Genomic DNA, 72,089 nt, shown 5'->3' with positions numbered 1-72,089 from the left:
GTATAACCACTTGCCTCCAAAAAGTATTGTGGTCAGACATGTGGCCAAACTAAATCCGAACTAACATAATCTCTAGCAGCTGCTTGATTAGATTTTTTTTTTTTTGCTAAGTAAGTTGAATTCCATTAAAAAAGATCCAAGCACATGTGTGTAGGGTAGGGCAACATACTGCACCTCCCTAATTCAAACAAAAATCACATAACACTCATACAAATACAAGTATTATGAGTTAACAAAATCGGTAAAATATTTCAAATGGAGCTTCCCACTTGTGTAACCACTGGGGCTTCCCTTCAATAATGATAGCCTCCTAAAGGGGTAGGGTTGCACCTTTCTTAGACAATGCATCTGCCGATGTATTAGCTTCTCTCCATACTATAGAAATCTTGAGAGTTTGCAACTCCTTCCGGCAATAACTCCATCTTGGAGCCAGATCCCATGGTAAGTTACTGATACCGAAGGCTTTAGTAGCAATTTCAGAATCAATTTCTACCCACAAACGTCTCCAACCTTTAAAGATTGCATGCTCAACTCCTTCCATAATTTCCATACACTCTGCCCTAAAACTTGTTCCCACACCAATATTCTAACAAATTGATAGCTTAAATTCTCCCAAACTATTTATGTATGAGATACCTATACCCGGACATACGAAGGTTGCCGGTAGCACCATCAACTGTTGACTTCATGATATCGGGTTCTGGTGGAATCCAAGAACATTGTTTCACCTGAGGGGCTTTCCTTCTTCTTGGACTTACATTCCAAAACTGAAGTGTCTTTTGTTCCTATGTTGTGTGAGCACTCCCACCCTTTGATTTTCTTGTAGATATTATAACTTGAGTTCTCACCAAGTGTTTACATTCACCAATTTTTGGATTCTTGTTCTCGAAATGAACTTTGTTTCGCTGCTTCCAGATACTAACAAGCCCAGTCACCAAACAAGAGTTCCAAATATGTTGGACTTTTGAACCCCAGTTTTTTTCCAAGTTTCATTGCTTCACTAAAATTCTGCAGCCTTTGTGAAACACCAAATGCTTGAGCAATCCATGACCACAACTACTGCGAGAATGAACACTGCCAGAACAGAGGTTCATTATTTTCCACGTGAGCTTTACATAGCCTACAACATGAAACCAGTGGAATTCCATTACTCTGAATTCTTTCATCTGTAGCAACTCCCTTTTCGAGGATCTTCCATGCCAATGCAGCCATTCGAGGATGTATATACTTGTTCCAAATGTGCTTATGCCACCCAATTCTAGGTTTTCTCCTCCTGATTTCTTCATAAGCAGATTTTGTTGAAAAGTTTCCATTGATGTCCGGGCACCAAACTAGATGGTCTTCACCATTTGGCTCACACTTTAGAAACGGACTTCACCGACCAGGTTTATATCGGACAATATATCTTGTATTGGTTGTGGGATGCACCACTTATCATCCACTAGAAGATCACAAACTTTCGTTGTATGCGGACCTTTTAAATCTTTCCCCGCATATATTAAGCTTCTCTTTCAAGGAAGATTTACTTAACAAATTATGTCTCCATATATCCACCCTTTCACCACCGCAATCACCCACTCGAGATCTTGGTAATACTTCCTCCAGAGCCCTTTTAATGCCCGGCCCATATAGATGATGGTTTGTAGAAATTGATGATCTCCCCTGTCTAAATTGAAGTACTTTGCTTGCATGAACTTAGCAAAGTCCGTTTCCCCATTGAGTACTGCCCAAGCCAGTTACATTAACATAGTATTATTCATCACTTGTAATCTTCTAATTCCCAAACCACCATCTTGTACCGCTTGCATACTTTTTCCCAGCTAATCATCCTCCTTTTCTAACGGTAGGATTCCCGACCATAGAAAATTTCTCATGATTGCTTCTCGCCTCTTTCACTATTGACTTAGGCCACTTGTATACTGCCATGTTATATATGGGAATACTACACAATACTGACTTGATGAGTGTACTCCTTCCTTGAAAGGAGAGCATTTTCCCTTTCCAACTAGTGAGCTTTCTCTTCATCTTATCAATGACTGGGGCTATGCAGGCCTTAGTCACTCTACCTTGGTGTAGTGATATACCAAGGTATTTCTCCGGAAGAACACCCTCCACCATATGAAGCTCCTCCATTATTTTTTCTTTTCTAGGCTTGGAGAAACTACCAAAGAAGACTTTACTTTTTGATTTGTTATGAACTGCCCAGAGGCTTGTTGATATCTCTCCAGGATAAGATTAAGCCGTTTCATCCCTCTTATATCCCCTCCAGCAAATATAATGATATCATCCGCGAATAGCAGGTGGCTAGGGACTGAAACATCTTTAACGTTTACCATTGGCTTCAACTGGTTTAAATCTCTGAGATGAGTGATCGCTCTGCTTAATGTATCTTCAGCAATGGCAAACAGCAGTGGAGACAGAGAATCCCCTTGCTTGAGACCCCTCTTCATTGGGAAGTATCCAATTGGACCCCCATTAAACAAAATAGATATGTAAGCTGAACTTACAATGCTTCTTATCCACTTAATCCACTTATTATTAAAACCCAGCTTACCCATGACCTTGAAGAGGAAATCCCAGTTCATTGTATCGTAAGCTTGTGTAATGTCCAGCTTTAATGCAACTGACCCCCCATGTTTTTTCATCATTTCCGAGGCTAGGCAAATGCTTTGCTGTGAACATCTCCCTGGCACAAATCCCGTCTGCTCTTTAGTCACAATCTTGTCTACTATGGAATTCAGCCTCAGTTGTAGCACTTTAGTAATTATTTTCATTAAGAAATTCCCCATGCATATTGGTCTATAATGGCTAAGTTTCTTAGCTTCTCGATCTTTTGGTATAAGGGTGATAAAGTTTGAATTCAACCCTTTAGGAATAGCGCCCTGGATGAAAAAGGATTGAATTGCAACACATACATCCACCTTGATGATACTCCAACACTTGTGAAAGAAATGCCCTTGAAACCCATCAGGTCCCGGAGAACTATCAGTATTCATGCTGAAAACACATGCTTGTATCTCTGCATAATCTGGTGTTCTAGTAAGAAGATAGTTATCTTCTTCAGTTAACACCTTGGGAACAACAATTAACAACTCTGGATCATTAGTTACTAGTTTCTCTTGGTATTTCTCTTCAAATAACACCCTGACATGTTCCTTCATCTATTCGTAATCAGTTATGAGAGTACCATCTTCTTGTTCTAGTTCAGATATCATTGTGGCCCCTTGTCTCAACCTCAACATATTGTGAAAAAAAGCTGAGTTTTGATCTCCATCTTCTTCATATTTGGTCCTACTCTTTTGTCGGAGAAGCGACGCTCTGTTGTCTCTTGCATAGTTTAGGTCTACTTCTTTTTGAACCACTAAACTAAGTAACTCTTCATTCTCTCTATCTTGGTGATCAGCTTCAATTTGAACTCTCAGTAACTCTTCTTGTGCTTTTCTGATATTAACATCTGTCAATCCAAAGACCTCACGGTTCCATTTCTTAAGGTCTCCCTTCAGTCTTTGAAGCTTTTTCATAACCTTGAGGATCGGTGGAAGTCCTCCCTCTTCAAAAATCTGGTTCCAATTGGAGTAGACCAGTTCCATAAAAGAAGGGTGTGCAATCCACATCTTATTAAATCTGAATGGTATGTTTTTAGGTTTTGGTATATGTGGATTCATTCCAATGAGGGGGGAATGATCAGAAGCATGCCTTGATCCAACTCGATATTTCCATCCTTGAAACTTGATATTCCAAGCTTCGTTATAAAATGCTCTATCCAGTTTCGATGTCACTCTCTTCGCACCCCATTGATTGTTACACCATGTGAAAAAGAGTCCCTCATAATTACTCTCCATAAGGTCTGCAGAACTAATGAAGGAGTTAAATTCATGCATCGCAAGTTTGCTAGCTTGTCTTCTCCCCTTCTTTTCTTCATTCCTCAAAACCACATTAAAATCTCCCACCACAGCCCATGAAAGACTTGTCGAGACACCACTCAGATCTGCCCATAATTCTCTTCTATTCACCAAATAACAGTTGGCATGGATAAAAGAAACTACACAATCCCCTATAATAACTGTGATATGTCGTTCAGCACATCTGAGTGTTTTCATTTGAACTCCTTTTTTGCAGAAAATCCAAATATTGCCCAATCTATCAAGAGAGTCATTATGTATAATAACATTTTCAAAATAATTTAAACAAAAACCATCTAAAATACTCACATAAAGTCAGATGAGAGGTTCAGCTAAGCACACTACATCAGGACTGTGGGAAGCAATTAACTCCTTGAGTCTATCTCTTGCTGTGAGTTTTCTGATTCCTCTAACGTTCCAGTAGATGATCCTCATTTAGAACTAGGAATGGAGGGGCTAAATTGAACTTTCAACTGTGCTCTGGTTTTCAGAGGAGGAACAGAAATGCTCTTCTTCTTAATAACTTGAGCATTACCTTATGTGCTACTGGTTTTGCCCTTACCTACCATCACATTCTTTGCCACATTTCTTTCCATTCTTTTCACTGCCTGAAGAGACTCATCTTCCTCTCCTACTTCATTAAGGACCTGAAAGTTGTTAGTCGCCAATAAGGCCTCGTTTACTTGTCTTTGAGGACTTTCAACACCGTTAATGACAAGGTGTTCTTTTTCCAGAATTTCAGGTGGAGACTGGTTGAAGCTCTCAATGCTTGGTAACATGACAACCAAATTCCCGCCTTCAGCTATCTCAATAACTGAGTCTTCGATTGTCTCCTCTAGTTCATCTTGTGGCATATATTCAGTAGCCGAGACCACTGTGTCTGAATCAGATTCCTCTTCATCTACATCCTTTGGTTCTTTGGCTTCTATACCTTGAGATTTCAATGTATTACCCTCCACCAAAACAGTTGAAGGTCTTGTCCCCACTTCCTCCCTAAGATCAGGGATTTCATGGTTAAATTCTGACACTGTGTTTTCTTTTCCTGAAGTAGTGGTTTCTGTAACAGGTGCCCCATTCTCCTTCTCTCCTTGTTTCTTCTTTTCCCGGTTTCTTTTTTTCTGCCCCTGTGAAACCTCCTCATTATTCTGGTATTCTTTCTCCTTTTCATTTTTGCTCAAGTCTTCCTTCAGAATTCTACACTCAGTCACCAAGTGTCCAACTCTTTTGCAATGGTTGCAAATTTTCGGCAGTTTACCCGTGTCAACCTTCTGCCAGAAAGCAATGTTTCTTCCTTCTACTTCCACCCATATCTTATTTGGAATTTTCTTAGTCAGGTCCACATCCACGAGTACACTAGCAAAATACCCAAGAGTACGTTTCGCAGTATTCTCATCTGTGTGAATTGGCCTACCAATGGTTTTAGCCAAAGAGAAGAGGGTTTTTGTCACACCCCGAATTTCGACAGAATTCGGAAAAAACATTATTTGTCCCCGACTCTTCGATTTCCGAGGTGTGACGCACTCTCCACTCCCAAAACCCATAAAAACAGTTTTAACATATCGCGGATAATTAAAACCAATAAAAATTTCAATTATACAAAAGTCCTCTTCATTACAAAATTCCCAATTAAGATTAGGTTCTGAATCTCTTTTCAATAACTCTTTAATTAAAATATACAAATGAGAATACAAAAACATCACTACAAGAAAATGGGCCTTTAGCCACGGATGACCGGAACATTTGCCCACGGCTCCAAGTCAGAATTATTTCCTACGGTTGGTAGTCAGTTGGTATACTATAATAGCCGTAGGGCGACGTGACACTATTTGGCTATGTTTCTCCACAGTCATAGCCGTTGGTATTCCTACAGGTTTGAACCGTCGGATCAGATCTTGATAGTATGTGATAGGCGTGGATTTTAACCCACGGTACTAATTCGACGGGTTAGCTGGAAAATTATTTGGAGAGGTTTGGGCGCGTAGCTCTAAAATTTCCTTCTCGCAGAAAAATCAGAAAAGGAAAAACCCACCGTATAACAATAAATTTCTAACAAACCTCTTCCACCGCCTCTCTCACCTTCTCTCTTATCGGCTTCTCACCACCAAAGACCGGCCACCACCTTTCAAACAGCTCGTCACCATCACCTCTCTCTCAATCTCTCTCTCTCTCTCATCAAAGGTAATATTGTTTAAAGTTTTATTTTTTAAGTTTTTGTTTAATTAAAGGTTGGTTCTTTTTTTGTTTTGGATGGAAATTGAGTAATGGGTGTTCCTTTTTTTGTTGTTTCAGACTTCTTGGCAATTCAAAAGACGTTTGAGTAGGCACTGAACTCTTCGTATTCATTACCTTCGATCATCTTCATCGCCAAACTACTGGTAATCTGTTATATTCTAACACACTACTGCACAAACTGATTATAACTATGGAAAGAAATCTCTGTTTCTCTTAAACGAGAGCCTGTTTTTCTTTTAATTTCTCTTCTTTCTTTTTCTTTACAGCCGCTCACTCACTCTCTATATATGACTACCTTAGTACAACATTGACTGACTCTAACATCTAGGAAACTTCCTCAAAAGACCAGCTGTCCTACTTTTAATCTAATATGAGATTAAGCTAATATAGACTAAACACAAAGTTCTAATAATAAGAGACACTTGTCATACCCATGGGATATGACAATACCTTCCCCATTCAAACATCCTTGTCCTCAAGGATGGAAGTTAGAAAAAACAAATGCGATGTCGCGACCAGGTCCTCCCAAGTTGCATCTTCCTAACGAGTGTTAGACCATTGAATAAGTACTTGACTAACCTGCTTGATTGTTGCGAGGAATCATTCTCACGACTCAAAATGGCAATTGGTTCAACTAACATCCGGTCCACCTTGATCTACCATGGGTAAACTGGGCATGGGAATCACCGAAGTCCCTAATTTCTTTTTCAGCTGCGACACATGAAACACAGGGTGAATCTTCGATCCTGTAGGTAGTTCCAGCTTGTAGGCTACAACACCCACTTTTTCCAACACTCTAAATGGCCCGTAAAACTTGGCCGACAACTTCAAGTTTTTTCTTATAGTCACTAAAGTTTGTCGATATGGTTGCAGTTTTAAATATACCCAATCACCTAACTCAAAAGATCTTTCTGTCCTCTTCTTGTCTGCGTACCACTTCATGCGTTCTTGTGCTTTGTGCAACCCCTCTTTAACTATATCCAACATCCCATTTCTGTGTTTCAAGCACTCCTCTACTGCGGCGATTGAAGTGGTAACTTCACTCGGGAAAGCAGGGTGCGGGGGAGAGTAACCATACAAGGCCTGAAAAGGGGACATTTTGAGGCTTGTGTGGAAATTTGTATTGAACCACCACTCCGCTAAGTGCAACCATTTGAACCAGTTTGTGGGCTTGTTACTCACCATACATCTGAGATAGTTTTCTAAGCAAGCATTTGTGCGTTCTGTCTGGCCATCAGTTTGGGGATGATAGGCAGTGCTGAGGTTGATAGATGTACCTAAGGCTTTGCACACATATTCCTTTAAAAAAATGGATTTACATTGATTTTTAATTTGTTTTGTTATTGTCTCCTTTGCTTTATCATTTACAAATATTTTTATTTTTCATTACAATTATTGCTTAGGTTTTAAATATAGATTTATGTCCAGTAAAATAATTCATGTTTAGAGATTTTGTTAATTTGGTAAGACATTTTTGCTTGAGATGAGGCTTGGGATAAGTGTATTCATGAATGAATAATGCTATTTAGTTTGTATATAGTTTGAACTTGTGTGATTCTTGTTTATTTGTAGATACATCATGGAGGGTTTTTCTCCAAATGATAGAAGTAGTTGGGTGAATTTAGACTGCCCATGACACCCGCTTTATAAATGGGGTAAACTATTTTATGGACTTTGTGGTAAAAACTACCGTAATAAGCTCTTAATGCCGTGTCCTTGTCGTGGTGTGTAAAATGGAGGGAAAGCAAAACCTACTTAACTTCGTGAGGTATCACATTTATAAAAAACGGTTCGACCCAACATATTTAAACCGGATATTTCATGGTGAAGAAAGACATGATCCAATGTGGAGTCCCATGGGAACTCTAATTTGCATGAGATGAATATAAATGATGCATTTACTACCGTGGTTGAAGAATTTGGTGGTGAAGAGTTAGATTCATTTCTTGGAGGTCTCGGAGTTGATAATGGAGAGGCACCGGCATTGATGATCTTTGAATCGATATTGTCGATAAGAACTTTGAAGAGGCCATGAGTGCTTTATACCCTGGTTGGCAAGAATTTCACTGTCTTAAGGTTTGTCATAAAGCTGTTTCGAATCAAAGTTACACGTGGGTGGTCTGACATAAGTTTTACCGAGTTGCTTCAGTTACTTAAGGCAGCATTACCGGCGGATAATAAAGTTCCGAAAGACACGTATCGATCTGAAAAATTAGTTAAAGAGTTGGGGCTAACTTATGAGAAGATCGATGCATGCCCAAATGATTGTATTTTATATTGGGGGAAGAAAAATGAATTGTTGCAAGAATGTCCTACTTGTAAGGTGTCGAGATATAAAATTGCAACAATTGAGGAGAGAAAAACCGTATAAGACTACCTGCAAAGCGATTCTTGGTACTTTCCAATTGGGGATAGGTTGAAGAGAATGTACGGTGTCGGTTGGGTAGCTAAAGCTATGTGTTGGCATTCTACAAATAGATTGGGGGATGGTGAGTTGGGTCACCCAGTTGACTCATCATCTTGGAAACACATTGATAGGACATACCCAAGTTTTTCTTCCGAGCCACGTAATGTTCGATTGGGCCTTGCCACTGATGGGTTCAACCCCTTTGGAATGCAAAGCACATCGTATAGTTCTTGGCCAGTGATGTGTGTCACATATAACCTCCCTCCCTGGCTATGTATGAAACCGCAATTCACTATGCTAGCACTTTCTTCGTTGAGGGACGGCGACAACCCGGAATGATATAGATATTTATTTACAGCCGTTGGTCCATGAATTGCAATCCTTGTGGGATAAAGGAGTGCTAGTCAAAGATGCTAATAGGGGTGATGTGTTCAATATCGTCGCAGTTCTCTTATGGACAATTCACGACTTCCCAAATTTTGGGAACATCTCGGATGTAGGACTAAGGGGAGATATGCATGTCCCCTTGTGGTCTAAATACATCTACTGTGAGACTTGTTCATGGGAGAAAAAATGTTTATCTTGGTCATAGACGATTTTTGCCTCAATTAGATCCAAATAGACTTGATGTGAGAGAATCTACTTTCAACAAGGAAGAAGAACTCAGGTCACAACCCCTGCGTTTATCAGGGAGAAGGTTAAAGAGTTAACTTCGAGAATCTCAAAGTGAAATGGGGAAAGTGCAAGAAAAGGAAACGGGGAGGTGGTGACTCCGAGGATGAAGAAGATGTGGATGGGGAAGATGTGGACAGTGATTCTAGTTTTCTGAAGCAGTCAATATTTTCTAAACTTCTTCCATATTGGGAAGAACTCCCTGTTCCTCATAACATTGATGTGATGCACACTGAGAAAAACGTATGTGAAATTCTTATTGCTTTGATGTTGGACACGAAAAAAACTAAAGATGATCTCAATGCACGCAAAGACTTGAAACTTTTGGGGATAAAGAAGAAGTATTGGGTGACAGACAATAATCGTAAAAAGCGTGGAGTGTTTTGTCTTACACCTGCCGAGAAGTCTTTGTTTTTTACCACCTTAAGAAACATCTTGCGTGCCTGTTGGTTTTAGTAGCAATTGGAGGATTATTGTTAAGGAGGGGTCCATGGAACTCAAAGGGATGAAGTCTCATGACTATCACATTCTAATGCAACATCTGCTTCCTGTATTGATCCAACACGCATATAAAGATCGGAAGGAGGCCCGGGCTGTTATATTGAGTTTTTGTACTTTTTTCCGTGCTTTATGCTCGAGGAGAATTGATGTTGATTCTTTGGTTATACTTGAGATGGGCATGGCCAGAACCTTATGTGAGCTTGAGAAGATGTGTCCTCCGTCGCTTTTTGTCATAATGATGCATCTTCCCATTCATTTAGCCTATGAGGCCCGCGTGTTAGGACCAGTGTTCTATCGATGGATGTATGTCTTTGAAAGGTATACTTAGATCAAAAACTTTTTACATGATTATTTGGTTTTATTTCTCGTACTTTATATTTAAGTTTTGTTATTTAAAGGTTAATGAAGCAGTACAAGGATTATGTTACGAATAAAGCACACCCAGAAGGTTGCATTGCTGAGCGATACTTGAAGGAGGAGACAATGATATACTGTGGAGGATATGAAGGAGGGGGTGGCCTCCTTCAAAAGCTAGAAAGAGTGCACCGGGGTTTTGAGGTAACAATGCCTCCTGGTTTGCTCGATGAAGTTGATGAAGTAGGTCCTCTTGGTCCAAGTAAACGTTACCTTTTAGAGGGTGTTGAGTGGGAGCAAGCACGTAAGTGGATATTGAAAAGTCATCCAAAGTATGAAATGTGGGAGAAGTAAGTCTATTGTAGTTTACGTGTATGTATTTTTCAATTACCAAAGTGACATTTTTATATTATTTATTGTGCTTTTATTAATGATATTGAACAGAGAGTACAATAACTTCCTCGAGGTCTGCAAGAGAAACACAGGAAGAAAGTCTGGCCAATTCAAAGTACCTGAAAAAGACGAGTTCATGCCATGGTTAAGGAGACAACTTGATGTTCAAAACCCGAAAGATGACGAGCTTATAGAAATAGCAAGGGGACCAGCACGTTTTGCTATAACATATGAGAAGTATGCAGTCAATGGTTTTTTATTTGTCACCAAAGATTATGAGTTGACTAGAAGAAACCAAAACAATGGAGTTTGTACCAAGTGCCCAACTACCTTTACCTTCGAAAGTGCTAAGGATAAAAATCCTATAGAAGCATCTGCTGAATACTATGGTGTTCTTAGGAAAATTGTTCAATTGGAGTACCAAGCTCCCAAACGGTGTAAAGGTGGATAACGAGTCAAAACTGTTGTTGGTCAATCTATCCAATATGCTTGGTTCATCTCAAATGAATGACGAGCCATTCATTCTTCTCGAGCATGTATCCCGTGTCTTTTTACTCTAAAGACCCAAATCAATCTTGATTGGCATGTGGTTATTGAGGTTCCAAGAAAGGTTTATTCTGATATGGACTCAACAAGAGTAGTGTCAGAAAATATAGTTGTGGATGAATCGTTCGCGAGGCCTATCATTCCAGAACGTATGGAGGATGAGTTGATCTTTAATGAAGAGAATATGGTTGCTGCTGTTGAGGTTATCAACCGAAGAAAAAGACCTAGAAAGAAATGAGATGTTATATGAAGTCTTTTGTTCCGAGAATTACATATTTAAACCTGTTTTGCTGTTTTTTTTTTTTCTGAATTCATATTTAAATTAGTGGTTCACGTTTTTAAATTAGTGTTTCACATTTTGACTAATTTCTGAATTCATTTTTTGTTATTTGTACATTGATCCTTATTGTATTGATTATTAACTTAACTGTATATGCAAGTGCTTGTTTAATTTGCGAGTTTAGTTATCGCTTTGTACTATGGCTACTAGCACATCCCCGATTCAGCTCACCCACTAGAGGACTCCCCAACACTAACACGGTAATTAGTTAATAATTCATGATTATCCGATTAAGTTAATTATTTCCATTTCATCCTTGTATAACATCATCGGTTTTGCATTATCGGTGGAGTCGCTTTCCGCGACCTTCGATAACACTAGAGGTCCTACTCTACCTATATCCGATCATTTGGAAGAGGGGCAAAGAATTGAACTTTGGCTTAATATCTATAACCAGCCTGATTTTCCTGAAGAAGGTGTCGACAAGCTATCTAGTGAAGCCTGCCGCCTCGCCTTCTGCGGACCGCGTGAGATCCCATGCTTCTATAAGGATTGGCCAACTATGATGAAACTTAGTAAAGGAACTCACTATAACGAGAATCATTAAAAGCTTGAACGACACTTTTTGTATTTGTTAATGGTGACGAAGACAAGGGGTAGACTGTAAAGTATGTTCGGGATAAAATCATGGCCGCATGGAGGAGCCACAAGGGTGAACTGAAAAAGAAATATGTTGCTGGTAAGGATCCAGAAATTGTGAAAATGAAGGCACCAGACGGAATCCCTTTGGAGGATTGGAAAGCTTTTGTGAATCATTGTCATTCAGATGAATTTAAGGTACTGTCTTAGACATTCTAACGATATACTATACGATATGCACTGTCCTTACTAGCTTATAAGATACAAAGCAAATTGTAACTTAATTTGTGTATGTTATGTAGGCATTAAGTGCGAGAAATATTCAGAACCGTGCAATGCAAATTGAACCAAACTGTGGGGGGAGGACACCAAAGACAAGTTTATCGCCGTAAAATTGCAAAGAAACAAGGTGTGTCGATGGAAGAAGTTGATCGGGTGATATGTATGCGTAGAAATGCACACACTTAAAAAAAAAACGGGTACACCCCAAATCCACTTTTTGGCGATGAAGTTTTTATTTTATATGTTTTTTTCTTGGATGCTTAGTCAATGCATCACTTATATATATATATATATATATATATATATATATATATATATATATATATATATATATATATATATATATATATACTATTTAAAAGTGTATGCTTAGTCAGTGATACATCTGTGTTATCTATATGATTTTAGATTTTTTTTTTTATGTTTTCCATTGAATAGGATAAGATTTCTCAACGTTCCCCTTTGAACTCGATCACGACCTCCAACTCCGACTTTGAAGCATCGACAATGATGTTGTTGTGACAGAGGTATGAATTTATACTTTGCTCAATTTTATTTTTATTCCTCGAATTAAAATCTCCAAGTACACAGATTGTTGGTAAAGACTCAAGAGGGCGATGCGGTCATGGGTTCTCGTGTCTCTAAGTCTTCATTTAAGCATTCGCTCCTTATAGGAAGAGATATCGTAAACAGATTAAGGTCACCGAGGAGTTAAAAAATCAGTTTGAAAAGAAAATTGATGAGTCAAGGACTCATTTGATGGAAAAGTAAATCGAGATTAATGAAACGGTCGCGAGAATCTTGTCCGCCGGATGCCACCCACATGTAATTCCCCTGTTGGACCCTCTTCTTCCGGATCACATGATATATTCTCTCAGGTACGAATAATATTATTTTTATTTTATTCTCATAGTAATAGTAAAATTTAATGGTTTGTGTATTTGAAATTTTAACTAATGTTATTTTATTTTATTTTTTATCTATTTTTGAAGGGACCTCGATTACATGAATGCTTTGAAGTCAATGTGAGAGCCTTTTGGCCCTTGAGAAAAGTTGCATCCGGGAGGGTGAAAAAAGTTGATCCAACATTTAAGATTGGAAATAGAACTTTGGGGATGGAAAATTCTTGGTTTACATTGAGGCGACATCAGTAGGTTCTTGCGAATTGCCCGAGCCCTATAATCACTTTTTGTACCCTTGGTCAAGTTAGGCGGGGGACATGTTATTTGGCCTAAGGAATTTCTGCAGTTTCTCCCCTCGTTGTTAAAGGCCATTTCCCTTTTTTTGTAGACACATAGTGTCATTTTCATCTTGGACTTGGAAGTATTTTATTTTGTATTAGTCAAGTTAGGATTTTGGACATGTTACTTTGCTTTCCGGATCGTTGTTTTGTTATGGATACTTCCGATGTGTTATTTTGTTTTATGGATATTTTGGTTGTGTTATATGTTGGATGAGCTTGTTTTATAGATATTTTGGTTATGCTATATGTGGCACTTGCAATTGTGTGGTTGTTTGTTTACTTTTTTTTAGGTGGCGGGATTCTTTGTACTAATCTAACCCCTTTTAGCTCCGCCAATGCAAACTAGATATTTGTGTTGCTGGTCCCAAGCCCAGGATAAAGGAGGAGGGAAAAGGTGGAACTGATTGGTTTTGCAGGTTATGAAGTGAAAGCAACCTCACTTGTCCCTTAAAGCATAAGAATATGCAGATTTAGTTCCCGAGTTGAATAAGATAGTGTCTACAATTCAAGTGTTTGGTAAGTATTAGCGTATATAGCCTTGTTACTTTGATAATTATCCATTTTTTTTTTCTTCCAACGAACACCTAATCTCTTGATAGTTTATTGAAGGTGAGAATTTTTCGTAGCCCGAGAGGTTTGAGTTTTCTCGAGGTTCTTTCTGGAATCCAGAAAATTCCAACCAAATCCGTGATGTGGAGATGGGAATTTTCTGCGCGCCGCCGTCACCGTAAGTACATCTACATTGATAGTGCATTAGTGCCTGCTAAGTATATAAATTATAAAGGAAGAAGGTGGTTGTTTACTTATGTAGTGGTTGTATGTGCCTATTGAGATGCCCAATCGTGTTCCTGTTTTCATCAAAACTACTATGAGTGCCACACCTTTCTTTGCAATCGCCCCATAATCACTTATTTTGCCTGCAATAATCCCGCATACACTCATCACACCATTATACTTCCACATACTCCCCGAGCTTTGTTGATCGCAGATGAAGTAATATTTAGTCACAGAGCGATGGACTCGGCAAATTTGAACTACCCTTATTTTATTATAATTTATACACGGTTTTGCTATTATATATTACTCCTATCTGGTCAAATCCCTCTAGTTTGTTACTATCATCTGCAGTTACTAAATATGCATGCAACTCTACTTGTTATATATTTTTTGTGGCACCTTATCCATGCAATTGAAATACTCTGCTTGTTTAATTTTTATTTGCTATCTAATGTTGACCTCTTCTGTAGGACCCTTCTGAAGAAGAGAAGAAATCAATTATTAAAATTAAACGCATTGGTCAAATAGCTACGGTAAAACCAAGTTAGTCTCCCAACCAGACTCAGGAGTAGGCGTAAGAAAGCATTGATGCGGTTTGAATTGAAATCTCCCGAGAATATTGGAAATGAGCTTCAAAGTCGGTGTGTCCGCTTCGTACTTTACAGAAGCATTGGTTTTGGAATTGAGACATATGAATGATGAAGTCCTCCGTGAGTAGTTAAAAAGCGGGCAAAGAAAAAAGACAAAGGAACACTAGTATTGGAAGATGACACTTACATTACGGTTGTCCGATTTAAACGTGGTTGAAATTCTTGAAACCTCAAGATTGAAAGCCCGCACCATGGTCGATGCACGGTTGTGGAGGTACTTGAAATCTGGATCGCCTTTTTTTTTTTTTTTAAATCTTTGGTTTTATTGATTCTTCATTGTAGCTCTTATTCGGCCCTATGTGCTTATCTTTCTTTTTAATATAACCTGGGATTTTAGTTAAATAGATGCTTTGATGATCACTCTTTTTATTTCCTTCGTCATGCGAGTAATTATACTTTGCTTTGATGGAAATTATAGGTGGTGTCCTCTTTGAAAGTTGGGGAAGATCGTTTACAAGAGTGGGAGAGGCTTTAGATTCTCGCAGATAATCGGCATTTTGGAACCGATTCGCATATCTGGCTGGCGATCTTTTACCTCTTCCGATCCGTGTCTTGGCAATTTGGCTAATCATGAATCCACAAATTCCTGCACATTGGAGTCGATGATGCCAACTCCTCCAAATCCAACAAATACTTCGAAAGCAGAGTTGCAATGCAAATCCCTCAAAACTTATCTCTTCTTGTGTTGCTATGTTGCTCGTGATTCAGGTATTCGACGACAATTTGCGCCTTCGGACTCGTGGATTTGCTTATGATGTGCTTTGTGATTTATGTTATTGCTCTTGTCATAGAATATATATTCGAAAGTTAATTGAATTTACGCCAAGTGAACCATGAGTAGGTTTTGTTTGATTTGAAGGGTGGCGCGAGAACCTACTTGTTATGCTATTTCCTTTGCTTCTTAGTACTCATTTGCAAGATGACGAGGATAATCTCGTAAGTGTTCCCTTTGATCTTTATCCGAGATTCAGAGAAATTTAAGAATGCAAGATATATATTCGAGGTCCGTGAATCCCTTGGAGGTCGGGTTAAATAAGACTTGTACTAATGGAAATTTAACTTGCAATGTTTCAAGAATTTGCACCTAGGGAATATCATAAGTGATCACCGAACCCATAGAACTTAAATTGATAACGCAATGCCTCGGGGTCGACAAGACTAGGAAGATGGCTTGCCTTTCTATTCGTGATGTAGACGGGCGCTAGCCAATGGCTTTACCGTGGTCCAACCGGTATTTTCCTTATGACTCGAATCGTGGGTTTACCCGAGATTAGACCGATTCTCCTCCTCCGCTCAACCAGCTCGGGTCGGATTGTCAGTATGCCTTCTTTATAGAACTTATGATCGATAGTCAATTTGTTTTCTATTTGTTTCTTTAATTTGATTATACATATTGCTTCTTGAATTTAATTATATGCATGAAACTATACTGAACTTCATACTCGTCGACTTTTAATCTATTTTCCTTAGCATCCGTTTTCTCTATTTCTCTGTGGATGAAACGCTTAGTCGCCGAGATGACTTCAACAAGAAGTCACTATCTTTCTTGAAATGGTCCAACTTTTTATATATTTCCGAGCGTTAGAATGATAAATGTGTGCAGTTTTTAGCGGCTTGGTTTATCGCACATTGAGAAAAAATTTCGTAAAGTTAGCTAGTGAAAGGAGGACGCCTTGAGGACTTTGGTTGTCCGAGTAGGTGGTAGCACAGTTCAGATCGAAGGTGATCTAGTTTCCGAGAAAACTTTGCTGCAATTACAAAACTAGCTCGAAGTCCGAGGTGAGATATATGATGTTTCAAGACATTCTTCTCCGCCTTTGAAGTTTGCATAACCCGGCCCTACTAATATGTCGGCAAAGAATGCTTAAATTGGAGAAATATTTCACTCAAATTGCGTGGACGATCACTTAGGACCATAGAGGTGCCTTGGCCTTTGTTTTCATTTTTGAGAAGGATCTCAATATCGTTAGCCATCCTGGGGAGCCCAAATCGCCCTCGCTAAACACCAATTATCAAGCCGAAGTAACCGATAGATGATAAAACAGATGATAAAACAGCCAAAGACCCCATTGGGCATTCTCTCCTATTCCTATTGATTCACCCTCCTCGGACGTAAAGGAGTTCACCACGACTTGCATTCAATGTCAACCCGAAAAACCTAGAACTACTCCTCCGATAACCTCCATGAAGGCCTTCCCTCGCCCCCCAACCGACTCGATCGAGGGCTTATATTATTATTATAGAAACCACTCCGGTCTATCAATCGCTAATTTATAACCCTTGAAACGCTTTCATTGGAACTTCCTTTCCGATCAATAGGTCAACATTAGGGCTTTTAGTCCAGAACCGATTCCTATTCAATAGAAGAAGTTGTTCGACCCTTTTTTATTGGACTACTCTTACCTCTAGACCGCTAGACTTAATCATATGGTCTTTAGTGAACACCAATCCACCTTGGAAAATTAAGTTCCTTAAATACCATCCGACTCAAGGTTTAGCCCAAAAAGAGGGGCGGGGGGAATATTTTTGTTCTAGACCGACATCATCTTTGTTTTTGTCTTAGGAGGTCATTTTGTTGAACATCATTCCATCCCGCAAGAGAGTTCCCCTTGAACCGCCCTCCGGTTCCTGAACCAACCACTCACGACATTCTCAAAGCTCATTGGCCTAAAAGGAAAGGTGATACCCCGCCTGTGCAAAGAAGCACCATCCACTTGTCGAACGAGGCCTTTCTCAACTCTTGGTCTATTGACGCTTATTCCGGTCCAAGACCTTCGTAACTTGACTCCACAGGGCTCATGCAAAAGCGATCGGGTTAGTTTGGCCTTTAAAGCTGACCGAAACACATTATACCTAACGAACTAGCGTAGTTTGTGGTCCCTGCACGAACAGTTAAAACAAATGGAAAAGGAAGTTGAAGAAGCTGCACAATTGAGTTCTAGAAGAAGTAAATGGCAATTTATGGGGGCTAGAGATGCTGGATCTAAAGAAGAGCTACGCCTTGTTTATGACGGAGCTGCTAATCTAATTCAAAAATTGAGAGCCATAAACTATGCTTTAAGTGAACTGGGTCAGTGGTGCGCTTATCAGGTATCCTAAGGACACTTGATTCTTTATTGTTAAATGTCTCAGTATGAACTATTCTAAGAGTAATTTCAAGATTCAGGTGTGTGTGTGTGTGCTAGGTTGCACACTCATTTTTAGCAACCTTACAAAACGATGAAAGGGCAAACTACCAAATTGATGCCAAGGTTCGTGAATCATACTTAAAAGAAAGTTGTATCTTTACTACAATGCCGGTTAATCCGAGGGGAGCCGCCTCGGTAAAGACGTGAATCATATAGAAGTGGAGAATGGCATTGATCAAAGGGATGGTGTTGTTGATGAGATTGAGGAGGAGCTACTACCGACAAATACGGTGAGGCTTGCTTGCCGGTCCTTATTTATATTTACTAATATAGTTTGTATTGGTTATGGTGCATGCTTCAACTCAATCTGTAATGACACAAGTCCATGTTATTCATTTCTCAAATCGTCCTGCAAATTGTATATTGTCCATAATTGAAAAAATAAGTTTGTAATTGGTGTTTAACTGCATTATAAGATTACTTGATGAACCAAATTTGAAAACAAGATTTTGTCTACTAGTAATTAAGTTCTCAAGGTGTTGTTTGTTGATGCTTGATGCAACTTTTAGTGTTGTTTCTCCCCTTCTATTTTGTTGTAGTGTTGATTTGATTTCGTTATCATAGTGAATAGTGAGGATATTCTAGTGATACATATAATACGAGGTATAAAAGGCTTGTGAATCATGTATAGTTTACACTCAACTAATTAATGATTTGCTAGACTGTTTTACTAATTGCTTTGCACTAAGCAGCCTTTACAATCAAAGAATCTCACTTGGTAACTGTTCTCATGTCTCGACTTAAACATTATTAGATCGTTATTCCCCTATATGTATAATTGTCATGGCTGATCCGATCTTTTTGTTCTTCATATTTTGACATGCTTTTGCTTTACATAGTTGTTTCTAGTGGAGAGCATGTGGATGTGGTAGTAGGAGCAGTTGTAGGATGGAAAGGTGACCCGAAAAGTGCGATCATTGATAAAAATACTTCTCAAGTATCAACAAATGGAAGATTTCCGCAATTGTCTTTGTGAGAGAGTAGTTGTTGCTCCTCGGTTCTTCCGAAGGTAAAAAATTTCACTTCGACTTGTGAAATTTCACCAGTTCTAATTTATTATTCTTGTTTCCTTGGAATCCTCCCCGCTACAAGTTTTCATACCACGATTTATTTCGCCTATTAAAGCGTGTTTTTCTTGAGCTTCCGCCTTTGAATTTCATCAAGTGTGCGAGTTTAATTGGACACAACAATAGTCGAAATGCGGCATCCCAAATGCGGACTCATTAGCCAAATTTCGCGATGGACGCGTGAGTTTTAGAAGCAGTGGTTTCCTTTAATTTTGTAATAAAATACTACTTTTGTTCTTCCATTACTAAAGGGATTTTTCCTTTTCGCCATTGTGGGGGATTACAGTGACTTTACTTGTAGCTACGAAAGTGTTGCGTAAGAAGGCCCGGATATCGTGCAATGCAATGTTGTCATTCGCTTTGACCTTGCAAAGATCGCCTTGGCCTATATTCAGTCCGTGAGCCGCGGCAAGGATGCCGGGTCTGATTACATATTGATGGTTGAGAGGTATTATCATGTATCCAATCGCATTTTAGCACTTACTTGTTAACTTTCCATTTATGCTACAGCTTATTCGCCTATAGTTTTGAAGTAAATGTCACCAATGCCACGCTATGATGGAGTTGAGGTTGAAATCAGGCCCGCTTGTCGTATTGGTCGGGTGATAAGTGGTACATGGAAAGGGTTGACGCTCAAAGACCTCATTGTAGGTTGACGCTCGCTATGTTGAGAAGATGTTTGCATTGTCTTAGGCCCATATGTACCTTGTCTTTGTTATGTACATGAGTTACTCGACCGATCTCTCTCACTGCGTTCGGGGCAGGGGTGGAAAGGCAATTGTTATGTCCACCTCAACTTTAGTTAGTTTCTCTATTATTGTTTGTTGTACTTCACGCCTTTAAAAGGCAATGAAGTTTTCTTAAAAGAAAATGAAAAATAAAAAAAAAAAGAGTAATTGACCCGACCGTTCTTTTCATGTTATTTCCAGAGGAAATTTGTCCGATGAAACCTTTCTACAAAATGCAATGTAATAGTGAGTCAACTTTAAGACAGAAGCAATAGTAAGAACTGACCTTAGCCATCTTAAAGGTACTTCAAGGCTAACTTCAAAGGATACAACACCGGGTTCAAGTTGTACCGTGAAGTCAATCAAGGGCAACCGTGAAGCTTTAAATTCTGCAGCTGGTCTCCTCCACTTTTATTGTTCTCAACCGCCTTTAGTGACATGTGTGCTTTCAATTTCTGTAATAGTGATACAAATCTTTGTTTTTCCGAGAGCTTAGATTGATGACTATCGCTGAACTTGCCGTTGTAACTCAATTTTTCTGCATCCCTTTACAAGGTATTCTATCCTTCGTCCCGAAGTTTATTATGGAAAGACATGAAAAGCCGGGGTTCCACAGAATACTCATGTAAGCTTCAACTCCCTTGCAACGCACCATTCGAAAAGCTTGTGGGTCCTGTATGCAGTTCAATGCGCCTTGCACAACAGGCATGTTGATATGGTGTCAAATCTAATCAATTTGTTTTTAGAGATCTTCGTAATATACGAAATACATCACCCTTTATATGTGTTCATTGTGTAGGCCGTCTGTTTGGCTGCTTGCAAGAAGCTTCATGAGATGGGAGCATTTACTGACATAAAGGTTGATATAAAGTTGTACGGAGAAACATGCGCGAGGTGAACTAAGGCATTATTACTTGTACGGGGTGATGAAATATATTGAAAAATATTTAGAAATTCATATTATATTGAGTTTGTGGTAATAAATGCTACAGATTTTTTTTTTTTTTTTTTTTTTTTACTTGTATGAATATTCATCTCTTTATCTATTATTTGGCAAAGAAATTTTGATTGGGAATGTGGCTTCTTTGTAATATTGTTATTAGGATGGATGGATTATTAGTTGGATTGAAAGGCAAAAGTGGATAAAACTAGTATATATATATATATATATATATATATATATATATATATATTTTATATTTTATTTTTTTTTTTTTTAATTCTAAACGCTTTTAGCCACGCCAATGTCCGTAGATAATGCAAAAGATGTGTGTGGCAGTACCGTACTTTTACCACGGATTATGCCACGCTTTTATCTCTCAAAAAATAATTGCAACGGCTTATGCCACGGTTATTATCTATGGCACTTGCCACGCTTTATGCCACGGTCGAGAGTCGTGGTCGCGTTGCTACGGCTATTCCCACGGGCATTATCTATGGCACTTGCGACGGCGTTTGCCACGGTCATTCGCAGTGGCAAGTTCCTACGGCTTGAGCTGTTGCATGGACCGTCGCAGTTACCCACGGTCATTCGCTGTAGCTAACATTTTGCCCACAGGTCAAAACCCCACGGACTTGCGACAGCTGATAGCCGTGGCTAAAGACATTTACCCACAGTTTTCGTCCGTGGCTAACAATCAGCTTTCTTGTAGTGAGTTTTAAATTTACAAATATGGTTTTGGGTTCAAGTTTAAGTTTTTTTATTTTTGTTTATTTTTTTATTGATTGATTCTATTTTTTTCTCTATGTTGTGAATTGGAAATATATTACTTGCAGAATTAGAAAGTTTTTTTTTTGGTGAAATTGGGTTAAAATGATAATTTCCACTCGACCGGGTGACCGCTTTGAAACCCGCCGTAAAAGTGACCCAACAACAGCCGGGTGATGTAAAACATGACACTTCAACCCGCCCGCCCGACCCATCACTATTTGACCCGCGGTTGACCCGGCCCGCCTCATATTATACCCCTAGGATGTTGTAACAGAATGTTCCTTGCTCGGTTATGAAGGATGCGTTTTCCTGGTCTTCTTCTGCAAGCGGTATTTGGTTGTATCCACTATATCGTCCATAAATGATAAAAGCTCGCGGGTCGCGCCGCTTGATCTACTAGTATGTCGATCCTTGGTAGGGAAGTCGCCCTTTAAGTAAAGGTTTGTTGACGCTAGTGAAGTCTATGCAAAGTCGCATCCTAACCGATCTTCTTTGGAATGGCTATAATGTTGGCTAGCCAGGTCGGGTACTCGACTTCTCTGATGAATCCAACATTCTTGAGCTTTTCTATCTCTTCATTGATGGCTTTTGAAATTTGAGTGCTAGTTTCCTGGCCGCCGTTTGATAAGCTTGACGGTTTGATCTACATTTAACTTGTGGCAAGCGACCTGAGGGTCGATTCTTGGTATATCGATATACGACCAAACAAAAACATCTTTATTGAGAGATAGAAATTTGACAAGTTGCTCCTTGAGCTTGGGGTCAATCACCCCTACATAAACAAACTTTCGGTCATCATCCGTTGCCCAGATTGACTTTTTCTCCCCGGTTCTATTTGAGTTTGTTTCCCTTTGAGCTTGTCTGGGCCAGTAGTTGTTGGAGGGCTGGATGCTTGAGGATCTTGCTTCTTTGGGACGTCTTTGTGTTCGATGACCTCAGGTTTGGGTAGTCGTCGTTGTCGACGGATTGCATCGGTGAGCTTCTAGTTGGTTGCTTCTGAGCTCCATGATACCTCGGGGTCCAGGAAACCGTAGGACTTCGTGCAATGTTGATGGAATTGCTTGGATCTTGTGGATCCATCTGCATCCTAGGATGGCAGTGTAAGACGACTTGACATCGATCACACTGAAGCGTGTTGAAGTTTTGACCATATCTTCCTTTTCGCCAATGGAAACTAGTAGGATAACGTCTCCGATGGCATCTGTGCGATCTCCGTTGAACCCATAGAGCGGTGCATTTGATTCTATCATCACAGAGTCTGGCAGGTGCATGTCCTTGTAAGTTTGATAGAAAAGTATGTCGAGCTGTCTGGATCAATGAGGACTCTTTTGACTGTCCACCCGTTGATTTTGACGTGCATTACCAGGGCATCATTGTGGGGTAGGCACACCTTGTCTAGATCCTCTTCAGTGAATGAAATTGTTGTTGTTGTTTGAGGGTTGGTGGGATTGATCACCTCAGCTTTGTGGGAAGGTGATAGATTTCTTGAAGCGCTCTAACTCGTCGACGCTTTTCACGACCTGAGGTTTCATCACTGGAGTTGTCTGTAATTATGTTGATTACCTTTTCCTCATCATGGTCGGAGGAGTGTTGTCTTCTATTATGCCTCAACCGACCTGGTGACTTAGATTGTCGGGTCGTTCGACTTCTGCTTCTATTGTTGGCAGCTCGTTCATGGTGCGGCTCCCGCTTCTGTGTCGCTTGGCGTCCAGCTTATGCCTGAGGTCGCTGTCTGGCAAGAACTCTTTTAATTTGCCTTCTTCGCCCAAGTCTTGGAGGTAGTGTTTTAGGCTCCAACAATCATTGGTGTCATGGTGGTGGAGCTTGTGAAAATGGCAGTATGGACGTTCTGGAATGGGGATCACCTTGTTGATGTTGGGCTTGAAGTATGGTGTTGCATATATCTTCTTCGGGATCTAGCCTCGTCTGGAGAAGTTGGAGAATTCGCTTTTATGTAAGAGGGTTTGTGGGAGCTGGAGCTCTTGTTGTTGTTGTTGTTGTTCCCAGAATAGTGGATGCTTTGTTTAGGCTATTGTTTGTCGCTCACTGCGAGGACTTATTTGCCCTTGTGTTGGGCCAACCATTCCTCGTACTTAATGTACTTGTCTATTCTGTGGTATAGGTCGTCTAAGCGTTATGGTTTGTTTCACATTAGAGACCCTGCTAGGTCGGAGTCATCTAGTAGAGCGTTGGTGAATGCAGAAGTTGCAAAGCTGCCCTTTAGGCCTGGCTCCATTGAGAGGAGCTCCTTTTTGAAACGCCCTAGGAAGGCGTGGATCGTCTCGCCATGTGTTTGCTTGAGCTGAAATAGGGAGTCCAGGTCGGCTTGTTTCTTCCTGTTGTGGACGACCTCTGATGCGAACGACTCAGCTAGCTTGTCAAAGTTATTGATTGAATAAGGAGTGAGCGTGTAAAACCATTCCAAAGCTCCGTTTTTCAGGCTGGTTGGAAAGAGTTTGCATTTCAAGTAGTCATACTCTATAACGCTATATAGGGTGAGGTCTGGGTGAAACGAGTTACGTGCTGGCCTGGACACGAGCTGCCATCGTATAACGAGAATTTTGGTTGGATGAACTCTAATGGAGGTTGTTTGTCTATGTATTCAGATGTGAATGGTGACGTCTTGTACGTCTGGAGGATCTTCTGAGTGATCTGGAGCGCGCTGGCCTTGTCATTCGACTTCTCCAATCTTTGTTCGAAGTCTTCTAACTTTTGTTTGTGGTGGTGGTGAGGGCTGTGACGACGTTGTTCTCCACTGTGTCTGGAGTGCCATTGTTGTTGTTGGAGGTGGCTTGTTCGCGCATCGTCTGGTTATCTTGTTGAAGTGTTATGAATGACTTCTGTAACATTTTCATCTGATTTGCTAATGCTTGTAGCTGTGCTTCCATGGTGGCTTGTTGTGACCAGCTTCGTGGGTTTGAGAAAATGGTATGTATATTTTTTCAAGAGAACGAACTGGCAGACGGTGCCAATGTAGATATTTGTTGTTCACTGGACAACGACCTGATGATTTGTGTGGTAAGGATTGACTACACTCTTCTTGGGATAAGAGTTGCCTACGTATCAAGTTTCTTGGTGTAAACTTGAATCAAGCCTTACGTAGTTCATCTCTCTCTATTTTTAGATGTTTGAGCTGACTTTTCATATTTACTCTAGACCGTTATGAAGTGTAGATCCACTTTGTGTGCTATCTTGATGATTCGCTATTACTCTGTTGTTACAAAGTTAATGTCTCCTTGATTGTAGCGCTGATTGAGTTTCAAGATTGCGCTAGTTGATTTGCTTCCATAAATGGCTGTAAGCCTGTAACCAATGCTGTTGACGACCTGGGTGTTGGGTCGTGGGTACGATCTAATGACATGGAACGAGCTGAAGGAGGACGACTTAGTATGTGGACACGTGTAATATAGTGTGGAACGGAGGGTACTTACAATAGTTAAGCAGCGCATGGTGAATTCCTATTGTTTTTCGTGGAGTTCCATCTATCTCATAATTCATCACGGAAACTCATGTTTGATGCCAAATGATTTGATAGGACTTTTGAGACTCGGTTCTTCTAAAAATATTACTGACACCAATTGATAACTAAGAACATGAAATGCATATCTGCAAATTTCGAAACTGCATTATTTTTCTGTCCAGAAGTTTGGGGGAATAAACGTTTTCCTAAATTTGATCCATTATTTTTGTCCATTTTTTTTCGAGAGATAAGTTGGACTTGAAGGAGCTGAGACTCTTTCTGCAGTTTCATGGATTACACATTCATTCTATTAACTAGTTTCCTCGTATGCGTGCTCGCTTAGGGACTTCAGGTAACTGGTATTAGTGAATTTACCAACTTTACCAAAATTTTATAGCGATTTTTACTCTTCATCGTTTATCTTTGTCTATAAGCAAAATGCCGCAAAGTATCAAGATTACTTACCAACATCTTGCGTACCAGGCTACCAGCATCCAAATATGTTGTGTTGAAATTTCAATGCAGCGCACATGAGAAAAACTTAGGTGTCAATTGTCAACACTGGCATTCTTTTTCTAATCTTCATACTCATTACTCGTTAGCCATTAAGGCGAATTTGAGAAATTGAGAGTGTCCATTTTTGAGTCCTGTTACTGCCAGACCCCGATTTGTGTTGGGTAGACCCGTGGGGGTCTGCCCATTGTGTTGGGCACAACCTGCAACAATACACCCCCAAACCAAAACACGCGAGAAACCGGCAATCACCCTTCGTCTCAAATAAACTCAAAACTTAAGAACACCTTAGGCTTAAACGACTCGGCTTAGGTGGTTCGTTGTGCAATAAAACGGTGCGGTCATTAATTATATCGACTAAGTCCAAAATGATGTGTCATGTATGCCGTTTGGGATTTGGGAAAAAAAATTACGTTTGGTCACAATCGGTTTGGAGTAAGTCCCCGATATGGCCACACCGTTTGGACTAAGTCCCAAACGATATGGACACCGATAAAGATGCCAAAAACGTAACTTTATGTTTTTCGAGTTTAAATCCCAAATGATATGGCGCCACACCGTGGGACTAATGGGCCGTTGAATTTGGCCATATCGTTTGGACTAAATCAAACGGTGTGACCACAAATGTAAGTTTTTCTAAGTCCAAATCTCAAATGATATGGACACATCGTTTGGACTCGATCTGACAGATTAATGATCGAGGCCGTTTGGTGTGCAACTTGACAACGAATCGACCTAGTTAGTCGTTTAAGCTTTAGGGTGTTCGAATTTTCTCATTCATCCCCATGCACATTAAATATTCCACTAGTGTTTAGTGTTAGTGTTAGGATATAATTTTCTTTTATGGTTTAAAGTTTAGGATGGTGGAAGAAAGATAATAGAAAGAAAAGAGAAGAGAAGAGGTTTGAAAAAAAATCTGCAACAAGTGAAATTCAGTTAGTTTGGGAGGTCTCAATACAAAACAATTTTTGGGGCCAATAACATATTTGTAATAATTGTTTTGTTTTGGATCCATCCAAATACAATATAGGTCCGGCAGCAAAAAATACAATTTTTTTTTGGTATACACATTATTGGAAAATATTAATGTACGTGCTGCTACAGTGCTACTCACGGCAATGATTGGCCAAAACATCCTCTATAAGAAAAGTCTAGCGAATCATGAGTAAATCATTCAGATATCAAATGCAACATCTACGAACGCACGTTCTCTATGGCATTCAACTCTATGCCGTACGGCAGTAGGCACCACCGAACGGTAGGCGAGCAGGCGTTCTTTGACAAAGTTTTGAGCAAGCGACGTGCAGATAATGAAATCAGTCTTGCTCGTGGGCATTTGTAATTGGCCGCTTAATTAGATATCCTCTAATGAACTTACACCGTTAGTATGGTTTAGATTATCCCTAATGCTTCCTATATCTAGCATGGTTTGCGAAAGGAAACAAAAAACCACTAATTTGCAAAGAAAATATGAATACTGGTAGATAGGTATACAAGTTTGAATTCCAACTTCTGTACATACGCTATACTGGTGCAATTGCTTCACAAGTTTAGATATATTCCTTCCTTCTTTCCCCTTGCCCTCTTTCACAGTTCTCTTCATGTAAAGTTACATCCACTATTCCACGCTAAGGGAACATGAATGTAGGACAAAAGCAATGGTATTTTCGAAACCTCAAAGAACATTTCATGTGGTCCTGATGTACTATATAAATTCCTAACTTTATAGGGTCAAATAGTCAACCAAAAGTCAACTTGGGTAAAAATGATTAAAAAAAAAAAAGGTTATTTTGACCTGAAAAAACAACACTACATCCAAAAATCATGACACTTTATCTATTCACAAACTAATAGAGCTGCTTACCTATATTGAGGCACAAATCCAGGGGGCACTTTCTACTAAAAATTTCTTAATGCTCTTTGTAATCCAAATCATAGAGAAGATTTCAACATTATATATCGACTAATATCTAAGCTTGAAAAAATCGAAATTATTTGTCTTTGATTTAATACAAGACAAAATGGAAAGAATAGTAGACATCAAAAAGACTGGTTACAGTAAACATGACAGCAAAGTCAACAGGAAAAGTCTCTCTTTCTGCCTTGTGTTTTTTTTTTTTTTTTTTTTTGTTCTGCCCAAAGCGGTTGCAAAGTCTTCAAGGAAAAATAACATTACCCTTCTATTCTTTCCTTCTTTCTATATCTATCTTATATAGAAATATTTTTATTCTTCAAAGTAGAAAGTTTCTATATCTTCTTTCTTTCTTTCTTTCTTTCTTTATTTTTCTTCTGTGTTTTTTCTCTGTTTTATAAGAACACTTAAGGAACTTCCCCCAAGTCTTCTAAGTGGAAAAAGAAAGAAACTTTGGTGATTGGTAAGTAGTTTTTGAATGCCCAAGTTGTTTTTTGCTTAAATTTTGGTAATTTTGATCAAGTTTTGGTGTTTTGTGATGCAGGCTGTGAAGTTTAAGCTGAAATTTTGGGTTTTTTGAGGTTGGATTTGGTTGGAAGTTGGATTTGAGTTGAGTAGTTGAAGTAGATGTGGAGAATTCAGTGAAAGAAGTAGTAGTTTACTAAATATATATATTTTTATGGATAAGTTATGCTGTTTCAATGCTACCTATTCTAAGGTGAGAAGATTTCCTCCCTTTACTTATGTTTAAATTTTACAGTGTTTTGATAAGACTGTTAATATGGATTTCCTTTGAATTTGGTTAAGTTATGGTCCTAATGGAAAACTCCTGGTTTCAAAAGGTTGTTCTACTTACTACTTTAGTTGGTTATCTAAATTGTGTTAGACTAAAAGTGCAGTTGTAGCTGGTTTTAGGATTATGGAATTATCTTTTTTTTTTTTTAGCTAAGAGAAGCATATATTTGCTTGTTTATTGTTGTTGTTTGGCTATCTGTATGGGCAAAAAACAATGGCTACAAAGGGTATTCTTTGAACTTTCAGTTTTTTACAACGGTATTTATGGTTAGTGGAACAAAGACAATAAGTTAAGTCGTTACTCAGGCCTCCTTTAGTCATTTTGTGTTGTTGATTGCATCATTGAAGCTCAAGCTGTTTTCTTATGATCAGTGTATTACAGACTGTATTTAGGTGTTTTCTTATCGGTTGAGATATTACATAGCTGGTTTATCATTTGTCATCATTATAGTATTCTGTTAATATTCTATTCATGTTATTGAAATATACTTTTGGCACCATCCTGTGTTTAAAGAAACTTTCATTATTAGCTTGTAGGAGCACGGGTTAGTAGTATGGCTCTGGAAAGGGAGGAGTAGTCAGGGTTCAATAAAGTATGGTTTCTATCTAGTAAAAGGAAAGCAAATCATCCAATGGAGGATTTCCATGTAGCTAAGTTCATAGAGACAAGGGGAGATGAGCTTGGATTGTTTGCTATATATGATGGACACTTGGGAGATAGTGTGCCAGCATATTTGCAAAAACATTTGCTTACCAATATACTGAAAGAGGTGAGTTGTTAGGCTGATATGGTAAAGTGGGATTTCTGACTTATGAATTACTGAGTTAGAAAGAAATTTGCTCTGGCACCTCTTTATAGCTGAGGATATGATCTTTAATTTTGCGACTTGTCGTTTCAGGAAGAGTTTTGGACTGATCCTAACAGGTCAATGTCGAAGGCGTATGTGAGGACTGATGAGGCAATTCTTTCACACAATCCCGATTTAGGGGCGAGGTGGTTCCACTGCTGTCACTGCAATTCTAATAAACGGCCGAAAATTGTGGATAGCAAATGTTGGAGATTCACGAGCAGTTCTATCTAAAGGAGGGCAAGCAATACAAATGAGTGTTGATCATGAGCCAAACACTGAACGGGGAATCATTGAGACCAAAGGCGGCTTTGTCTCAAACATGCCAGGTATTCCCGTATGAACTGAACTGTCTCATGACGTTCTAAACCCAACCTTTTTTTTATCCCATACAACCTGTCACTTAAATTGTATCATTTTAGTTTGTGGTAATGATTCGAAGTTTATATGCTTCTTTTAATGGTTGCCTAACTTTTTGTTTTTGATCCTCATTTATTAGTATTGAGTGATGGACGGTCTTCTTGTAGCTACAAGTCTTTACTATTTTCTAAGATTCCAAATCAGTTCCAATAAACTACCCTGGTATGACTGTAGATGTTTCACTGGGAATCACTGCGTATTTAGACACCGATTCTATTGGGTATAGGTTGCTACCTGCTAGACAGCTAGGGTGCACTCTTGGAAGTTCAATGACTTGTTTGCTTTTCAATGAAGTGGCCTTATAGGGTGCTTAGGTCACATTGATGTTTCATCCTCTGATTGTAATGCAATCGCCTTATTTGCTTTTAGTTAAATTTTTTTTCATCAAAAAAGAAAAGAAGCCCATATTTTTCAAATTTTCTCAATAATGTTCAACCTTTCTGTTGACTTGCTGATTTCTGTGACATAAATTTGTACTTTTACAGTCTGTAGCTTTTAGTATTTGCAGTGAGTAAAATTATGAAATTCTCGTTTCTTCAGTATGAAGTGTAAACTAGTAAGATTATGTACTAATAGAAATTTTTATGCTGTTGTGGTTGCTGTTTATAAGAGAGTAGACACTTGTAGTAGGAAGAGTTCTGTTATTTATCTGAGATTATTTTAAAATTAATGATCATATAAGTGGATACAACTTATCAATGGCTGTTGTGGCATCGTTCACAGCTCAGTTCAACAGATAAACAGCCTTTACACATGCGATGGAATCACTTAAAGAGGCACTTCCGCTTCGTATACAAATGGGTTTATGTAGAGTCACTGTTGCATCTTGCGTCTTAAGTATACTTGGAGATTCCTTAATGAAAACTAAGCTATAATTGAGAATATGTGGAAATGGAAACTTTATGTTCTCAGAGAAAGGTAGGGTGTCTTTCCATCCCACTCTTTATTATAAGGTGCCAAATAGAAGACCACATAATTAAACATGATAGTTTGCAGTAAGTTATCCAAAACTGCAAATGCTCCCTGCTTCTAAAAAGCTTCCCCTGTTACTGAAGGATACAAGTAGTACCTGAAGCATAAGCAGAAGAACATTACTCTTATAAGACCTTAAATTTCCATCTTGGAAGCAGAGGCTTGTTCAAGACAAAGGTCTAGGGTAGTTTAGATGAAACAGTGAATTGTTACAGTCACAAAGTCGGGACTCTCTACACATGTTTGAAAGTTGTTACCAATCATTTGTTAAAGGGATTTGATATTAACATTCAATCTAGTAGTGGACTCACTTTTTTAGGAAGTTCTTCATGTCTCTAGCATCAGGAAAATGTTGGTGTCAGGCTTCCTAGCATGGGATACTCAGGGGCGTGTTCTCATAAAAGCACCTGTATGAAATGGATTTAAAGTTTTGATTTTGTAGAATCATGGACACAAAAAATCTTGGTTTTAATGGTGGAAATCTTGGTAGTCTCTATTTTGTTCTTCTTGGGGTGGATCCGTGGATGTTTATGGATTATCGTTCCTCCTGTAATTCTATAAACATGGATATAAAAGTTTCCATTTTGTAGAATCATGGCCACAAAAGTCCTGGTTTAGTTGTGGAAATCTTGGTAGTCACTACTTTGTCTTCTTGAGGTGATGTTTATGGAATAGTTCCTTTTGTGATTCTTTGAAAATATTTGGCCATGTAGCAAGTGGAGACACTTTGATGGGGTCAGGACATAAAATGAGTTTATCATGTCCAGGTGTCTTTTCATTAGGGGGCTCTTTGGGAAGAGATGTTGGCCCGGGGGGGGGGGGGGGGCGGAATTATGATGTTTGAGGGTCGATTCTTGTTTAGTAGTCCTTCATTCAATATGTTTGTAATTTCACATCTTAGGAGACACAAACAAAATTTGTGAGTGATTCATGGCTGAGTACCAAACTGAAAAATAGTACTAATAGTAAGAAAGAAAAGATATTGTACAACTTGGATATGGCAGGGTTGCTAAGATATTTTTATGCTAGTCTATTCTTAAAGCTGACGTCTGTGGTTTTTTATCAGGAGATGTCCCTCGAGTGAATGGCCAGCTTGCAGTTTCTCGTGCTTTTGGTGACAAAAGCCTCAAGTCACATTTACGATCGGATCCTGACACACGTAATGCAGATATTGATCTTGAAACTGATCTCCTTATCCTTGCAAGTGACGGTCTCTGGAAGGTGATTTTTCTCCTAGGCGTTTACTTGCTTTACACATGTATAATGCACCAGTGACATAAACTTACAATTCTACTTATTCTTTTACTAATTTAGGTTATGGAGAACCAAGAAGCCGTTGATATCGCAAGAAAGTTCAGGGATCCACAGAGGGCAGCTAAGCAACTGGCTGTAGAAGCATTAGATAGAGATAGTAAAGATGATATATCGTGCATCGTTGTTCGATTTAGGGGGTGAAACATAAGGGCTATACGCCCAGTTGTTGGAAACTTGGAATAAACTTCAGGTATATCTTTGCGATAGGATGCTGATCATAAAAAATACGTATCAATGATTCGTATCAAGTAGGGTGATCTCAAGATACCTAGGAGAAGAATGAAGTTTACTTCAGAAACAGATTACAGATCTCCTGTCCCTTGTAAATTGATTTTCTTTTCTACATTGTGGGGTTTGATATTTGTTTGATTGTTTTAGAGTACATTAGCTGTCCTTATCTAAATTATTGTGTTTTTTAAGGCATTACGACTTGAAAGGTATGTATAAAGGGAGGCCAGGGTTTGTTTTCCTGTGATTTGTTCTTATCTTTCATTTGTCTAGTCCTTTCACCAAGAATTGGATTGCACGCTTGCGATTACTGATTGGAGTGACTTCGAATGCTACTTTTATTGGGATCCATGTTAAGACCATCTTTCACTTATGCTCTTATGGCTGTGCTCTCGCTAAGCATATCAGTGGCAAAACAATATAAACGAGCCAAGACTGTATGCTGCCTTGGTTTTCTTCATCTTCACCACACATTATATGCTAAGGGAAGTATACTGTCTTCCTGCAGTACTCAAACAATGTTGCTGGGCATTCATTAATCTACCAACAAGCAAACTATTACGTGATAGACTCTGTTAGTTGTTGAATATTGAGGCATTTTACAATGGTTTAGTTTTCGTAGGAAAATATCGCAGGGTATAATTGTATAAATTACTTTTTATTTTGCAAAACTTTCTTTGTTGATAAGGATATATGGTCAGTTGCTGAGTGAGTGAGCGGTACGCAGTTTCATGCCAAGTTAACATCAATCAACCACCATATTGTAGACTTTGAAACACATCCTTTCTACTTTTCTAGGTAGCTTTGTGTGAATAACTTAATAAGCACCATTTCCCGTTAAGGCCTGCCACTTGTGTAAGTTGAGCTCATACACTCATACACTTTACTTCTTTACCTTGTGTCCTGGTCTGCATCTTATTCTTCTTGCACAAGCTCCGTTTGAGTTGAAACAAAATGTTTCACTTTCCGTTATGGCAAACAACATAAGAAGCAAATTATCTGTTAAATATACATTCTTGCAAAGTCCAAATATATATTATGCTGCCTATCATTTGATTTCGCTCCATTTAATCCCAAAACAATTATTATTCCATAATTTCCTAGTCAAATATACGAGTCCAATGAGGTGCTCTGTGCATGATATAACCGATATTCATGCTTAATGCGCTAAGAAATTTCAAAGTTACACTTGATATCCCTAATGGTCAAAAGCTAAAATTGCACGAGTTCTACATCTGGAGTTTGAAGCCTGGCATAAAAATATGCAAATGCTAGTGGCCAACTGGCCATGCCAAATTAATAATTATACTCCAAAGTTCATGAAAATATGCTCAGTTCTTACTTCTAAAAAAGCTTATGGACCTTCAAATAAAAGGCCCGATCTTGAAATTAGAGGCCCAAAAATGTCTCCACGGTCAAGAAAACACGCGCGTAACATTACCGCAACAAACCTCGAAAAACAGACAGCGTGCACGGTAGCACATTAGCACCGCCCATACATAAACAACCGTTATAGAAACTAAATATCTACAACCGTCTTCATCCACCGTCAACAATATAAAGGTTAAAAACTAGTAAGTATCTCGATGCATATTGAACAGTAAATAAACTCGGTTGCAGAAATATATTCCCTACAACCGATTCGAGGAGAGCAAATAAACAAACAGCTTTTCTTCTCTCACACTCTAAAACCCACCTTAAACCCTAAACCCTAAACCCAACCTTAAAACTCCCAACTAAAAAAAAAAAAAAAAAAAACAGTATTGATCTCAAAACCTTAAAAAAAAATTTATCTTAAACCAATCAAACTGGAGACTACTTGGAAATCATTAAAATTAGGAAGTAGAATAAATGTACCAAGTACAAAAACATCATGGTTCATACTTGGTATTGCTGGTGTTGCTGGAATAATTATATATACTGAAACAAAAAGAAGAAGAAGAATAAGAAGGGGTAAAAATGGAAATCAAATTAAAGAAGATTTTGGTGCTTTTATTGAAAGATTCCATCTTTATCCTTCACCTCAACCTCCTCCACCTTCAGCTCGTTTAAAAGCTTACTGGTCTTACTTTTTGCTGTTAATGACAAGTGTGTACTGTTTTTAACTCGGGCTTTTGTTTTTTACTGTTGTTGAAAATTTTGTTTGTTGCAGTTTTGATGTGAAGGATTATGTGACTGGGTTTGGGAATCCGGATTGGAAGAAGACGCATGAGGCGGCGGGGAGGACTGCGGCGGCGGTTTCCTGTCTTTTGAAAAATGGGGCTACTTGTGTTGGGAAGACTGTTATGGATGAATTGGCTTTTGGGTGAGATTTTCTGAACATGGTTATTTTGTTTTGATATATACTTTTGTTGATTGTGTTGTTCCGTGTTTATTGAGAAATTTGCGGGTTGATTGCTGTTTATGGTGTTTATGTGTGGAAGTAAAAAAAATGAGGAAAATTAGTTAGCAGGGGATTCTAGCTGTAGATATATTTGCGTAAAGGCAGATAAAGGAGAGTCAGGTTAGTAGACACTAGACACGGATTGTGGAAAATTGTGATAGATAAAAACCTCCAGAACCAAAGTTCTCAGTAAGTCTCTTTTAAGTTGGAAAGTTAAAAGTTGACTTCTGACTAGTCAGCTAGGATCTCGTTGAACTGACTGTATGGTTTTGTTTATTTTTTCATGTGTATTCACTTGATCGGGTGGCTTAAACGTGGAAATTCATAATTCTGTATTGATCATTTCTCAAAAGAAAGTACTAGTTGTTTCCTTATTGTTGGAGCACTAATGCCAAGTTATGTTACCTAGTGAGAGTTGCTAGAATATCAGATAAAGTTTTGGTAGATATTGCTTGACATGCACTTAAGGATTTCAGTAATACATTGCTCAGATTTTAGCTCTAGAGTGTGCTTGGAGGAGATTTCAGTAATCATCACATACCTGCTGAGTGCTGAGAGTTATGCTTATTGCTTTGACATGGTTTAAGAGAGTTGAAATCCTTGGTAGTTTTTGTATGAGGGAAATTATGTGATCTATAATGATGTGATACGTATTATCTTTCTTCCTTTTTTTTACATGGAATTCTTATGTTTTCAGTGTCATGTGCTATACTGCTATGAAGGTAGAATCTATCCTATTGTAAATGCTTATTTTTATTTATAATTTTTTACTTCCTATATTTGCAGCATCACTGGAGAGAATATGCATTCACGGGACCCCTCTGAATCCAGATGTGCCAGCTCATGTCCCTGGAGGATCATCAAGTGGTTCAGCCGTGGTTGTTGCAGCTCAACTTGTCGACTTTTCTCTAGGTATGGGTTTTATTTGGCATGCTTGAACCTAGATATTTGTGAATGATGAATGCTATATATGGTACAAATATGATAGATTAAATACTATTTCCCAGCTTACCGTTGAAATATTAGATATGGGTGAGTGAACATTAACCTTGTAGTCGATCATACTCTCATTAATTAAGCACTGAAATGGCTGTACCTAATAATCTTGTATAAGTCAAGTTTTTAGTTGAATATATCTAACTGAATTTCCTTGGATGGTTTACTCACGAGTTTTTGGTCTAGATGACGACAGTGTGACATCTTGTGATGTCTGACACATATATGTAGCTTATAATGCTATTAACTTTCGACCTTTCACTGGTTCATATTTAGGTTAGACTGCTCTTTTACTAAAAAGAAAGTTCAGACTGCTCTTTTGGCTTGAAAACACTTGAATTTATCATGCCCACTGAATTAGGTTTTGCGAATTTGGTTCATTTCATGTGTAATTCATTGCAGTGTATTGATTGTGTAGGTACTGATACTGTTGGATGTGTCCGAACTCCAGCATCATTTTGTGGCATTCTTGGATTCAGAGCTTCTCATGGGCTTGTCTCTACTGTTGGACTTGTGGCAAATTCACAAAGCTTAGATGCCATAGGTTTGTTACTATGCTGCTTTAGTACCTGAACCTGAACTTTTTGAATAATATTAGACCTCTTACTCTCTGTTGTCTGACTATGGTTATATGTCCAGGTGTTATCTGCAGAGAGTCTAAAAGTTGATTCTCCTTTTCTAATCTGTATGTTCCTTGTTGTACATAGAGCAACACTTTCGTGCATGTTTTACTTATGAGTAATCTTGAATATGTTGAGCATTAAAGAAAGAGATAATCAATCTTGACAATCCATAGGATCATCAGTGATAGTAGAAAGATAGGGAGATAGAGACTTAAGCCATCGTTATGTAACAATTTACATGACTTCATTTTTTTTTTTGGGGGTGGTGGTGGTGGTGGTGGTTAGTACGGCTTGGGGCTGATGCGATCCTCGGATGTGTTGAAGGAGGAACTGTTCAACAGTAAAACATACCAGGGAGATGGAGAATCAAGCCATCACAGTTATGTAACTACTTACATGGCCTCAATGTTTTCTAGAAGTAACCTCCTTTAATTGAGATCTGTGTTTTAGAAGTAAACTCCTTTATTTATGGTTTATCTTTATAGAAATAGGAACTTAATTTGTTTAGTGGTTTCCTAGGTTGATTAGAATTAATAGTATTATTTCTTGCTTAGCAAGTTTGGCTCATCTATATAAGGTCCTTAGAAGTTGCTTAAGAGTATTATTTCTTGCTTAGCAAGTTTGGCTCATCTATATAAGAAGGTCATTAGAAGTTTCTTAGGAATGCAATTATTAGATTATCGAATATCATGCATTCATGCTATACTATTGTTTTCTACTATTCTATTTTCCTTCATATTTTCAAATTTCATCTTCTTCTTTTTCTGTAGTTCTTATTAGGTCTAATTTCTTTATCTCCATTCTAATATTCTAAAAGAAACTGTCTAGATTTTTTTGAAGAAAAGAATTGAAGGAGGATATTATGAAAGAAGACAAATAATGGACTTTAGAAAGAAGAGGATGAAGAAGAATAGAAATCAAGAAATATACTAGAAGAATTTGATTGAATGAATTGTTTGATCCTAAACAACTACAATGGCTGCTTTATATAGATAAGCAAAACTTGATAGGCAAGAAGAAACTAGGTTTCTAATTCTAATTTAACTCAAATGGAAAACAACTAAATAAATCAACTTCATTGTATGAAAATAAATTCTAAAAATACTGAAACTAAAATAAATTCTACTCTGCTTGTCCTACACCAGGTTCACTATCTGTCCTGGAATCTATTAATGTCAAATATGTCTCTGTTTTGATAAACGATTTAATTTCCTTGAACAAGATTTGGTATTGTGGAAGCACATAATTTAGAGAACCATATATAGCTAAAAGCAACTGGTACAAAAATTTGGAAATTGAATGTGGGTTGTGAAACCTGTAAACATTTTACTTGTATTCTTTTATTATTGTTATTTTTCCTGTTATTGTTATTGTTTCTATTTTCACCTTTTTTTATTAGTAGTATTGTGTCAAAGAGACTGTTTGTTTATTATTGTTATTGGCTAAAGGTTATTGTATTGAGTTAATCGAAAGCTAATTAAATCAACATCTAAGAATTAGAGAGAAGGCAATTGGGAAGGACCCTGACCCCATTATACCCCAAGAACTCCTGCCATGATCAAAATACAAGAGAAGCACAGACAAAGCCGAAATAGAAACTAAATGGCCAAAACAGCCCATCCCTCTCCATCTTCCTATACCTAGAACAGGTTCTATTCCTTATTTTCATCCTTGTACCAGTCCTCAAAAAATTCCAAATCCATTTTCTGTTTGCCGTGCTCATCTTCAATGGCATCCAGATCCTTGCTTTCATCCATACCAAATCCCTTAACCAATCAAAATTGAACATTTTACATATAACTGACTCAGATAATTCTTTGTGAAAAAACACTTTATTAAATCTTGCATATTAACGATTATAACCTTAGATGTGTTCATTTTATTTCTTTCTAGCATATGTTTGGATTCACTTTTCATCGACCTGAGTTGGTGATTTTTCAGGATGGTTTGCACGTTGATCCATCTGTCTTTCACCATGTTGGTCATGTATTGCTACCTGCATCGCGTGTGGAGGTTAGAAGGGGAAAACGCTTAATCTTTGCTGATGATTGCTTTCAGTTTATGAAGGCTCCTAAGCAGAAATCCATGCATGTAGTTGTCAAAGCGTCTGAAATCCTATCTGGGTGTAAGTATTTATTCTATGCTACTATTTTGAGATGATGATATGTGGCTATCTTGGAACAGACTCATAGTGTGCTAGAGAAGGCTGTTTGAGATCTTGATGCTAAAATGTCTGGCATTTACTATAGTTATCTGATTGTGCAGACCAACCACCACAGCATATGAATATTGGGCAGCATATTGCTAAAAATGTCCCTAGTTTGAAAGAATTTACTGGGAAACAGCCAATACCTTGCAACAAGGAACATCTACTTTGAAGGCTTTGTCAAATGTGATGATTTTGCTCCAGAGGTATTCCAAATGCTTTTCTGGATACCTTCTCCAATTTTCTGACCTTTTTTCTCTGTTACTCGAAAGTACTCTATTCACATGAAATCACATTAAGAGGCAAAAACTTCTGCAAATCGGATATGTCTGCATTCTTTTGCCATGTAGCCACCTGATGAATGGCATTTTATCTGATAAAACTTGTTTCCCAGTCTTCCTTAATGTTTATTTTGATATTGTTAATGGTTTCGTGATCATTGAAATGGCAAGGAAGTGCAAAACTTTTGACTAATTGAACCTTACTTTCGTGGATTTTGCAAAATAAGAGCACGAGTAAGTTGGGACTATGGATATCACGGTTTAAGGAAAGACTCTTTGGGGCTGAGATGATATTAATTGATGAAAAGGTAAAATTTATTTGTTCAGGGCTATTGATATTAAAATTCAAGTTTCATTATTTGATAATTTTAAATGTTTTGTTGCTACAAATAATTAGCACTATTTTGATAAAAACAAAGTTGTTATCTTCTTTGAGATTTTCAAAGGTTGTTGACAGGAAAACCAAATTCATGCTAAAATCGATAAAGTTTTGCAAAAGGACTTTGACACAAAATTGAAACAAGGAGAAGTTTATTATTTTGAAAATTTTGAGGTAAAGGCAGCCCCATTTAAATTTCAACCTGTGAGATTCAACTTCACAATATCATTCAAAAAGAAACAGTCATTGACAACTTCAAAGGAAGACACATCAATATTAGGGCACCACAAATTTTCATTTGTTGAATTTGAAGAATTCATGGAGAAAAAAGATTATTATGTCAAAGCGATCAACACAGTTGGTATGTTATTAATTACTTAAAGTTTTGTTTTGTACATGTATTTTTTGTAATAACATTTTCTACTAAACAGATTTTGTAGGCCTTCTAAAAAAAGTATCAGCTCAAAGCCCATATGGTTTCAGAGATGTTACACTAATGAATGAGAGGTAACATACGAAGAAAATAAATAATTCGACAATTTTATTTACAAAATAAATTCTTATTTCTGATCTCTTTTCTCTTTTTGCAGGAACTATGAACTGAATATTGCTCTATGGGGTGAAGATTCAGAAAAAATTGCTGGACTAAACAATTCTAATGGAATTGTCATAGTCATATTAACGTCACTCTATATGAAAAAAATTGGACGTATGCAAATTATTCAATAATACTTGATGTTTATATGTCTAATTTTATTATTTTAAAAAACTTAATTTTTATTATTATCTAATTTGACTCCATAGTCTGTCTTTAAAGCATCCGTCACATCCAACAACACAAGTATACTTCAATTTGGATATCCCTCAGTCTAATGAAATGAGAAAAGAGGTAAAAATAATCTAATATGTTTATTATTTAATAATTAATATATATTGACACATAAATCTAATCTAATGCAACTTTGAGACCGAAAACATTCAAATAGAATTTGAGGAACATAAAGAAAGGTGAACCTACTTCATACGGAAGTACTTAGTAAGGACAGAGTCACCATCAAGCGACCCTAATTAAATTAGGCAAGGAAAGATGCAACCAGGTTAGTTTGTAATGTTAGAATTACTTAAAGGCGCATGCAAAAAGTTATTTATTTCATTATTTAAATATTGATTTGTAGAAAAAGTCATTCACTTGCAAAGCAAGATTAAGTAAAAGCTTTTTGGAAATCGTTGGAACTACAAATCTTGCAAATTATGTATCATCCGTCAAACATGTGGAAACCGGAGATGAACCATCTTGCAAAGGAATGTAAAACTACTTACAATGAACCATCTCGAGAGGTAAACAAATTAAATTTTCAAAACACATAAAATTTATATATTACTAATCTTCTTAATTATGTTTTCTTTTTATGCAGGTACTATCTTAAACTTTGTGTGCAAGATGAAACAAATCAAACAACATTTGTTGTTTTTGGAAATAGAGAGAATACATAGTGCAACAACCATTTGACAAAATTAAAAAGATGAATTTTAAAGGTGAGTAAATATACAATTATTTAATGATACCAAGTATAATTGTTTGGAAAATATATATTAATGCATTTCAATTTCTATAATGCGGGCAAATGATTGGGATGAAATTAAAGGAGAACTAGAGAAAAATCTTTGGAAAGACATACATCTTCAAAGTTGTGATAAACGAAAGTGCAAGTATGCATGAAATGTATCCAACATTTAGTGTAAACAATGTCTTGGAAGAAGAAACCGATAAAAAAAACAAAATATATTGACCCAACAGACCTTTCCCCAATCATCGAAAGGTAATAATCTTTTAAACTAACTTTCTTTCTGACCGTTGTTCAATTTTATTTTCATATATAAGAAAAAACTTACATGTCAAAAATACAGGAAAATGGATCAAATAGAAAGAAAAATAAGAACAAAAATCCTACGGATGATGGTCTCACCAACAAAAAGAACCGGAAAGCTCGAGAATCACAATGAAGGATGGGTAATAGGATTTTAGTGTTTTTCAGATGTATAATTTTCTTCAATGAACAATGAAGAAAATAATTTGACATTTTTATTTGCTTATAAATTATGTTTTTACATGTCTTTTACAAGTTAATTTGGTTTTTCTTCATTATGTGAATGATATTACGATTTCAAATTTATTTATGTCAATGCTATTACGATTTCAGAGATCTAATAGTTGGAATAACTGACAAAAACAATAAAAGAGGATGAATCAAATCAGATAATGAAATGATAAAGAAGAACATAATTCATACTAGAAAGAATATATGGAGAAATCTAACCTTTCTCCCTGTTAAAGCATAAAATAAATTAGATCCTCCATTTCATTCTTGCTCCAACCAGAATATGAGAAAGTGAAGTCTTCTTCAGAGCTTTACTTGCATAATTTTTGATAGAAGACCAAAAATTGGATTGAAATTGGAAGTTGTATTTGCCTCTCTATATTGATATGAGGGGTATAACATGTTGAAAGGCCCTACTTCTTGCAGTAGCCTAGGTAGCCAATCTGATTAGGACAAGCAAAAAAAAAAATCAGTCATCTCTTAAGAAATTCCAAAGATACTAGATTTTGATAGTGAATCAAACAAGAAGGCAATTGAATTGAACTCGACTGGATGGCCATCCAATTATCGTCATGGGTTTCCTCGGTGAGTACTTCTTTTTGACCCTAAAGAAAACTTCATTTTCATCCTAAATTAACACGAGTCGGTTCGAATTATCGTGACTTTCACTAGAGATACAACAAGCACCAAAGTTCAAAGAAGACAGCCCTGACACTAGCAAGCAATAACCTTTCCAATACGTAGTTTTAATAAAAAGACTGGATTTCAAATAACCCCAGCAATGGTACATTGGTGCATTGGAAGATTCTAAGACAAAAGATGTGTGCAAGTCAATGCTATGTACAATCCTGAGAAATGTGTATTTGTTATTAGATAACATTTGAGAAATGTACAAAAGATGTTTGCAGGTTTCATTCTCTCAGTTGTCTCTAACATTTGAGGCTAAACATTGGTTAAAAACCACAACAAGAACAATTCAATAAAACGATGCAGATAAGCAGATAAATTAAACCTGCAAGGTGCAATAGATTTATTCCAGCCAAACATCACATGTGAACCTAATATGCTGTGATTGGATGATTACTATTTATCTCGAATTTCTACAAGAATGTAGACAAGTGTAGCTTAGCTCCGTCTACTTTTGTGATCCTGATTCTCTTATTAATATATTCTATTTACCAGTTAACACTCTTTGGAAACATAGCATATTTTATTTGGTACAACAGAAACCAAATCTCCACTCACACCACAAACCAACCCTTCTCGACTAGCCAAGTGCTAACACAAGCTCAGAACTCTATCCTACCCCCAACACCTCATCCTGAACCTAAATACTATATTCCTGAACACCTTCTTCAAAACCTCTATTTAATCACAACTGATGGTGGTTTTGAAGGCATAACAAATCTGAGGAGGAATTAGTTATACCATTGGTAAATGGTCACATGATATCTTGTTTGCGAAGTAAAGGATGTGCGATCTCGAGCCGAGGCAGCAGAATATCTAGCTCTTTCATGGGGTTTAGAAACAGCGTTGCAGCTGCATATTGAGAAGGCAGTTCTCATCACAGATTACATGTATATCAATCAGATACGATGCAATCATTAAGAAAATATAGAAATTTATCATTACTGCGTGAGCAACCTCAAGTGCACATACTGCACAGAGATAAGACTAATTTGTATGGAGGTTTTTACGATGGAAAAAAAATCAATTTGCTTGGAAAATCTGCATGCAGTCTTAGCACCCACCATTGACGGAATCTGCTTAAAGCGCACTTGATTACGCTGTTGATGAGAAACTCAAATCAGGTTACCATACCTTTATGCTCATCAGTAGCTTTAACGTCTTATTTGTTCTCCCAAAAATGTTCGCCCTGTAAGTACTCTTTTCTGAATGTGATTAATAGTTGATATGTGAACATGTGCAATAAAGGATGACCTAGGTACATTTACATGTTCACGTGGATGCATGGATGCTTGCACGTTTCATGTTCAGTCCTGTATAATAGCTCATCGGGCCGTTTGCCCATAAAGCCAGAGTAAATAGATTTTTCTCTAGACATTTTGCAGGATATGCAAGCGAGTCAACAGGACGTGAGTAGATTAAGAATGATTAAGAAGATATCTGACTGGTAGGCAGGCATTGTATCCTTCTTCCACCTAAGAAATTCACAGGCGACATTATTAATGGTGCTTCTCTAGGGTATCTGGCAAAAGGATACCTAGCATAAAACTAATGGAGCTGACTTGGCAGAAAGGCAAGGTTTTAAATTGAGAATGGAGAATAAGTTTGGTAACTGCAGTAACAGCAGACCAGCATTCGTAGGTTGGGAAGCCTATGGTATTTTGGTTTTGATGAGGATGGATTGACTCCTAACATTCCCTAACAATGTATTAAGGTAGATATTAAGGATTTGGGATAATAAATATGAAATCCAAACTCAATATACCTTGAATTGCAGAGTCTTGGGTGCTAAGCGCTATACCGAGGTGTTTGGGTGTTCAGTGCTATTCAAAGACGCGTGGCGTATCAAGTTGCTATTGTATATATTCGCATTCTCAATAGTGGCATCTGGCTCAGAGGGGTCTCCTTTTGATGGCCATCCCGTCTCAAGTACTATAATGGGAATATTGGTGAAGTTCAAGTAGGCCATCGAAAGTAAAGGTGCATCAACCCGGCGGCATAAAAGACATTTTTGTAGTGGAGAAAAGTATTAGAGTCCTTGCCTCTTTGTTTGGAGGCAATGGATGGAAGAGTGCATAGTCGGTGGAATAACATCATTTGATTTGCATATAATCATAGTAAGGGTACACATTAAGCAAAGGAGGGAGCGATGGTGCGCAAGAATTTGAGCAAAGGTACCATTTGGATCCCATGGCGGTTGAAGAAGGCTGGGAGGGTGGAAACGAGTCGGGATGATGGAAGACGAGTGAGGTGTGGAAACTTTAATTTGGTCATCAAGATTTGATGCAACAAAGGGCTGAATGGATGAATTTGAGTGCGAAAAACAAGAACAGGTCAAAGCATTAGGAAGGATTGTCGAGAACCTACGAGCCTACTTGCAATACCGGTGATGTTGGTAGGCTGGTACATGAGTAAACAACATTACGCGCTACCCGGTTGGCAGCGGTAGCATTGGACTGCCCTACACCAAGGAGCTCATTGTTGGAGATTAATCGATGGTGACATGGATGCACGAGTTGGCAAGTGCAAGGAGCATTCGCGCGGTCGACATCATAGAGGCGGACATGTCGGATCTGCTGGGCCTTGGCCAGCGCAAGAACTACTACGGGTAGGGTTTGGCATGTCAGATAGGTCTGTGCCAATGTTCACACCGATGAAGGCATCTGCTCCATCGAAAAAAAACACCCAAAGTGCAGAAAGATTAGAGTATGATCATGATGGTTGCTAGAAAGACAATATAAATTCTCTCCATCACCCGGAACCCAATGGCATGCATCACATAATTTATTGGATCGTTTTTCAACCACAAAAAAGCTACAATTTGTGGCAATATTCCCTTCTTTGAATCATGGATGCATGGACAAATTAATACAAGTTAGGCCCTGGTTCTAAATAGCAACAGTCTATGTCAACATTGATGGACACATCCTGAATTAAGGAGGATTAGAGGAAAAATCTGACAAACAATAGGATCTTGGGAATTAGAGACATATAAAGTTATTAATTCACACAATCTTATCTGCAATGGAAACAATAATATTCTTATCTTGAAAATTAATAATGCAATCCATCACTTTCACATTGGATTGATTAACCACCAAATTTTGCATATCCAAACAATAACAATATACAGTAACATGATAATTTCTTATTTTTCAAAATTATTGTGATTATAAGCTGGAGTTCAGCTAGAATGCCATTTCCAATGAGGCGAGCGGATAGGTGGGGAGTAGGAGGAATCAATGAAGTGCATTACTGCTGCCCCTTCGGAGGGAATAGATGGGCTAAGGCAGTGCCGATCGAGATGGGAAAGTGGTCAGGGAGGACCCTTTTCGGTCATATCATGGATGTCAAGCATACAAGCAGAGAAACTACAAGTTAGGGAAGGAAGGCAAGATAGAAGAAAATCTTACAGAACACCTTCTTAGGTAAGAGCATACGAGTAGAAGATAGTACCTGGCATACCTGACCCGAATCTGACAATACCATACCATAATCAAAAGGTACAACGGCCCGAGCGATCAAAATCTCATCTTCGTACACATCATACCAATCTTTGCACTGCAACAGATAGAGAAGCAAATATAAGAAATTGCAAACAGTTATTATGGAAACCAAATACAAGTTCATAAGCAAAACACTTTAAAATAACGGACCCAAATATAGTTCACTAAACTAGCGATCCAAAAATTCTCCTTTATCTAAATCTCGATTTCAATGCAAGATTCCGGTATTATGGTCATATTGCGTAGACGCAGTAGTAGAGCCACTGCATACATCCATCAGACCATTAGCTTTATAAGTTTGAATTGTTTGAGTACTTACTCAAATCACTCAACACAGTATGTGGTCTTTATGGTCATGTTGCAGAAACAACAAGTAAGACCTCTGCCTACATCCATGACCTTTAAAAGTTTAAAGTGTTTCAGGTAGGAGGGACATAATTCTGCCTACATCCATGACCTTATGATTTTCTACTAAGGGATACAATTTCCAAGAAAATGATAACACAAAACATTTAGAGAATATATAATTTATTCAATCAAAGACATGAGAGGTCATTATAAGTGTACGAAAATGCCTACCTCGAAAAAGGTGTCACCGTATCTTGAAAAGTTAAGGTCTGCAGATTCGATGCTCTTGGCTGTAAGTTCCTGTATATAGAATACCGTTGATCAAACATACGATAACTACTGAATTACAAAATGTGTTTTAAAACCACCCAAAGACAATAATAACAAGCATATGCCCATATCATGCACTAAACCTTAAAAATAGTTATATCAATTAAAATCAGAATAATAGGAACTCACCAAATCACCAGCATTATCGGATATACGGACCTTTGCATCTGCAGAAATGAGGAAGGGTCCAGAGGAGCTCTTATATTCCATTTATGGTCTTGATCCGCGTGCCACTAAATATACAAGAAAAAAACACAGCAAATCATTACCTAATTTGAAGAAGCGAAAACATATAAAGAACAACAAAAAACATTAATATAGTCACTTCTATCTACTCCGACTCGCCATAACTCTAACCATGGGACACATCATTCTTGAGAAGCAATGAGAAGACTCACCATTAGATGATTCTGAATCTGAAATGCCAACCATCTTCGTAGCGGGTTTAGCGACATTAGATACAATGCTAATCTCGGGCCATTTTCCAGCAAAGGACCATACACTGTAACTCCAAATATCTCCTTGATGATTAAGGAGCTCTCCCTTGAACAGAATTCTGGCAGCTGATCCACAATCCCCAACAAAAGGAATAATTTCAATATGTGATATACACAGAAGATGCTTTTCAGTTCAATGTCGTCCAAAATAAACTAAATCAAGCAACTCAAATTTGAAGTGTGAGTGTGTTTGTGTATAAGTCAGTTAGTGTGTGCGTGCATGCACCAATGGATGTTCTATAGTCTCTCTACCCCTAGACTCAACCTGAGCTCCAATAAGAAATTCCATTTTTCTCCAAAGCCAACCAAATTTGATGTGTGAGTGTGTTTGTGTATAAGTAAGTTAGTGTGTGCGTGCATGCACCAATGAATGTTCTATAGTCTCTCTACCTCTAGACTCAACTTGAGCTCCAATAAGAAATTCCATTTTTCTCCAAACCCAACCAAATTTGATGTGTGAGTGTGTTTGTGTATAAGTAAGTTAGTGTGTGCGTGCGACGTGATAAGAGATGATCGGATGTCGGCTACTTCATGTTCTAATCTTTGCTATGAAAAGGGTGTCCGGTAACTTCGGTGTTTGTATGGAAACAAGTTTCGATCTATCATACATTATTATTAGTCATAGACTTATATCCATAAAAAAAGATATAGTTATTGGTTTATAGCAGTTCCACAACATCAAGCCATATATACAAGATAGAGAATAGAATCAACTTCCAAATGTATCAAATAGTGATCAATCTATAAAGGCGCGGGTAAGCATGAGGTTGGATAATAGAAGTGTTGCGGGGCCCGATGCTCACAAGCGGATTAATCACAGCATACAAGGCTCATATGTGGCATGGAAGCACACTTTCGAGGTTCTACACACAATTGTTTCAGAGGGTGAAGCGGTCTTTGTTATACAAAGAGGCATGTTTCTAAATTTCAGGTGTACAAGCCAAGGTGGAGTCCCATGGTCACCCGGCACTTGGGTTCTCCATGATGTGTGAGGAAGCTTGAGAAGACTTTATCGACCAGTCATCTATCAATTCAAATTATAATTTTGTAGTTAGAAAGCACTTTTCAATAGAAGGCGATGTAGAACTTCTCAATGCAGGTAGAGTTGGTGAGCAGGAATTCAGACGACATGGTCGAAGTTAAATACATTGTGACCCTACATCCAGATGTGTTAAGCTCAGAAGTGGTGATTACATACAAACTATAAATCTTGAGCTCTAGAGGTGACTGGGTCTTTGTTGAGCCATTTAAGCATGAGCAGCCCCGATGCAACTTATGTTGTTGGGCTAGAAGGTTCAAATAAATTCAGCAAACCGCCTTTTGTGTCTGATTACACCATCATTCCTCCAGTATCAGAAAGCAGAACAACGGGAGCCTTTCAAGGACTATTTTCTAGCAGGGGAAAGAAGGATCAAAACAGTGCTGATGAACTAAACAAAAACACCGAAACAGAAGAAGAATTGGAAGGGTAAGAAAAAGATAATTATGGACAGCTGACTGAGGAAATGAGCAGGATATACACCAGTGCACCTCGGGAATTCACATTTATTGACAGTGTACTCATCCAATAAATAGGACTTCCCTTGATCATTTCTTATTCAACTTATCTTGGTAGTACACAGGACAAAGAAAAAATTAACCTAATGTGTGTTAGCGATAATGTTCAATATAATCAGAGAACGCATAGGCAGCACTTCCCATAGTTTATTACTTTGACCCAATTCTTCAACAGAAAACGATGAAAAAAAATTTAACCAATTTACTTTTGGTCTTAGAAGTTCCTTTAATCTGAATACGTTTCATGACTTTCATCTATTATTTATACGATAAAATTTCAAATCGTTTACTTCCTAAAATGTATGTGGCCTGCTATATTAAGAGTTGTCTTTCTACTGTAATACAACAAGGTAGAAGAAACTTCGATTCAAAATGGGAGTAGTGGGTTTGAAGAACTAATACATTTTCAGTCTGGATCAAATTATTTAATTGTATGGTAACTATGTACACTGTGACAGTCCATCGGCGATCTTTGAAACCAATTGTCTTGAATCCTAAAGGTGTATGGGGCTTAACACTTTCTACATAATCCAAACCTCTAAATCGTACAAAGGGAGAAAGTTCTTGATCGAGACCAAAAGTACATTATATCGTTTTCGTTGTTGCAACTCTATCAATTAACCAAAATGTTGATTCCGAAGTTGTAAATTGCTTGAGAATTAAGAAGGAAAAGAAAAGAAAGACCAGCATGTATTTGACACAAAGAACAAAGTCAAGAGAGTCAACAAATAGATTGTCTTAAGAACATGAGAACCATCACAGAAATTGTTAAGCTACATTTCACACACAAATTTGTTGTGCGCATTTACAGTTGAGTAACTGTAACCCAGTTTATAGAGCTGTAAAATTGTTCGTGAAACTGGTACAACATCAACAAGCCAATCAAGTAGGAATGAAATGATGTCGTACTTCATAAGTGTCCATCCATGTGATTGACAATAGGACTGCAACTAAGATTATGAAAAACCAGCAAACGAATTTCAGAACCACCTTCATAAAAGTATTTTGTTTGACACAACGACTTCCGACTACATCCTTATGTCCAAACTCTATGACACTAGAAACTTGATCATTAACATTCGAAACAGAAGCATTCAGTACGTCAGACTTCCATTGAAATTGTTTAATAATGCTTTTTGGATATAGGCATATGTAAGTCGATTGTTATTTTCTAATTTTTAGTACTTGCTTTAAACTTGATTGGCCTTCTTCCTGTTAATATTTGTTCTCAGGTACTTACACTTCTAATATTTGGCTTTTGTAGATTATTTATGTGATTGTTGATATGCCAAATAGTTTTTCGCTATAAACATGTTACTTTTTCCTTAGTTGCTATACTCTAGATATCCAACTCATATCCCTATCTGCGCCTGCAAATTCTACTATCAGTATAGATGACTACAAGAAAGAGTCCCACCATGCTTTAACTTCTAATTGTCAAAAAAAAAAAAAATTATAGATATGTTCAAAATTAGAGTCATACTAATACTGGAATTCTAATGAAATAAGAAAACCTTTTCTTATATATATACAAAACATACGATCATATCTCCCCACTCCTAACGCATATAAAAAACACAGGTAAACTTTTGGTTATCAATTATTTTTTCTGATATACATGTTGAATCATATATTACATATCTAATTGAATTGCTCTAAATTTTTTCATTGTATAGAATAGAAGATATTGAATTAAGGCTACAGAGAAAGTAACACAAACGGTTAAGGTAAACAAATTTTTATTTTTACATCTACTTCAATTTTATTTATTAGTATTAATAAACATGTTTTATTTAATCAATGAATTCAACATCAAAAATATATGTTATTGCCATCTATTAGTTTGTGTTCAAGTACTACTAGAGTTATTGTGGTTAGTTAAGGTAAAAAAAACATGCACATAAACTGAAACCTAGGACACCAATGCAAGATTGAAACTATGAAGTGAAATGTTGAAGGACAAAAATGACATTTGGAAATAACATCGTTGAGGTGAATAGTATTGCTTACACTTTAATTGATTGTGAATATGAGTAAAGAGTCTTGAAGGAACCAATTTCATATACAATTGTAGCCATGTAACCAAATGAGCTCGGAGGAGTCCCATTAGTTGCATATCTCACCCCAATTGAGCTACCTTAGTTTTTTATTTATTTGGTAAGCAATATTACATCTAATAGTACATGATACCTTAATGTTTTATCTTTGCCTGCATGTTCTTAGCAAAAAAATTTGGTATCTTATATAATAGCGTTGAATGATTGTTTTACTGATTTGATATATGTTTTTTGTTTGCAAATATAATTATTTTGGTTACCCAATTATTTTCATCATTGCTTTTTTTTTTTTTTTTAATTTTTTTTCCGTCATGTTTATATATTTAGATTATTTTTGGAATATAGGTCAAAGGGATGGATGTCGTTGATGACTTGATGTTGTTAACGAGTTCTCCTGAAGAGTTACATTGATCTGAAGGCATGGATTTTAAAAGCTTAGAACGAACCAGTCAAGATGAAATTAATTATTTTTTTTTAACAATCTTTCATTAGATTTTACTTAAATACAAATATTATGTACTTGGACTCATATGAAGAACCAATATGATTTCATAAATTTAGGGTTGATTTCTAATTTTGTATAAAGAACCAATATGAGGGACTCATAAATTTAGGGTTGAGAATGTTCTATAATGTTATTATTTTTTCATATATGTGCTCGCAGGGCTTTTTAAAGCAACAGTCACATCTGCAACTCAAATATACTTGAATTTGGATATACCTCAATCAAATAAGATGAAAAAGCGGTAAAATACTATAAATACATTGGGTTGCTAGCTTAAGATTTGTGAATGCATACTATATTACCGTACTGATATTTTCTCATCATCATGTATATATAGTTTGAGTTTGAAAGGAGAAATTAAGGTTTAGAAGCTTAAGTTATGAGTCATTACTTATGAAGCTAATTGCTTTTAACATGGCATGTATATTCATATACCAATAGCTCGAATAGTGAATAAGCTGCTTTTCTTTGACTTCTTTTAGTAATATTTATGCAAACCAATTGTTTTGACGCAGCTTTGACACCGGTAACTTTAAAGTACAGTTTGAGGTAGACAAAGAGGGTGAACCTACTATAATTTCTGAACTACTTAGTAAAGACAGGATAATCATATCTGACCTAATTCAATTAGGCATAGATAGATGCAACCAGGTTAGTCTGAAATAAAGATTTTTGAAGAGATTTTAAAAAAATTAGTGTTTTATGTTTGTTATGCTGATACATAAATCATTTTATTTGTAGCATAACAGGCCCGACCAACTTTGTCTGCATATACTTTTATACTCTTACTATGGGTGTATGAAATGTTGTGACGGTGTTGTAAAATAAATGACTTAGTAGGTATTGTAGTGATTATATGAAATATTGTGATGGTGTTGTAAAATAAATATGTTATTACGTATTGTAGTGATGACTGAGACGTAGTTATTATCAATCATGATACTCAATTTTGCAAAATATACAAAAGGCGAACGCATTGCCTGAACCCACCTTCCTTGAGTTTCCGGCTCATATAGATATACCTAAATGAATTTAATGTATGAGTTTCAATATACTTTGGAAATAATATTTTTGATACATATATAATAATAAAATTTATAAAAACAGTCCCCGTTCGTTGAACGGGTTCAAAAATCTAGTAGAGATTAAAAGGTAATGTGGCATACCCTTGGTAAATGTTCCATTAAATAAAAACTTTAACACAAGTACGTTATTGGACACACATAAAATAATTGTAACACTGCTAGTGGGTATGTGTGCCATTCATTAATATTGCTAAGGGATGCTTGATACTTGGGGCATAGAATAAAAATCTTTTGAAGTCTCTTGTAAATAGGATTATTCTGTAACACATTAGAATAAGTTGTTATGTTATCTACTTTTACCATACATGTAATGTTATGGTTCTTGTGCCAAAAGGTCACTTTGGCTTCTTCTAAAGCAGTGATCAACGGTGTCGACCCTAGAAATAAAATCAAGACTAGTTCGGATATAAAGAGAAGTCATGATGTAAAGTTGTGCAGCAACCTAGCAATATCAATGGATTAGACTCAGACAAACAGTAGAATGTAAAAAAAAGCTCTCAAGTTTTAGGATCCGGCATCTCCAATTGATGGGTTGTATTTACACCGCTAACTCTAGGTCCAACGAATCCCGAAGTAAACAAGAGGCGAGCCTCCCGCTCTCTTCGGGGAGGACCATCTCGACAGTTGATTGCTTTGATAAACATGTCAGTCATCAAAATATAGTCTAAAAACAACAAGACATAGCAACCGGCAAATCGGCATGTCAATGTATTTGCAAAAAAAAAATCTAACAACACATAAAAACAAAAATATATAGCATCACTCAAATTTACCTCATTTTTGGGTTTGGGTGAGTGGATCATAATATGGTGGTGGGTTATACCACTTGAAGTGTGATGGTATTTCTGGTGCAGAAATATTAAACCAATCAACACCGACACCACTAACACTTCCTCCTCCTCCTCCTCTACATTTACCCGATTTGCATCCTTCCCACGGTATTGTTTCCTCTACCTCCCCTGTTACCATTTTCTCTGCCTCTCCTTCCTCCTCTCCATGTACCTCTTAAAGGTGGTGGTGCAGGAATGACCAAAGGGACCCTTGGTTGTTTACTTGTCTCCCCCATGCTCACATTTGCACCAGATTGCTTACTAGTCTCCCCCACGATCATATCTACACCAGATTGCCGACTTGTCTCTCCACCCGACATCCTTCCTTTTTTTGTCCTTCTAGGTGCCGCACCATGTTGCTCTCCTTGGCAATCTTCACTAATACCTAATACACAATACAAGTCAAAACAACATAATTCATTCAACACTAATCCCCACCAAAATAGAAATACAATTCATAATTTTTTATCTGTCCTCTTTGGCTTTGGTGGCATGTTATCCTTGCAAGTCCTACTATTGTGTCCTACAACTCCACATTTGCTGCATTTTTTCTTTGGACCCTTGGCTTGAGGTTCATCTTCAGCTCTTATCCTCTGCTTCTTGGGTCTACCAGCTTTTGACTCAAATGGAGGAGGAAATACCATCTTATCAGGCTACACCAACAAAATAGATATTTAACAATACATTAGTTACAATATATAATGTAAGTATTTAACGCAAGTATTTAACATAAATATTTAGCAACTTACAACTTTCCAGTCTTCTACATTCTCAATGGGCATCACATATCCAGCATATGTCTTTTTAAATGAATCAATAGAGAAAAAAGGACTAGTGTACCTATAAACCAAGTATTGAGTCATAAAATAATTGAAAAATAAAATTATCAATATTTAAGAAAGTTTTACAAAACTTCTTTTGGATCCATTTATCTCTTCTCTTTCTAATGACAACAACTGCATGTACGGGGGATGCACGTAATTTGCCACTTACAACTGCAAGTCATCTTCAACAAGTCCACATTCCACTTCTTACCGGACTTGGTCATCACAAATGAGATGTAAACCTACACCCCGACACTTCATATTTGTTGTATTTTTTCTCAAATGTTTTGATGATAGCAGAAACCCTAGTAACCAACCCACTATAGCAACCCTCACCTGTCATCTCATGAGCCAATCTCCTTCTCTCATGCAGTAGTGAAGTCAACATAAGATTATATTTGTCAACAAACTGAACGAAAGGCATGTCCCTCAAATCCAAGATCCAACTGTTAAAGGACTCACTGAAATTGTTGCTCACATGCTCACATTTTGAGCTCAAGTCAAAGTAAGATCTTGCCCATGCCTTAACTATTGCAGTCTTATCCAACCAAGCTTTAGCTTCCTTGTTATCCTCCTCAATCACTTTCATGAACCTTTCATGCCCAGTCTTCTTGAATGCCTTCGATGCAGCCCATGCGAAACTTTCCAAGTGTTCACCCTTAAATATCTTTTTGAAATGTTTATACATGTGTTTAAAACAAAACCTATGATAGGAATAAGGAAATACTTCATACACAGATTTGAGTAAGCCCTTTTGCCTATCTGAGATGAAGGTGAGTGATTTAGTATGCTTGTCAAAGTGAGGCTTCAACAATTTAAGAAAAGAATACCATGTGTCCTCATTCTCACCCCTACAAATGTATATTGCCAGGGGAAACAAACCATTCATGGCATCTAAGGCCCTTGCGACTTAAAACACACCCACCATATTTACCTTTCAGAAAAGCTCCATCAAGACCTATAATAGGTCTGCAACCATCCAGCCAACCAGATAAAGAAGCTTCAAAAGCCACAAAGAACCCTGTAAACTCATGAGTATCTTTCTCCCTGTAACATCTAATAAGACTACCTGGATTTGAAGTCAAAATTTGTCTCATCAACTCAGGAGCCAACATGTAACCATCCTCATAGTTACCATGAATACTCTCTTGCATCTTATTTTTTGCTCCCCATGCAGTAAAATAACTAATTTTAACTCCATAGTTCCTCATTATCCAAGCAATGATGCTTCTAGGCTTGAAGTGTGGATGATCTCTAAGAGTTTCTTCCATTATCTGTGCAACCCATGGAGATTTTGCTTGTTTCACCTTATCATTTTTGTCAGCTTCACAAGTATGCTCACCCTTGAAATGCCTTAACCTCATAGTGTGTTGGTCTACGCTACTTGCAAATATGTTCCAAGAGCACCCCTCAATCGCACACTTCAATCTAAGTCTGCCTTTCTCATTCTTAACTTGCTTATAGCTGAATTTGTTTGCAACTGCCAATGACTTGAAATATGTTCTAGCTACTTTAATAGTGGGCCACTCCATGCCTACATACATAGGCTGCACTTTTGGAACCTGTTCAATATGAACCTTTTCATGTTCTTCATCTGCATATAGATTAGAAGTCTTAGTGACAAACTCTAAATGTTCATTTTCCTTTTCATATTCTTGTTCATCTACCAACTCTTCCACACCTTCATCCTCACTTTCACTATCTGGTTCAAAGTCACTTTCTTCAGAAGAGTGTTGACTCACATACCCTTTATCCTCAACTACTGAGGATGGACCAAACAAGTTAAAATCGGTTCCCAAATCCAAATCATCTTCTATATCCACATCTACATCATCATTTTCAAAAAAAATATCTTCCCTTAAGAATATCATCACTAAGAATATCTTCAACATCACTCTTGATGTTTATTGTCACTTCTTCTTCACAATAACCACCAAGTCCTAACTTTCCATACACAGGATCTTTCAATTTCCAATCACACCTGAAATTTTCAGACTCTTCACAAACATCTCTTTCACCAACATCACTATTTTCTGCCAACTGAGAGGGGAGTGGTGAAGTAACATGTGTTAAATTGGGGGTGGTGTGATTTGATGGATTTACTCTTGGAGATTGTCTAGGTGTTAATTGCTTGTTAGTTGAAATAGGAGTGGTGTAAATTGATGGAGACGTGGGAATTGCAAGCAAAGAGATAAATATATGATATTTACCATCCCTCTCTATCTTAATGGTATCCCACATTTTAGGGACATCAACATCATTGCAAATTGTACACAAATACCCTCCAAAATGTATTTGACAAAGAAATACCAACATCAGCCCCTAAAACCTCATGAAACTATGCAATGAGGTCCATATAACATAACTTATCCCCATCTAATTCAAGTATGAAACTGGTAACCCCTTTGTAGTCCGGATATTTCACTCTACGGATATTATTTTTCCCCAAAACCCATCGTAGTGTATCACATACACTTTCTCACCTCTTAAAGGGTTAAGCCATGACTTTGGAAATATATAAATATTATGCATTAAAAATCATATAACAACATAAATATTAGACATTAAATAATGGTGTGACATGACAAAAATAATTCATGGTCAGGTAAGACAACAACATAGAATAGACATTTTGAAGTTAAATTAAAGACATATGGCCAATAGGATATAAGCAAAAAATTATATTCATATTAATTAACAAAAAAAACAGCAAGGAAATATCTTTATCTTCCTTGCAAAATTCCAAAGATTTTCGAATATTGAAGAGTGAAATCGTGAACATTTTTCATGCTATATACCATGATCAGGTAAAATAAAAAATAAAACATTCAGTAAGAAGAATAAGGAGGGAAAAAATGGCAAGAATTACAAGATGTATTGTGCTCATGGCAATCTGAGATTAACAGCATAACATCAATAATACTTTGCAAGTGGGTGTGTGTTTGAGTTACAACTAGATATAAAAGATCATAAACCTAATGAACCACACATTTCTCTAACTATTATATAATTACTTATATATACACATTATCTATAAGCATGACAAGAAAACCAAACCTGAACAAACTTCCTCTTAGACTATGTGATATAGATTATGCATAAACTTGTGAAATTAAACCACATTGCGTATATTTTTTACAGGTATCCCAAAAGTTAGACATGCGGATCTTACAAACAGAAAATAATAGTTTGCCTTGGACCAGTTGAGGGAGGCAAGTAAGTTTTCGAGTTTGACATTCGAAAGTTTCAAAATATTGATGACTGGATTTGAACAAGGGTTTCAAAATACAAAAATTAGAAATGAATGTTTTTAGAGAACCGAACTCCATTACAACAGAAAATTAGAAGCACTCCATTAAAGCAACATTTTTTAAGTTGAACAAACTTACCTCATAGCAATTCTTCACAATATCGCACTTTTTGCGGCTATCACCAAGTCCACCACGAACAACCAAACAAACCCGGGAAAAGAGCCTAACGGTCCCTCTCAACCTTAACTCTCAAATGAACAACTAACACACCTAAATAATCAAGCCTTAAATCTTAAGTGGGGCAGCCCTAACTCTCAATCGCTCAAATGAGAGCAAAACCAAATGAGGACGAAAGATATTACGGTTCTTTGCTTTTCTAAGTTATCTAAAAATGCTGTCCGTTGATTTAATTATCAACTTTAGATTAAAACACGTCTCTCTAAATCACAATTTTTGTAAACCCACGTGAGATTCGCGTGAAGGGCATATTGGCCAATATGAAAATATATGAGCCCAAACAGTTTCGGTTTTGGTTTGTTTGGAGAAAAGGGGCAAAACCCTAATAAATGAAAAAAAAGGGGCCAAAACCTAATTATGGCTAAATATTAGGGGGCAAAACCTAAAAACCCCCTTTTTATACAACGTTTTATACAATACCCCCCACCGGACCCTTCAAGATGTTTTAAGGGCTAATTTTTTGTAGATAAGATCTTCTCACCATGGATATAATCTCCACAAAACATTGGGTCTTTTGAACATTTCTAAGTTTGCCAAAAAAAAATTACAAAATCGATATTTCTAGACCATTGATAAAAATTCATAGGTTGAGAACAATTTTTCTCATGGTTAGGAGTTTTCAAATGAGTTGAATTTTTGTGGAGATAATCTCCATGGTGTAGAGATCATATCTACAAGGAATCAAGGCTTAATTCATATTTTCAAAGGGTATTGTATAAAACGTTGTATAAAAAGTGTTGTAAACGGAACCCGGAACCTACCCCATATATATATATATATATATATATATATTATTCCATTTGTAATGACATAAGAACCCATATATTATTTGGAATGATATGGACCTATACTACGCAGTTGTAATGACATAAGTACTCATATATCATTTGGAATGACATAAACCTATATTACGTCATTTGTAATAACATAAGAGCATCTCTAGGTGGTGGAGGCAAATCCACATAGTTTGCCTCCCCCAATGTCAATAGTCACTCACAAATCGTCCCCAACTCTAGGTGATAGCAACCAAATCAAGTAAATAGTGGGATCGCCTCCCCCAATGTCAATAGTCATTCACAAATCGTCCCCAACTCTAGGTGGTAGCAACCAAATCAAGTAAATAGTGGGATCCAATTTTATTTTAAAATTATTTTTTGTTAAAAGTGGGCCTCAAGTTAGTTTTTTTAATTATTTAATTAAAAATTAATTTTGCCAAAAAAGTGGCGATGGTTTGTATGTCATTCCAAATAACATATAGACTTTTCTCCAGCACCAAGTCTAATTTATATATCATTTGGAATGACATATATATATAATACACCATTTGTAATGACATTAGTACTAATATATCATTTGGAATAATATATATATATGGTTAGGAGTTTTCAAATGAGCTGAATTTTTGTGGAGATGATCTCCATGGTGTGGAGATCATATCTACAAGGAATCAAGGCTTAATTCATATTTTCAAAGGGTATTGTATTAAACGTTGTATAAAAAGTGTTGTTAACGGAACCTACCCCATATATATATGGGGTATATATATATAATATATGGGTACTTATGTTATTACAAATGGAATATATATATTCCATTTGTAATAACATAAGTACCCATATATTATTTGGAATGATATGGACCTATACTACGCAGTTGTAATGACATAAGTACTCATATATCATTTGGAATGACATAAACCTATATTACGTCATTTGTAATAACATAAGAGCATCTCTAGGTGGTGGAGACAAATCCACATAGTTTGCCTCCCCCAATGTCAATAGTCACTCACAAATCGTCTCCAACTCTAGGTGGTAGCAACCAAATCAAGTAAATAGTGGGATCGCCTCCCCCAATGTCAATAGTCACTCACAAATCGTCCCCAACTCTAGGTGGTAGCAACCAAATCAAGTAAATAGTGAGATCCAATTTTATTTTAAAATTATTTTTTGTTAAAAGTGGGCCCCAAGTTAGTTTTTTTAATTATTTAATTAAAAATTAATTTTGCCAAAAAAATGGCGATGGTTTGTATGTCATTCCAAATAACATATAGGCTTTTCTCCAGCACCAAGTCTAATTTATCTATCATTTGGAATGACATATATATATAATACACCATTTGTAATGACATTAGTACTAATATATCATTTGGAATAATATATATATATATATATAATACTCCATTTGTAATGACATAAGAACCCATATGTTATTTGGAATGATATGGACCTATATTACGCAGTTGTAATGATATAAGTACTCATATATCATTTGGAATGACATAGACTTATATTCGCCATTTGTAATAACATAAGAGCATCTCTAGGTGGTGGAGGCAAATCCCCATAGTTTGTCTCCACCAATGTGAATAATCATTCACAAATAGTCCCCAACTCTAGGTGGTAGCAACCAAATCAAGTAAATAGTGGGACTCAATTTTATTTTAAAATTATTTTTAGTTAAAATTGGGCCCCAAGTTAGTTTTTTAAATATTTAATTAAAAATTAATTAAGCCAAAAAAGTGGCGATGGTTTGTATGTCATGCTCAATATCATATTAGTGCTTTACTTCTTAAAATAGCATATGTAGGCTTTTCTCCAACACCAAGTCTAATTTATATATCATTTGGAATCACATATATTACTTCATTTGTAATGACATAATAACCCATATGTTATTTGGAATGATATGGATATATACTACGCAGTTGTAATGACATAAGTACTCATATATCATTTGAAATGACATAGACCTATATTACGTCATTTGGAATGACATAAGAGCATTTCTAAGTGGTGGAGGCAAATCCTCATAGTTTGCCTCCACTAATGTGAATAGTCATTCACAAATCGTCTCCAACTCTAGGTGGTAGAAACCAAATTAAGTAAATAGTGGGACCAAATTTTATTTTAAAATTATTTTTTGTTAAAAGTGGGTCCCAAGTTAGTTTTTTAATTATTTAATTAAAAATTAATTTAGCCAAAAAAGTGGCGATGGTTTGTATGTCATTCTCAATGCCATATTGGTGCTTTACTTTTTAAAATAACATATGTAGGCTTTTCTCGAGCACCAAGTCAAATTTATATATCATTTGGAATCACACACACACACACACACACACATATATATATATTACTCCATTTGTAATGACATTAGTACTAATATATCATTTGGATTGACATATATATATCATTTTGAATGATATATATATATATATATATATATATATATATATATATATTACTCCATTTGTAATGACATAAAAACCCATATGTTATTTTGAATGATATGGATCTATACTACGCAGTTGTAATGACATAAGTACCCATCTATCATTTGGAATGACATAGACCTATATTACGTCATTTGTAATCACATAAGAGCATCTCTAGGTGGTGGAGGCAAATCCCCATAGTTTGCCTCCACCAATGTGAATAGTCACTCACAAATCGTCCCCAACTCTAAGTAGTAGCAACAAAATCAAGTAAATAGTAGGACCCAATTTTATTTTAAAATTATTTTTTGTTAAAAATGGGACCCAAGTTAGTTTTTTAATTATTTAATTAAAAATTAATTTGGCCAAAAAAGTGGCAATGGTTTGTATGTCATTCTCAATGTCATATTAGTGATTTACTTCTTAAAGTAATATATGTAGGTTTTTCTCCAGCACCAAGTCTAATTTATATATCATTTGGAATGACATATACATATATTATGCCATTTGTAATGACATTAGTACTAATATATTATTTGGAATGATATATATATATATATATATATATATATATATATATATATATATATATATATATATATATATATATATATATCGGTCAACACGTCGACATACGTAAAATGACATACATAATCCTACCTACCTACATAATGAACTAAAAGCTGATTTTATATGGGGATGTGATCTCCACAACATGGAGATCATCTCTACAAAAATCAGCTCTTTTGAACATGTCTAACCCTACCAAAAATTAAGTTCAAATTAGAAATTTATCCGACGGGTCCAGAATTTTAACACTCTTTTGACAAGACTAGACACATCCGATTGAGCTAATTTTTTGTGGAGATACTATCAATGGTAGGGAGAAAATATCTACCAAAAATTAACCTTTAGAGCAATGTGCAAGTCCGCTTTTGGATTGCGTATGTCAATTCATTATGTCATTTACAGATATATATATATATATATATATATATATATATATATATATATATATATATATATATATATATATATATATATATAGGCTACCTTGACAGCTCCAATTGACAGCTTATCTTGACAGCTCGTCACGTCCGTTCGATCACAACCCATCCAATGTCAAAAAAACTATTCCTTATCGAACAAAGAATTTAGGGTGGGTATAATGGTCATTTTAATTTTCTATTCATAAAAAAAACAAAAACCCAACAAAACACCTTGAGACTTCTTCTTTGTCTCTCTTCCTCACTCACTCTCTAGAGAGAAACCCACGCCGGTTTTTCTTCACAAAAGATCACCCGACTATTCAATTGGAGCCCATTCTCTTTCTTCTTCACAAAAAATCACTATACTATTTTTTTGGAATTAGCCATCTCTGTAAACCAAGGTAAGTTAATCTTATTTTATCGTTCTTTTGGGTTTTCCGATTTGTAAGAAGTTTATATTCTTTGCTTTGATATTGTCCTTTTGAACTTAAGTGCTTTCTTTTCGAATTAGAATTCTTAGTTGTTTGTTCTCGAAGAATTGCTCTATAGCCCTATTTTATACCATAATCGTTTTTTGCTAATTAGAATAGACGTTAAAATTGTCAATTTAATATATGGGAGTCATTAATATCTATTTTTGCGCCGTTTGATTTTTTTCTCTGTTTTTTGTTTTTTTTTTGCTAGAAATGGAAGAAAATGTTAGAGCTTCTGTTGGCACTTCTTCTTGTTGTACTGATTCTCAAAGTAATGACATTAATAAATTAGTTGCTCCATACTTTGGTATGAAATTTAATAGTGTTGATGAAGCAAAGAATTACTACAGAGAGTTTGGTAAACAGGAGGGATTTGAGATTCGTGTTCGGGCTACGGATAAAAAACAAACGAGTGTGGAATTGCCTTCTAGTTGTCTATTGATTTGCTCACGCGAGGAGGTCCATAACAAGAAAGAAGAAATTTAAGGTGTAGCTTTGAGAAGTACTTCGACTATTAGGTGTGGTTGCCAAGCTAGAATGCGAGTTACAAAAAGAAAACTTGAAGATATATATGATGTGAGTTTGGCTGAAAATCACTATAGCCACGGTTTCATCACTCCATCAAAGAGACAATATATGAAAGGTAACAAAAATATGCCTGAAGCTGCAAAGAGTTTGACAGAGGTTTTTCATGACAACGATATACTTGTAGGGAAAGTGGCAGATGTTTTCCATGGGGATGAGATTGGGTTTAGGAGAAAGCATTGTTGGAACCACCATTATGGTTTGACGAGAAAAATGCCTACAGATAATGATGCAACAGCCGTGCTTCACTATTTTAGGCAGAAGAGTGCTGAAAATCCTCAGTTCTACTATGCCGTTCAATTAGATACAAAAGGTGTAGTAGTAAATTTCTTTTTGGTTGATGGAAGGTCCCGTGTCCAATATGAGTACTTTGGGGATGTCGTATCTTTTGTTACAACATATAGAACTAATGTTTACGGTATGCCTTTTGCCCTTTTACTGGAGTCAACCGCCACATGCAGTTCATTCAGTTTGGTTGTGCCCTGCTACTTGATGAGATAGAAGAGACATTTGTGTGGTTGTTTTAGACATGGCTTGCAGCTATGGGTGGTCGTCCACCAACTTCAATACTTACTGACCAAGATTTAGCGATGATCAAAGAAGTTAGAAGAGTTTTCCTACTACTTTCGACATCGATTTTGTCTTTGGCACATTATGCAGAAATTTTCAGAGAAGTTGTCATTTGTCTACCATAGGCTCGATGCATTGTGTTTAGAGCTTACATAGATTATTTAGAAGTCATAGGATTGCTGATTTTGAAAGTAGGTGGTCTGCACTACTGTTGAAGTATAACTTGACTGAAAATATATACTTGGTTGACAGAAATATATAAAAATCGTACGTCTTAGGTTCCGGCTTATCACAATGACATTTTTTTTGCTGGTATGCATACGACTGGGTGAAGTGAATCAATGAATTCTCATTATGATCAATTCGTTAGTTCGACGACTACACTTATGGAATTTGTCCATGGTAATGAGAGGTCTTTGGAATCGATAGCCAGGAATGAAAGGGAATCTAATTACTGTACCGAACATACTTCTTGCATTGTGGCTAAGGATGCTTTCCTCCTCAAGCATGCAGGTAAAGTTTATACCATTAGTGCTTTCAATAAATTCAAGAAACATTTAGAAAAGGCTAAGATGAAGTATAGAATTGTTGGAGAAGAGATAGACATACATGGAACATGAATTTATACGGTGAAGACAAGGGACATTAAGCAAACTTCAATTGGGAAAGTGACTTTGAATGTAAGAATTTTGGAGGGTGACTGTGAATGTAAGAATTTTCAGTTCGAAGGATTACTTTGTGCTCACATTTTAAAGCTTTTTCAGCGTTATGACATCGAAGAGATTCCGGATCATTTTATTTTGAAACGGTGGACGCAAAAGGCAAACACATACAGAGCGGTGTTTGATGGTGGACTAGTGGTCAGTCATGAAGACCATGAGCCATTAAGAGTTTCCCATTGTATCAAGGTTGCTACTCAATTGGCTTATGATGCATCAACTAGTGTTAAGACATATGCATATTTTATTCAGAAGATGAGTGAAATGTTTATTGGAGTTTCGGAGCTAAAGGAAACTATCAACAAAACGGATGTAATGAATAATGAAGCACCTCCAGTTGAAAAGCCTATAGTTGATACCTCACATGTAATTTATTTAGTTTGTTTTTTTTTATCTTTGCAATGATAAAAATCCTATTTGATTTTAACTCTTAAATCTTCTTTTCAGCTCTTGGTTTTGAATCCCAACATTTCTCAAACGAAGGGGGAGAAGAAGAAAATGGAGAGAATGAAAGGCCCGAGGGGAGGAAGCCTTAGAGAATCCGGGAAGAATGTGTAAAATCCTGTAATAAGATTGCTAAGCCGCGACTCGAGAAATTGTCGAGAAAAATTAAAAACAAGAGTGTGGAATGACATGCTTGTTGAGTGTGGAAGGACTGGCTTTGGTTATGTTCTTACTTGTCTTGTTGTTTTGTTTTTTTTTTTTTTTTAATTGTAAGAATTATAAAACTATCGAATTTTTGGGAGCTTACACGGTGATTTCTGTTTTTTTTTTTTTTTATGTCGGATAATTGATACTAAAAAAATGGTATGAGGCAGCTGATCCTAGGTTGTAGAAAGTCTGAGTGATTCGATTGTTGTTCCTGATGGAGCAGCTTTGTCTCAGATATCGATATTTTGAGAATGTGAGGAATTTCCTTGTAGCTGTGGAAGAAATGGGACTTCCCAATTTTGAAACATCTGATCTGGAACAGGTAGACACAATTTTGAGAAATTTCGGTTTTTGAGGATGTACATTGTTGCTTAGGTAGCTGAATTTGGACAGGCGGATGTGGTATGTCAAGATTTGGTGGGAGTCTAAAACCTAGCAATTCTGGAAGATATTTCACAAGGAAAAATTAAGAACCTTTTACGAATTCCTTGTCAAGGAACGCATCCAAATCATTTGGTGTGGAACTGAATTCAAATGGTGATCTTGCCCATGATACTGATATGGTTTGTAGACTATAATTATTTTTCGGTTTGTGCTCAGAGTTTTCCATGTTATGTAGTGAGTTCAAAAGTTAAAATATTTGCAAATTAAATTGGTGCAGAATAATCGTTCACTGAACATGTTTGTCCATACTCTTTTTTCAGAGAAGAAACCAGAAAATGTCCCAATTGTAAGAGTTCTTTCTCTCGTTAAGTTATTTCCTTTCAGTATATTAGTAAAATTGTTGTCCCAATTGTATGAGCTATGAACAATTGGACTATGAACAATGAGTGTTCATAGTCTATACTTTCGGTAGCTATGAACACTCATTGTTCGTAGAACAATGAGTGTTCATAGTCCATACTGTACTATGAACAATCAATGTTCATAGTCATGAGCTATGAACATTCTTTGTTTATATCACAATTGGACTATGAACAGTGATTGTTCATAGTCCATATTGTACTATGAATAATCAATGTTCATAGTCATGAGCAATGAACAATTTATGTTCATAGTCATAAGCAATGAACATTTTTTGTTCATATCGCAATTGGACTATGAACAATGATTGTTCATAATCATGAGCTATGAACATTCTTTGTTCATATCATTCAAAAAATGAGTTGGTGCAATACTGTCAGCATGCGCCTATATCCCAAGCACTATAAGAGGGCGGGCGCCTATATCCCAGGCACTATAAGAGGGCGGGCGCCTATTTGGGTCTATGCCTATAGCCCGGAACACTATAAGAGGGGCCTATTTGGGTTTAGGGGTGTGCGATATATCCCGGACACTATAAGAGGGTGAAACCTATTTGGGTTTAGGGCGTGAGCCTATATCCGTGCACTATATAAAGAGGGTAGCCTATTTGGGTTTTACTTTTCAGTTGTTATTTTCGGTGAGTAGATTGTGGGCTTTGTGACTATGAACATTGATTGTTCATAGTTCGGTAGCTATGAACACTCATTGTTCATATCACAATTGGACTATGAACATTGATTGTTCATAGTTATGAGCTATGAACATTCTTTGTTCGTAGTCCACAAAGAACTGTTTCTGTATCCAATTGGCATTCAAATACAACAATAATGAATGAACCCATATAAACAATAGCATAGCATTGAATTATTTTTTACATTGCTGATAACAAAGCTTTAAGTTTACAAAGCTTTCAATGTATACACCAACACACCTTGATCAAATACTTGAAGCTACACAAAACAGCTAACAAAATACAAACCAAGAAATGGCTAGATTTTCTTAATCAAACATTGCTTTTTCTTAATTCCCATAAAAAAAAGTTATTTAAGCTCACTCAAATTGCAACTTGAAACAAGCTTGGGGAGCTAGAAATGAGTAGAACCTCGAAAGTATCTCGGGTTCACTAATACTTTGTCGGAAGTCAAATTTCAGCATGTTCATACTCGGCCCATATTACAACACAAATGAACTTGCTTGAGCCAAGAATGAGCGGCGCCTGAGTAGATCAGTTAGTTTAGCAACCCTACGTGAGGCGGGGGCTCATCGGTGAGTTTAATAGCTAAACGACCAAGTGTTACAACTAAGTGAAGTAATACATTAAAATTAAATTGAGAATGAAACTTCTTTGCGGCCGGAGTTTGTAGTGCCAAAAAGCCTGGGTTTTAAGGTCCAACATTATATCCTTAAGGGAATCAACTTGAGAGTCCAAAGCCTTTCCTCTTCTTTGTAATATATCACGGTTTGCTTGGGCGTTCGTTCGTCATAGTACCCTTCTCCCTAACAGAACCTTGAGGAGACATAATATAAGAACAAAAGGAAAAATTACACTTAGCAATTGTAGTGAAACGAACAACTTACCAAAAATCATTCATGTGTATTAGTTCCGGCCGGGAAAGAATCTTTGCTTTGCCAAAGGAACACGGCTTAAAATATGCATAACACTTCATTTTCATATAGTGCAAATGTCAAGTAAAGAAGAGTTACCATTACATCATGAAAAAGTTCATCGGTAGCTTCTTCACAAGTCGACCAAGTTATTATTGTCGCGATGAAATGTTTCAATTAGTACTATTTTACTCAAACCTCCATATGCTTATATGCTTGGTTGCAATAATTAGTACTATTTTGGCAAGAAGAAATCTATAAGCTCCTATAATATGCTTATATGCACCTCTACAGACTCGGTTATAGTTCATTCTACCTAGGATAGTGTGGATGCGACGGGTGCTATATATCTCATTGGTCAATATCCTCTATTGAAATATGAGATCCTTAGTTTAAGGCGGATGCAAAAAAATTAGCACCCCACAACTTAAATTCATTGTTTATCAAAGAGGGAAAAAATAAAAATGATCAAATTAAATAGCATTGGAAAATTAAATTGCATTGAAATCCACTATTTATCATAACAAAAACATCAATTTATCCAATTTAGAACTCAACATTCATCTCAAACACTACATAATAGAAGAAAAAGAGAGTTAATAGAAAAAAAAAACTTACATCTTTTGAGTTAATCAAGCGTGGTGGTGGGTTTCTTTGTAGTGGTGATGAGTTTCTCGATCTGTAGTGGTGGTGGTTCTCTCGTAGTGGTCTTTGGGTTTCGTTCTTGAGTGGTGGTGGGTCTCTCTCTTGAGTGGTGGTGGTGGGGTCTCTCTCGGGTCATTTCTCTATAGTGGTAGTGGATTTCATTTTTAGTTGTTGGGGAGGAAGCCACTTCATCATCTTCACCATTCCTTTGTTGGTGAGGAGAGAGGCAATTGAGAAAGGGAGAGGTTTGTGTGTTTTTTTTGGGTTTATTCAACAAGAAAGTTAAATGACTAGTTTGCCCCCGTTCTATTCTTTAGTTGTTTGGGTGCATGATCTGGCCATTGGATTAGATGGGATCGAATGGACATCTGGCAAGATAAGCTGTCAATTGGGGCTTTCAAGGTAGTTATTCCGATCCATTTGTAATGACATAAGAATCCATATGTTATTTGGAATGGTATGGACCTATACTATGCAGTTGTAATGACATAAGTACCCATATATCATCTATCTAATAAGATATGGATTTTTTAACACTAAAAGACAAAATTATAATAAAATATAGTCGGGATCATTTTGAGCAAGATCTAACGGTGGGTTCGAGCCTAAAAAAAATATTAGTTTCGTTTTTTTTTTTACCAAAACACATCTTCTCACCATTTCTCTCGTTGGGGTTCCATTTCTATCATTTGGGGTTTTATACCATTTCTCGCACTTGAACTCTCCTTATTCCAAAATCCCCAAATCCCAAAAAGGGAATCATCTTGTCTTCTTGATTGAGTAGCCATTGAAGAAGGAGCAGCGGCTACACTTAACCAATTATTGATCGCCTTTTACTAGAATTTGCTTCTCCTCGTGCATCTTCAAGGATATCTTGAATTACCGATAATGTGTTGGAAAGTTTCTTCATCTCTTCATGACCAACCGTTTTGGATCAATGAGCTGAGGTTGTCAACCGCCATTAATTGTTTCTTGGTGAGAAAACAAGGAAGAGCTCTAGAATCCAGCTTTTGGAGTATGAGAAGAAAATTTTCGGTTGGAATCGGTTTAGGAGTGGGCGACCACCATAGCAAGATTTGGAATAGTCAAGCTGATAGTGGATTGGACGACCATAGCAAGACTTGGAATAGTCAAGTTGATAGTGGATTGGGCGACCATAGCTCCACTTCCTTGCTCTTGTTTGGTTTGATACTTGATGATCTAAAGCCGCTTTTAAGGTGAGTTTTATTGAACCCTCTAGCTTATTTGTTTTTATTTTCAAATTACAAAATTGGTATCAAAGAAATGTGTACCATTTTTAGCTTCGTCTTTGGCATCGTTGCTAGAGGTGGAGACAACTTCGAGATCGAAGGCGTCATTCTTTATTCATAGAATTGTTTCGAGAGATCCGAAGCCGTTTAAGGTGATTTATTGAGCCCTCTAGCTTATGTTTTTTTCTTTTGAATTTTATTGAACCCCTAGCTTATTTGTTTTCTTTTTCGAATTAAAAATGGGTATCAAAAAATGTGAACCATTTTTTAAACTTTGTCTTTGGGGTTGTTTAATGGCGTTGTAATGCTTTCGAATTCCCTCTTTTTAATTCTTATGACTATTTCCTCTTTTCTTCCATTTCTTTGATAGTGGAGAATGTAAATAAAATGACAAAAGCTAGAAACCATCGATAGTGGAGAATGTAAATAAAATGAGAGGTATACTAAAACCACTTTTAAACAAAAAGAACAAAAGCTGAAAAATAGACTTAATTGAATTATAATTTTCTATGTTAATTCCTAAATATATCGAAAAGTCAATGTATTTAGGTGCTTTTCAATTAGGTGTTCTACTATTTACTACTTTGAGTCTTCACCGTGCTCTTTGATTAGAGCTCCATTTTGATTCTTTAACTTGCGTGTTTCCAAATTTTTGAATTGGCCTTCCTAGGCAATCATGGTTAAAAGCGCATGGAAGAGAAAGGAAGGGAATCGTTAGTTCACCCGGACAATTCCATAGCATGTCATCCTATTGAACCTCCCAATCTAGTATATGTGCCTCCACATCGAAGAAATGTTGTGCCTCCTAATCGGTATATGTGCCTCCTAATCGAAGATCAACTACGACTTCAATATTTTATTTGTTGTGCCTCTGTCGAATATCTAATCGCGGCTCGAATAAGTTATCTGTTGTTGTGCCTCCTAATCGAAGATCTAATGCGGCTCCTAATATGTTATCTGTTGTGCCTCCTAATCGAAAATCTCCAGCGGCTGTTAATAGGTTATCTGTTGTGCCTTCTAATCAAAGATCTCCCACGGCTCTTAATGGGTTATCTATTGTGCCTCCTAATCGGCGATCTCCTGCGGCTCCTAATGTGTTATCCGTTATTTCTCATAATCGAAGATCTACTTCGCCTCCCAATCTCTTATCTATTGTGCCTCCCAGTCAAAGCTCTATTGCACTTCCTAATCGGAGATCTATTGCACAATGTCTTCGAAGAGAAAAAGATATCGATCAAAGGACTATAGCACAACAAAATCGGCGAGCGAAGAGAAAAGACGTTATGTCGATTACATATCGATTCCTTTAAGAAGAGCGAGGGTCAGCGTGATGAAGTTGGGTCCTCTTCATCTATCACGGAAGATGTCACAATGCAAAGTTGTGAGGATAACACTATGTAAGTCAAGTGCTTAAATTCTCACTCTTTATGTTGGGTTTCAATATACCGTAAAACATGATATATCATAGGTCTATTTTTGGTGATCATGATATATATTTGGATTTGATGAAAGTGAAGAAGAAATTCTTAATCCTCATAGAGGCCATGTGCTTCCTATTCCAAATCACCGCCACTTCTCGGGGAAAGATGGATGTTCTCTCATCCATTTTGTTCGACCCTTCATTGGAAAGATGAAGCAGTTATCAAAATCAAAGCCATGGCCGACCTTTATTTGGAACTTGTTGTTTACAAGGAAAAGTTAAGCTACCGTTTCTTTTCTCTCCTCGCACTTAAATATTTATTGAAGGATCTAATAAACGTGCAAGATTATTACGCGGAGCGCATTCAGCAATACAATGTGTGTAATGCCTTTACCGGTCTTGTTTTGTAAATTTAACGATAAAATTGTTACATGGACATGGTCCTACCTCATTCATTGTTCATGGAGAGTTCGCGACACCAAATCGATTCATTTTGCCTAATCGGGGATGGAACCTAAGTTTTCACAACTTTATATTTATGATCCCCAGCTACTTTGGATCACCGCCCACAATCTTGACCCGAATTTGTCAAAAGAAGTGTTGAAAACTGTACAAGAAACTCTTCTGCCGGACCACAAGTTTTGTGATATCTATAAGCAAGCATTTGAGGTTTTAAATGAAAATGCTTATGAGAATAACAATGTTCGGTCCATCTACACTATTATCGGCGTTCGGATAAGGCGAAGGTACAATCTTCCAAGCCCGATGAGATCGCGATGATATTGCTGGAGATGGGAGTAAGGTTGATGCAATGCATTGATATTGTACCGCTTTGAGGAGGGCATGAGTTGGAACGGATAAGCGAATGTCATCCAGCATTTGCCTTTGCATTATGTTTTTGTTTCCTTATGGGGATTTGGGTTGGTCACGATTTGAAGTTGTAGGGCGTCAAAGAGAAATGCTCAAGCAATGCAAGACTCACCCAATTATTGTATTACGCCTACCGTTTGTTTGAGCGACCCGCAGAGTAGATTTCATCTATCTTCTTTGGGGGTGTAAATTGTTGCATAAATTTTTGGTTGATGCTTGGGCTGCATATGAGCGAAACGCCTGCGATACATTAGACTAAATCAAGACACCATCCGTTCAAATGTGTACAAGTGCTTGATAGATGTTGCACTTGAGGGATTAAGTCCCTAATCAAATTGGCCAATGAGTTCATTTTGCCTTCCTCGCTGTTGGAAGTCCAAGGCCATGTATGCGAGATTTTGGGGATTCAATAAGCTATCACCCAGCACTATAAGCACCCGGATATTTTTTTCTTACGGTATTTCGCAAACTCTAATTGGCAGGAAATTAAAGATGCGGCTCAAGGAACGCAAACTTGACACTTGGCTGAAAATAGTTGCACGGGTATTGAGCTGAAGCGAAAAGCAATTATGAAAGAAATTTTGAAGAATGATATCTTCGGGTCGGGTGGTTGCATATGTCTATACCATTAAATTCGAAGCGCGGTCTTCCACACATGCATTGCCTTTTATTTCTTGCGGCATGATGACAAGATCCTAAGCTTGATGAGCAAATGGATAAATTTGTATATGTTTGAATTCCCGAGACCGACACCCACCACGCATTGTTTGAAACTTGAGTGAAGAAGTGCATGGTTCATGGCCCTGTGGTGTCGAGATCCCGAGTGCTTCATGTATGGAAAATGGTCGATGCAAAGGCTATCCAAAAGAGTTTGTGGAGGAAACAATTATGGATAAAAAAGGGTTCACTTCATTTGCGAAGCGCGACAACAGCAAGAAATATTTTGTGAAGAGGAAGAATTAAATGGTTAAAGTTGATAATGAAGATGTTGTTCCCCTACAATGCATATCACATGCGAAATGTTGATTGCCATATCAATGTTGAAGTTTGTGTATCGTGTCAAATTTTGTTAAATATATTAACAAGTACATCTACAAAGGCTATGACAAAACAGCGATTGGTGGCGGCAAGAACAAATGATGAGATTGACAATATATCGATCTGGGTACATTGAACCAAGCGGAAGGCTGCATGACATCTATTTGAGAATCGATGCATAAAAAGAGTTTCCAAGTGTCCAGCGATTGGCTTCATTTGGAAGGTATGCATAGGGTTGTTTTCAATAAGCAAAAGAGTCCGTGGATACAATTCTTACGAGCGGAGAGACAAACTTCAACAACGACATCTTTCTTTAAAAGCTGTCTTGAAGATCGGAATGCTTGCGCATATACCATCAAGGATTTCCCGACACTATGTTTTCACGAAAGACTACTCAAAGTGGACTCCTAGGACCTGGGGACCTTCCATTGGTAGGATGTATTTTGCAATGATACCCGGGGCGGTTTATCGCTTATACTTCTTGTTGTAAAGGGCCTATCTTTGCCTTATCTTTATAAAGTTGGTGATACAACTTACATAC

The 72,089-nt window shown here is 37.0% G+C and overlaps 2 protein-coding genes, 1 long non-coding RNA gene and 4 pseudogenes across 3 annotated transcripts; 4 read left to right on the top strand and 3 right to left on the bottom strand.

Annotated features, from left to right (window-relative positions):
• Positions 1-3,161: 3,161 nt before the first annotated feature.
• On the bottom strand, positions 3,162-4,100 carry LOC147479560 (uncharacterized). The gene has a single exon (XM_086578446.1). The coding sequence runs from the start codon at positions 4,098-4,100 to the stop codon at positions 3,162-3,164; it is 939 nt and encodes a 312-aa protein (XP_086434572.1).
• Positions 4,101-15,483: 11,383 nt separating this feature from the next.
• On the top strand, positions 15,484-20,936 carry LOC147479559 (endoribonuclease Dicer homolog 1-like; annotated as a pseudogene).
• A 7,925-nt stretch (positions 20,937-28,861) lies between these two features.
• Positions 28,862-32,276, top strand: LOC147479558 (putative protein phosphatase 2C 10). The gene is given in 5 exon segments (XM_086579889.1): positions 28,862-29,022; positions 29,152-29,244; positions 29,246-29,429; positions 31,559-31,713; positions 31,807-32,276. Coding segments are annotated over 5 exon segments (711 nt in total). The 5' UTR covers positions 28,862-28,884; the 3' UTR covers positions 31,948-32,276.
• A 1,539-nt stretch (positions 32,277-33,815) lies between these two features.
• On the top strand, positions 33,816-40,396 carry LOC147479557 (outer envelope protein 64, mitochondrial-like; annotated as a pseudogene).
• A 3,013-nt stretch (positions 40,397-43,409) lies between these two features.
• LOC147479556 (glucan endo-1,3-beta-glucosidase 3-like) lies at positions 43,410-45,590 on the bottom strand (annotated as a pseudogene).
• A 1,574-nt stretch (positions 45,591-47,164) lies between these two features.
• On the top strand, positions 47,165-48,205 carry LOC147479555 (protein NDH-DEPENDENT CYCLIC ELECTRON FLOW 5-like; annotated as a pseudogene).
• A 4,535-nt stretch (positions 48,206-52,740) lies between these two features.
• On the bottom strand, positions 52,741-53,312 carry LOC147479554 (uncharacterized). Its single transcript, XR_015206660.1, has 2 exons — positions 53,153-53,312; positions 52,741-53,056 (listed from the first exon to the last, which is right to left on the bottom strand). It is a non-coding gene; the product is annotated as an uncharacterized LOC147479554 (long non-coding RNA).
• Between the last annotated feature and the right edge of the window lie 18,777 nt (positions 53,313-72,089).

Source organism: Coptis chinensis, chromosome 8 (assembly GCF_015680905.1).
Source record: "Coptis chinensis isolate HL-2020 chromosome 8, ASM1568090v1, whole genome shotgun sequence".
NCBI classification, from domain to species: Eukaryota; Viridiplantae; Streptophyta; class Magnoliopsida; order Ranunculales; family Ranunculaceae; genus Coptis; species Coptis chinensis.
Note: the sequence above shows the minus strand (reverse complement) of the source record. Positions and strands in the feature narration are given on the sequence as shown.

Bases quoted from the DNA above. Each gene is read 5' to 3' on its own strand.
- LOC147479560 (XM_086578446.1), bottom strand. From the start codon at position 4,100: ATGAAAACACTCAGATGTGCTGAACGACATATCACAGTTATTATAGGG.